Raw genomic sequence first — 61,060 nt, forward strand, 5'->3', positions numbered from 1 at the left:
GCCTTCGGTGAAATTGCCCCAATGACATCGATGCCCCACATTGAAACGGCCAAGGTGCGTTCTTACATGGAGCGGTGAAGGAGGAACATGTATTTGGTTATCATGAATCTGGCATTTATGACATCTTCGAGCAAATCTGATACAATCTCCTTCCATGTGGACCAATATACCCAAACCTCATGATTTTTTAACCATTGTGAATCCATTAGCATGCGTTCCACAAACTCCTTCATGGACTTCCTCAAGTATTTTCTTGGCCTCAATTCTATCCACACATCTCAAAAGCACCTGATCCTTGCTTTTTTTATACAATATATCTCCATCAAGGACGTACCCCATTGCTAATCTTCTTAAGGTCCGTTTATCATTCTCAGTTGTCTCCGCTGGGTAAGCCCGATACTTCACATATTGGAGAATATCATAATACCATGGGAGATTATCATCCTCTTCTTCCTCTATGTTGCAACAATGAGCTGGCATTTCTCTTATACTCATCGAATAGGCATCATTCGAGATTGATCATCGGCCTTAAACATAGCTGCCACGTAGCCAAGGCATCTGCCATTTGATTTTTTCACAGGAAGATAAGCAAAAGAAATTCTTCAAACTCTTTGATCAACTCCATCACTAAGTTCTTGTATTCTATCAACTTGGAGTCTCGAGTCATCCATTCCCCGCGAAGCTGATAAATAACCAGAGCAGAATCACCGAATACTTCCAGGCTTTTAACTTTGCGCTCAATTGCAGCTTGAATACCTAAGATACATGCTTCATATTCCGCCATATTGTTAGTGCATTCAAAGGCGAGCCTACTAGTACAAGGATAATGATCTCCCTCAGGTGAAACTAGTATTGCCCCAATTCCATGTCCCACAGCATTAGAAGCGCCATCGAAGTTCATTTTCCATGCTTTATTTTTCGGAGTATCCTCTTCAGTAACAAATATACTCATCAAGTCCTCGTTCGGAAAATCAAATTTTACTGGCTCATAGTCTTCTAATGCTCTGCTTGCCAGGAAATCTGCAATAGCACTCCCTTTAACTGATTTCTGGTTCATGTAGACTATATCAAATTCGGACAACAACATTTGCCATCTCGCCATCCTTCCAGTTAGAGCCGTTGATTCCATCAGGTACTTTAACGGATCCAGTCTTGATATCAACCAGGTAGTATGATACAACAAATATTGTCTCAGCCTCTTAGTAGTCCATACCAAAGCACAACACAACTTTTCGATGGAGGAGTATTGAGTCTCACAGTCAGTGAATTTCTTACTGAGATAGTAAATAGCTCGCTCTCTTCTTCCAGTTTCGTCATGTTGGGCCAACACACATCCCATTGACTTCTCAAAGACAGTCAAATATAAATCAATGGTTTGTTTGGGATTGGTGGCATCAAGACAAGCATTAATTAAGTAACCCTTAATTCTATCGAAGCATTCTTGGCAACTATCATCCCATTCTCTGGGTTCGCTTCTCAGTAATCGGAATATTGGATCACATTTCTCAGTCAACTGAGAGATGAACCTGGCAATATAATTTAACCTCCCCAGAAAACCTCGTACTTCTTTTTGCGTTCTAGGGGGAGGTAATTCCAAAATTGCTTTGACTTTATCAGGATCTATTTCTATCCCATTCTCACTGACTACAAATCCCAATAACTTCCCTGAAGTAGCTCCAAATGTGCACTTGGTCGGTTAAGCTTGAGCTGGTATTTCTTTAATCTTAGAAATAGTTTCCTTAAGACTTTTACATGTTCTTCTCCAGTTTGTGATTTGGCAATCATATCATCCACGTACACTTCTATCCCTGTGCATCATATCGTGGAACAACGTAACCATGGCTCTTTGATATGTTGCCCCAGTGTTCTTAAGTCCAAAGGGCATCACCTTGTAACAAAACGTACCCCACATTGTCACAAAAGTTGTCTTCTCCATGTCTTCTGGGTCCATCTTAATTTGATTGTAACTAGAGAAACCATCCATGAAAGAGAAAAGAGCATGACCAGCCGTATTGTCGACCAAAGTATCGATATGGGAGTGGAAAATTATCTTTGGGCTCGCTCGATTGAGATCCCGGTAGTCAACACACATCCTAACTTTGCCATCTTTCTTTGGAACTGGCACTATGTTTGCTACCCATTCAGGGTACTTGGCCACTTGTAAAAATCCAGCATCGAATTGTTTCTTCACTTCTTCCTTGATTTTTAATAGCATATCTGGTCTCATTCTTCGAAGTTTTGCTGAACAGGCTTGCATTCCGGCTTTATTGGTAGCTTGTGCATTACAATGTCAGTTTCCAACCCCCCATATCTTGATAAGACCAAGCAAACACATCCCTATATTCCCGAAGAAGGCTTATAAGACCATCTCTTATTTTTGGTGAGAGTGAAGTGCCAATTTAACTTCCTTTATATCCTCTTCTGTTCCCAAGTTTATTGTTTCAGTTGTCTCTTTGTGGGGCAATATTTGTCTATTCTTGCTCCATCATTCTAACAAGCTTAGAGTTTAACTCACATTCCTCTTCATCTTTATAACCCTCAGATTCTTCGAGACACATGTCATTTTCAAAATCAATTTGTGGTTCAAAAGTATCATTACTCGAACAGTTGATATCTGAAGACCTGCGAATCAAAAGGAGTATATTTGGCTGTGGACAAAATTTATCTAATATTTATTAAGAGAATAATTATCAATAAAGAATAAAGAATACTCAAGAGATGAATAAAAATACTTGCTAAGATTAGAATGAAAGAAGAACTGTTTCATTAAAGCAATGACAAATAACAATTTGTCCTTACAAAAGCCCTATTATATTTGGGTCAAAAGGAGACAGATTTGTTATTATGCATTACTTTGAAAAGTGCTTATAGAACACAGGGAGTTCTTCAACAGTGTAATTGTTCAAAACATAGCCAGGAGGACACGGACGGATTGATGCCAATGAGCACTCTCCAGTACTCTGTGATAACGTTGATGCTCAGGCTTCCCCATAAATCTTCAACAAATTATGTATCTTCAATATCCCATGACTGTTTCAGCGCGTCAATCATAAATCCTCCAGACACAAAAGATTTGGAGAGTGGAGGAATGACCATGGGTCCCCAAACAAGATCTTCTCCCTTTACTCTTGCCTTCCTCTTTTCCTTAAGCTTTTGTGCACCCTTGACTTTATCATGGTACATTGGTTTGTATCCGAGACCAAAAATAATTCTTTTAGGAACTGCTGCCGGCCCTTCAGTGATGCCTTGCAGTTTCTTTCCCAAGCCTTTCCCTACCTTTGCTCCTCTAGCTAATGTCTCTTTTAATTGCATCTTTGTATTTTTTGAAAGATGAGGAATGGGAATTCTTTTGCCTTCAGAGATAAAAGTAGCATTAACAAATTCCAAGGACTGGAAAGAGGACTCTAGTGCATTTTCATCTACCCCTACATATGGTGCATCTGTAGTGATAGAGGCAATGATGTCTTCTTCCGCTTTGATGGTCACCAGAGTCCCATCAACAATGAATCGGAGCTTTTGGTGAAGGGAGGAAGGAACTGCCCCAGCCATGTGAATCTAGGGTCTCCCTAGCAAGCAACTATAACTCGGATGAATATCCATGACAACAAAAATCTACTTCAAATGTTGTAGGGCCAATTTGAGAGGGATAATCATCTTCCATTATCTTGCGTTCTGTCCCATCAAATGCCCTTACAGCATTGCCACAAACCCTCATTTGTGATACAGGAAGTCTATTTAGAGTGGCGAATGGCATAACATTCAAGGCCGATCCGTCAATTAATACACCTGAGACGATAAACTTTGCAATGAGCCGTAATATGTAAAGCCTTGCCCCTGCCTTTTCCTTTTCAGGTATTTCGCATAAAAATAAATAAAATTATCTGCATTTATGATTTACCATCCTATCCACACGTTCCTGGTATATCCTTCCCTACAAAAGTTTCATTCAGCACTTTGATCAGAGTATTTCGTACTTCCGAATGCAACAGTAGAGATAACATTGAAATCCGCGCTGGGGTCTTATGAAGCTGTTCCACAATATTATACTCGCTGTGTTTCAGAAACTTTAAAAATTCCTGAGCTCCTCAATCTTAACAGGCTCATTCAATTATCATCAGGATCTTTAATAACCACATCTCTTGCTTTATCAGCCTTTCCAGGAGCATAGCATTCCACTCCTGGTGAAAAATCCAACTTCAGCAACCTCTTCCTCCTTACTCTCAGGAGTATTAATTTGGCATGTATAGTCCCAGGGAACACTCTTGTTACTCTTGTAGGCAAAAGGCGCAGGGGTTTTGATCACCCCTAGATGTTATACTTCCACTGCTGGCCCGTAATTTGGCTTCGATATGACCAGGACATGCTTTTTTAAATCTTTCAGCTTCCCTTGAATTTTCTTCAGAAGCGCAGATATATCTTTCATTCTCACTCATCTTTCTTCATAGAACTGCAACTCCTGCTTGTTCATTAATTCTTGGACTATCAGCCTGAATTCTTGACAGTCCTGAATCTGATGACCATTTTCCCATGGTATTCACAAAAGTTCTGTCTTTCCGTTGAGCATTCATTTCTAGGGCTTAACAACCCTCTCTCCTTATTTGAGCATATACCCATTTCAGTGGTGTTCTTATTTCTTCAATTCTCCTCTTAATTCTCTGATTTTCCTCAATAGCGTTCACTCCCTGATTCTGATGATTTGGGAGCGGGTTTGCAGCAAACACAGGGTGCTTCAGAATCATTAAAGGACCACCTTCTCTTGATCAGATCTTCAACCACTCTTTTAAAAGCGAGACACTTTTCAATGTTATGTCCTCTGAGATTTGCATGATATTGCATGTCTCATTTTCGTTGAACCATTTTGGGATAAGGTGGTTTAATTGGATCAATGAATTTGGTGACACTACGTGAGCTTGGACTAATCCATGGAAGAGCTCACTGTAAGTCATTGGTATGGGAGTGAACGTATCCTTTCATTGTTATGCTCGCGCTTAGCTCTCTTGAGATGAAGAAGAGTTTCCCATCTTCGGCTTACTCACAGAGAAATTTACATATTCACCTTCTTCTTTCCTTTTCACATAGGGTTTCTTTGCAGGAATTGGCTACCGACAATCTGCCCCTTCTTTAATGCTCTCTCAATCATCTCTCCACACATCACGATATCAGAGAAGCTCTTAGTTGCCACTCCTAACATATGATCAATATAAGGAGATTTAACGTATCTATAACATGGTTATAAACTCCCTCTCAATAAGTGGTGGGTGCACTTGAGAAGCAATATCCCTCCAGCGCTGAGCGTACTGTCGGAAGGTCTCATTATGCTTCATCTCTATTTTGGAGAGTAACGCGATCAGGCATCATATCGGTAACGTGTTGATATTGTTCTTTAAACGCATTGGCCAAATCCTTCCAAGACCCTATTTTATCTCGGGTTAATTGGTTATACCATCTGACAGCTGACCCCGTCAAGCTGGCCTGGAAACAGTGAATTAATAGCCCATCATCCCTCAAATCCTGTCATTCTTCGACAAAACATGGTCAAGTGAGCAACAGGACAAGTTTTTCATCATACTTTTCAAATTCCGGCATTTTGAACTTTGGTGGTAATACTAGGTCTGGCACAAGACTCAATTCCTTGCATTCATTCCGTCTTGAGAACCCTGCTTTCCCATTTCTTTAAAAAACCCTTTGCACCAGTCCTTTAAATGCTCTGGTACTTCCGTTTTAGGTTTCTCCATTCCTCAGGATCTACATCAATATACTCATGAGGACTGTTTTGAGGGTTAGTCGTGGCCATTTGAACCTTTACAGCTGAAGACCCTGCAGGATGTTCAACTAGCTTTTCAGGTGAGATAACTAGTCTCGGGGTAGACTCCTGCCTAGAAACTTCAACAGGGGCAGCGCTTGGTTCTTTAAACTGTTTCAGTACGTAACCCAGACATCTTGGTCATCATCTCATTCATCATTAGCCTGGCTTTGCAGGATTTGATCTATAATTGACTTTTGTGACTGATCCATCTTTGCCTGCCATTTGTTGTATTCTTAGTAAATCTTCTTGCATTTCTTTCTTTAATTGATCAAGCTTGGCCTCCAGGCTCTACTTCGCGTGTGATAAGGATTGGAGTTTACTTGCCAGAATCGTCTGTCACATAACCTTCGGAAATTAATTTTATTGTTCTTTTAAATTCGAATGCATATTATTGGTAATGTGCTATAAATGATATATTTTATTGGTGATGCATTATAAATGATGAATTTACTTATGTATGATGCAAGTATGAAATGCAAATAAAAGGCGTTGACCCAAGCAGTAACCATTCGGAATACTTTCATTGGATAAAAAGTTTCACTCATTACAAAGGAGTTCTATTACATAGGCCTAGCCCTCAGACTCAGCTCTACAATTCATTCATAATGGCGATGATATCCCTTGTATATTCAGAAACCGGATTGTGCGCAGTTGGATGATCTCCGCTCTATTGGCTAATTCGTTCATGTACCGAGCCACTTCACCATTTGAGCATAGCTTCCCCCATCATGCGCTCGCGCTCTTCTATAAGGATCGATAATGCTCATATGTATTTTCCCATCCCTTATTGATGCGTTTGATTTCTTTTTCTAGACTGGTAATATGAATTCGGCACTTCTGGAGTTCACCTTTCAATTCTCTGATTTCCTTCTGGAAGGATTTGTTTTCTTCGAGAGCAACTCTTAGGTCTACTGAAGCGGGAGGAACTTGCACTTGCAGAAGGGATTGCTCAAGGTTCGATACATGACTTTTGAGCTCATCATTCATAGCTCGAGATTGGTTCATCTCATGTTCGAATCTCATCTGTAATTCTCCCATTTCTCCCGTGAGCTCATCTACTTGCTGACTTGTCGAGAATCTCTGCACGATCCAATCTCTGCCTGCTTTCTATCGAGGAATCGATTCCATCCCTGTCTCTCAGACCACATCTCTTCTTTCTTTTTTCTTTCTTCTTCGAGCTCTAAAATTCTTCGATCTTTGTCCTCAAAGTCCTCAATTATACTTTCATCTCAGTTTTTAACCCTTGGACTTGATTCTTTTCTTCTTCTAATTCTTTCAGGCTGACTTTTTTTCTTCATGGAGTTTTTGAGCTCTACGAGCCTCAGCTTTATACTGCTTGATCAATTTTTTATCGGCCTCTAGCTCGCATACTTTTGCTTTTCCAGCTTCTTCTTGATCTGACACTTGTTCTCAATTTCCAGACTTTTGATTCGCCGTCTTGCAGCCGCTAATTCTCTGGATCCAAGTTTCTTTTCACTTGCACCCTTTGATAATTTTTTAAGTTTCTAAATCAGCTTCACCTCCTCTTTCCGTTCTCATATAAACTGTCTGGCATGAAATTCAGCCTCGATAGTCGACATGAAGTTTTCTCTCTCCATCTCTTCTATTTTCTTGGAATTTAGCCTTTTCCATTTCAAACTCAATTTGGATTTCCAAATTCGAAGGGATATTCTGATTGTTCTTCTATCGACCTTGATCCCTCTCCAGATGTTAAAGGTATCTTATCATTTACCCTCCTGATTCTTCAGGCTTCATAATCAGGCGTCAAGATAACATCCGCTCCAACCACTTTAGTCCTAAAGTCATCCTCCAAGAATCAGCCACATCTTTGATTTCTTTCTATAATTGCCTTCTTTATAATCAAATTCAGCACCAGTCAACCCATGAGTCAGGAACAAACTGTCGGGCACCGTACTGTCTCAATATCAACAAAGGAGCGTATCCCACTCCTCCCCACATCCCAGTAATATAATCCAATCCAAATCTCACATTTGAACAAGATTTGTGTATGCATCAACCACGGTGTTCGCCATGCTATGTTTTGACTTTGTAGATTCCGGAAGAAATCAATCCATTGATCTTTCTGAGATACTTCAGGCCACTCCTTCGTAAGGTCGGCAGGAGAATAATCTTTCAAAAAACGGTTATAGTTGACCTTTTCTTCCTTCCAGAAATGGCTTCTGATCCACACAGTAAGCAATTGAGCACAACCCATAAAACGACCTCCCCCCAACCTTCTACATATTCAAAGATCGGAAAGTTTCAGCAAGAATTGCATGGACTGGATTCCTCTCTTCCTAACTTCTCAACCAAATCGACTACTGCCAGCTCGATCAATCCCAAACATTTTGGAAAGATTACCAAACCATATATACCCAAAGCAAATACATCTCTACGCACGTTTTCATCTACATGTGCTTCAGCTATCTTTTGTAAGTGAGACCACGGCACCCCTCTTTCTCCCTTGCGTTGCAAACGATCATTCACCCATTTGTCGCTTGTGCCGAGATCTTTGCAAGCTTTGACTTAAAAGAAGGTCCTTTTATCGACCGGGAGTAAACTTTGTCCACTTTAACGCTTGTCAAATTCAACAGAGATTGGTATTCCTCGAGGGTTGGAGTCATGTCCTATCGGTTGAATGTGAAACAACTATAGGCCGGATTCCAAAACTGTATTATGCTTCGTATGAGAACCGGGTCTACCTTTACGTATATCAGATGAAATATATCCCCATAAGTCTGTTGAAAAGCTTGCCTCTCAATAAGATTCCAGCTTTCCCAAATTGTTTTCAATCCCTGAAGTTCATTCTGTTTTAAAGAAGCTGGTGTATAATCAGACAGATCTGACACGTAGTTCCCTGATAGACTATCTCCCTGCTCTTTCTGCTTGGCTTCGGACCAGTTCCTTACATCTGCTGGATTCACTTCTTTGTTTAGAAAACTCCTTTCCATCGTGAAAGCCTTTCCACTTTATCGATACTCACAGATCAATCGCCTTTTCTAATGATATGTCTATGCAGTATGAAAAAAATAAACAAAACAAACAAAAAGTTAGTCAAAACAATTGTATAAATTTAACATAAAAGATAAGTAAAACGGGAAATAAATCTATTTCTTATGTCTATCTACCGAATAATATTCCTCAAAAAGGGTCCTACCCAAACATGCTCTCTACCCCTCCAAAATAATTAAATTCTAACTGCACCTAAATTCTATTTCACATGCTTTAAAAGAATAAATCTATTCTACACACTCAAAAATAAATAAATAAAATAAAAAGGTTAGAGGGTTTCTCCATTGTGTGCGCCTATTTTGGGTACCTATTGACGGACAGAGGTTCAGTATGACTCTACTAGTGTGACCGTTCTATGGTTCACTATATGCATGGTTTCAGCTCTAACAGGAAAAGGAACTCGAATTGTCCTTGATGTCGGTGCCCCCTTGGGCTACCAAACCCTCAATCCTCACCCATTACAGGTTTCAAACGGACCGAGTTCAATTCGAGGGGATTCACTGCCTTATACCCATACGAGGAATAAATTCCTACGAAGGTATAAGGTATGTATCCCATGGGTTATTTGCTAAAACTCATACGAAGAATAAATTCTTACGAGAGTAAAGCAATCACCCTAACTAATTTAGATCGAAACTCATGTCTAGAGCTCATGTTATGCTCATGAAAGTGATGTGTGAGGAAACAAACAAACCTTTGACTCAAAAACAGGGAAAATAAAAAAATAAAAAATAAAAAATAACACCCAACGAGAACTAAGAAATATCTGAAAAAATGAAAACAATTAAAATGTTAGTATATAAAAATAATAAATAAAAATTCAAAAAATAGATCATAGTTTTACTAAAGATTCGAACTTATAATTTCCACCATAACGACCATATATAAACGACCGACAGCCTGACTCTCTAGTTTCGTCCCCAGCAGAGTCGCCAAGCTGTCATAACCATTTTTCAAAAAAACAATTAAATATTATTTTTAAAAACAATTATGACTTTAATTTGGAAAATTTGGTGATTTTGGAATTGATTTGAATAAAATAGAAAAGAGTCGCCATCGACCTTTGGGTTAGGTAGGTCAAATACCTAAAACGTCTTTTAAAAACAATTTTTAAGAAAAATAATTTTATAAGACAAAAATTTGGTCTACGTTACCAAAGATTCATTTAAAATAGGTTCGGGAGTCGGTACGTGTGGGGAAGGGTAAACACCCCCACAACGCCCAAAATTGGTACTGTGTAGCTTACACATTGTCGTAAATGGTGGAAATTACAATTTGAGTATGAAGTAAAAATATGATCTATTTATTGAATATTTGTTAAAATAATAGAAGTACTTCACTTGGTAAGAAATCTCAAGATTTGCAATCCTCCAACGGAAAGCTATATCATCTATTATTCTATAAAGTACATCCTATCTTTGAATTACCACTAAATAATATCGTCATGAGTAGAAAATAAAATATGCTTAATTTATGTATTGTTAATATTAACATACAACCATTAATACAATAAAAATTATGAAAAATAGAATAATAAATAAATTATGATCTATTTATTGAATATTAGTTATAATAAATAAAAAAAAATCCTTTTCTTGATAAGAAATCCCGAGATTTGCAATCCTCCGCCGGGAAAGCTACCTCGTCTATTTCTTACTTGTAAAGAATATTTTCTCTTTAATAAAAATGATGAAAATTGACATAAAATGCATCATACTATACTTTTCCAAAACATACATCACTCATATTAAGATTCAATGAAGAAATAATAATAAAGATTAAAATTTAAATATAAACAATATGAACATCTAATAAATTAACAACAAAAAAAATAAAAAAAATAAATAAAATAATTTATAAGCTTGTAAAAGGAAGAATTTGCGTTTTTTATTCCGTTTGAACGTCGTATCGGATTGTACCCCCTTCGATCAAGTGATACTTTCCACGCCCGTTCTATAAATATGTGTTCTTGAAAGTATAATCGAATATTTCATACATAAAAAATATAATGAAATAAATGTAATTGTAAAATATAAAATAAAAATTTTATATTAAATGAAACTAAAACATTTTTTAATACAAATAACCATGTAATAAATAAATACTTCATAATAAATAACTAGCATAAGAAACATTATAAACCCAAATGAAATCATTAAAATGCAAATACTTACAAGAATAAAATAACACAAATTTGAAGGACAAAAAAAATAGCACAAAGTTAAACATACAGGATTAAAATAATAAAAATAGCAATAAAAGGGATCAAAATGGATGAAATAAAAACTAAAGGGATTAAAATAGTAAAAATAGAAACTTATGAGTCTAAATAATAGTTACAAATAAAATAGAACCCATATCACAAATGTTTAATAATATAGGCATTGGAAATAAAACAAAACTATAACTACCATTAAGGACTAAAATAAAATAACCATATACACAGAAGACTAAACAATAACTAAACCAACTATCCAGCAGTGACTAAAATAAAGAAATCACAAATGTCATGGCCAAATCAGGATATCAATGAGAATGAACAATACACTAAAATAGTGACTACAATGGAATAACTAAAAAAATCTTTACCATATTCAAGTAATCACCGAAATATATAAGATAAGTGACTAAAATAAAAGTACTACAAATATGATGACCCAATTCGAATATCGCAAAGATCATAATATACATGGAAACAAATGATCAAATTGAAATATTTGAAAATATTGAAACCGGAATCAAATATAGACGAAATGATATAAAACTGAATAGTGACCAATATATAACAGTGAAAAGATAAAAAGCTCAAAACTCAAATAAAATGAAACTTCATTTAATGACTAAATAATAGGTTACAAACATCAAGGACCAAAAGTGGATTAGACCTAAAATTTAAAACACGGGGAGAACTATCAGAAGATGAGGGACTGAAACCAACAATATCCCTTTTTCCTCAAAACGCGCAGTCTCAACCCGGTTCAAAACGACGTCGCTCGGCGTCTGTATCATAACCCACTTAAAGGGTTATTTGAAAACCCTAACCCATCTCAAACCCTCAGCCGCTCTCCCTTTCTCCTTCACAAAACAGAGAGCCGAAAAGGCTCTCAACCTTTCTCCTTTTCACCCCCTTCTCTCCAGCAAACAGAAAACCCAGAACTCCCCGGCCACCGTAGATCGGTGGCCATGGGGAGTAACCTCATCTCTCTCTCTCACCTAAAAACCTAAGCGAATCAACACCCCAAAACCCACTGCACTCCAACCCTAACCAACCTAGAAGAGGAGAAGGTTTTACCTTCAGATACGGGGCTAGCTGGGATCGGAGAAGGTCACAACGAGGTTCACGGTGGTGGTTCGAGGAGGAGGTAAAACTTTTCTTTTTTCTCTTTTTTTCTTCTGTTTTTTTCTTCTGTTTTCGAAAAAATTTTCCTTTTCTTCTTTTTTCTGTTCTTTTATCTTTGCTTGCCTCTGGATTCCTGGTGAGATGATGATGATATCTAGGTAGATAGGATTTGATTTCTCTGATTGGGTGAATAAAATCCAGATTTTCCGGGATTTTAGGGTGCTATTCTAATGGGTTTTTTTAGATTTGGGGTAAGTTTAGGCCAATGTTATTTGATTGGGTACGTTGTTTTACAGGAACCGGTCACTGTTCATGCAGGAGAGCAGTCGGCGGCGACGGGACACCTCGGCTTGGTGGCTCGGTGATTGGCTCACGGTTTGCTCACGCGGCTCAGGCTGATGGTGAAGATCAACGTGCGGCTGAGGGATTGGACTCTGGCTTGAGCGGCGGCTGTGTAGTTAGGGGATTAGGGTTTGAAACCCTAGTCTGATTTAGGGTTTGAAACCCTAAACTGATTTAGGGTTTGAAACCCTAATCTGATTTAGGGTTTGAAACCCTAATCTGATGGGTTGTTGGGCCCCGGGATTGGGCCAATTGGGCTTCGGGTTGTTGGGCTCCGGGATTGGGCCTTTGGTCTCTGGGCCAATTGTAATCAGGCCTTAATTTGGCCTGCAAAAATACATGTAATTAATTTATAATAAAAATAACGATAATAATAATAATAATAATAAAATAACGGAAAAAAAACCCGGACAAAAACGGGTGTCTACAATTGATACAGGCAAACTGGCGAATGCAATGCAAGTAAGGGATAGAACATAGACCCAACGAGATGCGTTTTCATATGGGCTTGGGGTGACTCTAAAATTCAAAATAAACAAACAAGATGCTCACATTTGTATTAAATGACGGTTTATGTATACCAACTCAACCAAATCTTTGAACTACTGGCTTGTTTATATGATTTTTCTTGTGATTGGAAGTTTCTTTTTAAGCAAGTTTGACCCATTAGTTTGTAGTTGTCTTTCGTAATTGGTACTCAATCCCTTGAATGAGTCAATTTGTAGATAATTGTTAGTTTGTTACTGTGTTAATTGAAATGAACAAAAGTCTAAACCATTCACAAAAAAATCAAAAAAATGGAGCCCTTGGACACTGTCAGCATCAACTTCATCACAGTGAACCTCTCGAGGATTACAAGCTAATATTCGAGCAATTGACCAGAAGAGGTCTGAATCAAGTAATGCAAGGGCACCACCACCAAGGACTCGGACATTCGGTTGTGAGACTGCGATAAACAACGCTAGTCAAAGTGATGTTCTTTACGCTTGTTGGGCAATGACCATAAGTGCAGGGTGGCCGCTCCTGCCACAATGCCTTGCAAAAATAATTTAGCGGTAGATGATAACTGGGGTACAGTAATATTTACTCGCTTGCCTTCATTAAACTAGTATTTTTAGCAGCAAAATTATCAATCATTCAAGAATCAACATGGTATGAATTTATACATAATCTTGTTTGTAGTTGGAATCATCATATCATGATCCAAAAGAAGAAAGTACCCACAGATGCAAACTGATATGGCATCTCTGTATCCATAGAGTAGCACATCAAAGTACAAACTAAGCTTTATCTGGTTAAATTCATTTGAAAGTCGGATCATTCAATATTCTGGACCATTTTTATTTTACTATCAAAGTGATAAACATCAACCACAACACGAGAACAGTTGGGAAAGGAAACACAAACCAACATTGCCGACTGTCACCGCAGCCCCCCAAAACTCTTGCATGCCGTTAGCGGTCAAGGACAGGCAACTATCTACATATTAAGTCAATAGTGTGATGGTTTCTCCATTCTTTGATGCATGAAACTGCTATGAAAATATATCAAAAGCTGATAGTAATGCAGAGCGTCACTCATGCTCAATGGTACTGCCCCCAGTACTAATCCTAGATGCTTTCCCCATTAGCCAAATACTTTAGAACGAACCAAAAAGCCGGCACAACCTTAATTTGCAGGTTCTCATAATTGAGGAATATGAAGGAAACAAGAAAAAGAAAACCAGGTTTATAGAATAAACTACCATTTAGCAATTGCATCACTTGGACATTTCAATTTGAGCTTTCGAAGATGCTCTCTGGATCTTATATCAGCCTAAATAGAAAATGGAAGTATAGGCTTGAGTATTTCATACCAAATTTAGAATCAAATAAAAGATGCTCAAGTAACAACAACAACAACAACAACAACAACAATAATAAAGACTCAAGTTTCTTATTTCTAAATAATTGATCCCAGTGGCTAAACTATATCAAAAAATGAGAGGAGTTTACTATTGCATAGTTATTTTGAAACCCTGAATCTGCAAGGGTGCATTCAGATACATCCTGATTCAGTTCAAAGCATTTCCCCCAATTATGCCTTGGATTCCACTGAACTAGAGGAATCTCAGATGTACATAAAAAACTAACAATACGTAGCTCCACAAACACATTGCCAAAGCAACAAAGCCTTCATATAAGAATTGCAAATACAAGTGTACTTCCACATATTCATTTAAGACTACGACAAACAATATACAAGAAATCAAACAAGCTAAAAGATTAAGCATTTCACAGAATTGGTTTCATGCTAATTTGCCCGAACAAATTCATAATTTTATCAGAAACCAACAAACTTGGATTACCTGCCTTATAGGTTCTGGCACACGAAATTTGCATGTCATATTTACAATATTGATTGCCGTTTCAAGTGATACTCTATGACCAATTGAAACAAACACAGGCTTTAGTGAACCTTGATTTGATCGCATTGCCTGTTAATAAAAAGACAAAGTACAGTAAAAATTTGGGACCATAAAGATGAGATAACTTTTGTACATCTATATTTCAATTCTACACTCCCTGAATTTATGAAAAGGGACAAAGAAACAAATGACTTAGCATTGCAACATATTGATATCTGATATATTTCAACATTCCACAGGTTAAAGAAAAAATTTACTGGTATCTTTTTTTTTTGATAAGAAGTTAGGCCTCGTTAAAAACCCCCTTCATGATTAATGGAACAAAAAATGTTCCTTAGTCAGCGGAAGGAGGAAAAGAGTGCCTTAATAACCATAAATAATCAAAAGTTACATAATGTTTAACAACAAAACTCTCCCTTACAATAATTTACTGGTATCTTTAACATGCTGCAAAAAGGTGGGAGCATCTCAAAGTTGCATAAGAATTGGACTGCAGCATTAAATAAATCAGAAGCTACACCTATATGCTAGTAGACGTGCTAGATAGTACATGGAATCAAATAAAAACTATCAAGGTTTAGTAAATGAATGATTACAGCTTACGCCTTATTTACTTTGAAGCATAAGCAACCCAGTGACGAAAAAATTTCAAAGAAAATGCAAGCCCAGGTTTGCATTCTGCTTTGATTAAATGATTATGGTTTTTTTTTTCAATAATGTATAACATATCTGCTCATACTACGGCTAGGAAGACAAAGAAAAAACAAGACAACCCTGCTCAACTTCTTACCGCCCCCGAGATGAATCCTGAGTTGCCTCTTAAAGTAATCATGCCCTTGGCTCTGTTTTCTTTAGCTTCAAGAAGTTTTCTTACCCCAGATTGAGTAAGACCATCAACATGATGCAGCTGAACAAGATAAAATATATTGACAGTGGAGATATGTATATTATTTATTTGTACATATGAATGTTTGTTCATTAAAAGTCATGAATAAGAATATAATGTTTAAAGTAATAGTTGATGTAAACGCACGTTCTTTCCAATACCAATGGTCGGAATATCAGCAATAACACCTACATGAGAAGCCAAACCAAAACCTGGACAAGGAAAAACTCTCAACATACAAGAGAAGGTGATAACTGATAAAGGCACCGAATAGAATAAAAGACTAACTTGCCTCGAGGGTGAAGTAATCCATTACCATCCACCATAAGTACCTGCTGAATGCATGCACGGATTAGACAACATAAAGGATATGATGAATAATGACAAAAATAAAAAATTTAAACTGAAATACAGAGGAGAGGACCTGAGGGTAGAAAGGACTAGCATCTTTTTTCATCTTCTCCAAGAGATGTACAAGAATGGGAGCCTTGAAAAAGAAAAAGTTAAATGGGCTGAATTAAATAGTTGAAAGAATGAAAGAAGACTTGGTCAATAAGGAGTCACATGACAAGAGAACCAGGGAGGCCCATAGATATTGTGCGTGATATTATGGGTGTAGATACAATGGGGTATCATTTAGACAAACAGCCTCTCAGAACATATTTATTTCCAATTTTCAAATAGCCAAATACTCATCTTTTCAATAAATTATCCAATTTGTAACATGCTACAAAAACAGTTAAGCCAAGATGATCAATGATAATATGAAAATGAAATTAGATAATTTAATATTCAATAAAAACATGTATTCCAAGCTTAGATTTTCAGAAAACAAATCTAAGCAAAATTTAACAAATTGTTGGTCTCCTATACATGCTAAAGCCACACTTAACCCTAGCAGCATATGTCAAAACAAAAATCCAAATTAACCCAGTTGCAGAGAGTCTTAAGTGTATCAGAAACATCCAGTTGGTTGCAACGTCAAGAACAGAAATCATTATTCTAAACTGGTGGAATAGTTTGAACCAATGTCCTTAGTTTCTCTGACATGTTTATTGCAGGATAAGTAGATGCCTCGCTACACCCAAGTTCTCTGTGGCAGTTAATGGAGGGTTTGTAGGATGATTAGACAATGGGACCAATCTCCCATATTTGTTTGTCATAGTTCTGAATGTGTTATCCTGCCTTTCGAATCAAGTACCTGCACAATTCCTTAAAATCCTAAGTATGAGAAAATGAGGCTCAAACATTTGTGCTTCATTGATGAGTTGTTAAGCTTCAACAAACATCAGAGTCAATTTGTTGAACCCATAACCAACATATTGGAAGTTTTCCACGTGAGTTCAGATTTCTAGTTCAATTGTTCCAAAAGTGAAGCTATATTATATAGTGCAAGGACAAATGATGAGATGTTTTGGGACATAGCTTCAAAGATTAGGTTCAAGCTTGGAACTCTACCTATCACAAACCTAGGTGTAGGACTGATCACTAAGAAACTTAGAGACAAAGATTGTGCTCCTCCGGTGGACAAAATACGAAAGAGGATAAAGAGTTGAGCAATCAAACACCTATTCTTTGCAGGTTCTCAGCAGTTTATTCAGTCTGTTCTTTTCAATATCTGAATTTTGGAGTAAAAACCTGTTGCTACCAACCAAAGCCACAACTAAGCAGCGCTTTCTCATGAATTTTATTTTTGAAGGACTTGCATAAAGGGCAGAGATAGTTGATATGCCATTGATCATACTAAGGACAAGGTGGATTGAGACTTAAAGACTTGTACAGTTGGAAAGCATATGAGGAATCTCTGGATGGTGCTCACCCAAGCTAGGTCACTTTGTGTTGCTTGGATGGAAGCATATGTCCAGAAGGCAGGAATGTCGTGTAACTGCCTTATTTACAGAGGATAGCTGGGATGCGATAAGCTATTGAATTAAGGAGCCTGGCAACTAGGTTCATATAGCAACAAGGAGATGGCATTGACATTGTATGGATGACATTTGGGCCCAACCTAAAGAAGCAACTGTTTGGCATGCGTTGAGGCATAAAAAATACAAGGTGGACTGACATAGGCTTGTGTGAAGTCATTTTCAAATTCCCAGACAGGCAGACACTCATTTATCCCTTGCTTAGCTATAATGGGCATGTTGCCCACTAAGAGTAGGATGGGGCAAGCAATTACCCTGGAATGCTAGGGAATTTGAACTCAAAGCAGATATGGGGGGATAATCCTCTCTACTTCTGGAATCTGCAGAGTTACTTGTTCATGGCAGGAAGAGCTATTTTGGGTGGTGAGGAGCATCACAAGGAAAGCTATTAGTTAGTACTGCTGCATTTAGATTGGCTCCGAATGCTCAAATCTACTTCCTATGCCAAGGAATAGAAGACTTCATGACAGCATCGGGAAGAACAACCAATAGCTAGTATAATCGTAAAAGTTGTAAATGGTAGATTATCAGGCACAGTGAACAACACTAATTTGATTTGTTGACTGCATAAGTAAATAGCAATCTAGCCTTGTACAGGATGTAAACGGCAGTAGCAGATTTCTCTGCTTGTTGGATAAATAAAAATAAAAATAATAACAAGCATAAATTCTTGAATAAATATTGTGAAGTTCATGAGTTAAAATGATTTATACGAAGACCAAAAAAGCCAAAACTATGAATGAAAATCAAATATGTTACCTCACGGAAGGCAAGAAAGCCAGAGACATAAGGAATGTCAAGTCTGACGCAGGTATATTCCTGATAAACTAGGCGTAGATCATTAAGGAGGTCCAAAACCACCAAGCTCCCACATGCCATAGATGGATCATCCTTGGAGAAGCTGACGTCCACTCCTCCCACGAACTTGAGTTGATGCTGCTGCTGCTGCTGCTGCTGCTGTGACTGTGGAGAGGGCAGTTTCCATGGGAAATCATCCACCGTAATGACTCTCTTCTTCAACGTATCTTGAATCCTGTCATTTTCAACAACTCCTCTATTTTACACGGATACCCAAATCCAATCAATACAGTTACAATTTACAATTACATACTCCGTCCATTTTCCCAATTTAGCCAAACCAGGACCTGGACCTTCTTGTGCTTCCTCTTTCTCGTTTATCCCTTCCATTTTCTGCTTCCACTTCCGTTATTCAAAACTTTATATCAGAATTGCTTACTGATCTTAGAAATTTCTTCCCTTTCTTTATGGAAATTGGAAATTTCTTATTCTTTAATTTTCACGCCTCAAAAATTGCTTTGAGATTAAAAAGGAAAATCGCGAGAAAGCTTCGAGAGGAAATATTAGAAAAAAAGGGGGGAGGGAGGGGGGAAGAGAAGAAAAGCGAAGGAACGACGCGCGTTATTAGAGGATTGAGTCCTAGAAAAAGCAAAAGAAAGAACGGTTTTTACCGACACGTGTATTTTAAGCGAGTGGAAAAATGGGGAAGAATTGTGACGACTGGTGTTGGGCTGGTCACAATAAAAAAGCCTACGAGGCTTTGAAAGTAATCGCGAAGCAAATACTGCTCCTCTCGTCTTCAACTTCTCCTCTTCTTTGTTGGGATTTTCGGTCTTTTCTTTGGCTTCAGCTCTTTCTTCCGCTTTTCTTCTTTGTTTGCTAGATATTTTGCTCGTCTTCTTCGTCTTGCTCTTCTTCTTGCAGGAGGCATTTGAAGAATTTATTAAATTAAGCATCTGAATCAGTCGTTATCTAAATTCCGTCTACCTTTTTTCATAATAATAAATTTCAGGTATGCATTTTATTTATATATCCCCTCTGAATCCGATCTCTTAGTCACTTGTCCTGCTAAAGTTTCTGCTGCTTTTCTGCAATTTTCCGAGCTTTATTTTATTTTTAGTCGTCTTTTCATAATCTGATCTGTACCTTATTGCTGGAAGATGGTTTTCTTCTTGATAATTTAGGTTTTTTTAGTTAAAATAAAAATTTTGGACTGGGAAGGATGTAGAATTTGAATGTAAAATCTATGGTAAGAATTTTGATTTTCTAATTGTGTCTGGTTGATCTAAAATTCATTCTGTACAGTTTTTCACTTTCTCTAAAGACATAAGGCTTCTGAGGCTTTTTTTTCTTTGTTAATTTTTTAGGTTATGCCCGTATCTTTTTTTATCCTAAAAGCCAGTTCTTTTGCATTTCAATCTCGGTCACTCTGGTACTTTGAGGATTTGACTGTTTCTCCAACTGTTATTCTGGCTTATGAGCTTCGATGGGGCTTAAGCAATCCGGGATCCCCAGTAATTACATTTCTAGGGTTTGCTAGCGGTTGGGAGGGTTTTATTTACCATAACCAAATACCTTATTTCTTTATTCGATTCTTTTAAAGCTAAACTTATGAACAATCATTTCTAAATTATATCCTTTCTCAAATAGTAAAAATTAGTAGCAAACCCCAAGAGAAAAATGGAAGGACCCTGGATGTCTGATGATATCTGAAAACTCATTCTCGATGTATCTTTTCCCTGTAATATTATTTATGCTCTTAAATCTCCAAATATTCATTTACCTCCCATTACTTGCTAATGGGCACTTTTGGTTTCTCTCTCTCTTGATTGTAGTCATGTTGTAGAAACTGATGATTGCTTGTGCATAATCGTTAGCACTTAATGTCAGACGGTAACTCACAAGGTTTCATTTTTGTTGGTTTTAGGGCAGTTTGGATAGAGATTGTGCCATCAAATGAGTATCAAGAGTTTGGGCTAAGGAAACTTTATTCTGGTTTTGATTGTTTGGGGTTTCATTCATGATTGGGAAAATGGTCGAGGGTCCTAAACTTACAGGACTTATCGGAGGAACCAACAACAATGATAACAATTACTATGATTTTACTCAAGAGTTTTACCAAAAGCTAGGAGAGGGCACTAACATGTCTATTGACAGTTTACAGACAAGTAATGCTGGTGGGTCTGTGTCCATGTCAGTTGAAAACAGTAGTGTCGGTTCTAATGATTCTCTAACCCACATTTTAAGTCACCCTGGTCTGAAGCCTGTGAACCGCCACAATTACTCTGTCTCTGTGGGACAGAGTGTGATTCGTCCTGGTAAAGTTGGCCATGCACTTAATGATGATGCATTAGCACAAGCATTGATGGATAATAGGTATCCAACTGAGGGGTTGTTGAATTATGATGAGTGGACTATTGATTTAAGGAAACTTAACATGGGTTCAGCATTTGCTCAAGGAGCCTTTGGGAAGTTATACAGAGGTACATATAATGGTGAGGATGTTGCGATTAAGATATTAGAAAGGCCTGAGAATAGCCCAGAGAAGGCACAAGTTATGGAACAACAATTTCAGCAGGAAGTTATGATGCTTGCAACACTGAAGCATCCAAAATATTGTGCGGTTTATTGGGGCTTGTCGCAAACCTATGGTTTGGTGCATTGTGACGGAGTATGCAAAGGGTGGCTCAGTTCGACTGTTTTTGACAAGGAGGCAGAATCGTGCTGTGCCATTAAAATTGGCAGTTAAGCAGGCATTGGATGTTGCTAGAGGGATGGCCTATGTGCATAGGCTTGGGTTTATTCATAGGGATTTGAAGTCAGATAATCTTCTAATAGCTGCTGATAAATCAATAAAGATTGCAGATTTTGGAGTCGCACGTATTGAGGTGCAGACTGAGGGCATGACACCAGAGACAGGGACGTACCGTTGGATGGCTCCGTAAGTCTTTCAACCTGTATATGTTAAAGTTTCTACCCCTTTTACAATATGCCATTTATCTGTTTTTGTTAAAAAAAATATTGATGGCAGTTTTCATCTTTGTTAGATGATTCTTGATAACTTGCATGAACTCAGATTTTTTTCCCTTTAAAAGAAGACCCTCAAGGTTGTGCATTATTTCTGTTTCGATTTCCTACCCCTTTGTGTAGTTAACTCTAATGATTTGCAGATTTATCTTTTATATTCTTCTGTTGTGAATTACGTTAGTAAGTCTTGCTGTTAAGGTTCTGGTATTTTCTATTTTCGTTTTTTGAGCTTGTAATTATATGTTCTGAGCTTTCTGTTTGAGATCATCAACAAAAACAGTTTATTTTGCATCTTTATTTGAATTCCGGATTTGATTATGAAGTTCTTCGACTTCGTTATGCATACTAGCAGCTTCCTTCTAAAATGGCTGATGCTTTTGTTTGATTATTTGAATGAAGATAATTTCTTCATGACTGTGATTATATTTAGATATTTTGAGTTCTCTTTTTTTGTTTGGTTAGAACATTGTAATGTTCTATCGCTAGATCTGGGTGCAATTTGAATGTATTGAAAGATTTTCCTTAGAATCCAACTCTAGTATTCATCCATCCATTATAGTTGTACTTTCTCTTTGATGTATTTAAAGTTATTTGGTTTGATTGCTCTTGGTTTCCTTTTGATCTTGATTTTCTTGGGATTAGCACATATGAAGTGATCCATTGTTTTTATTATTGGTTTATACCTCTCTCTGATTGATGTGTGCTGCCCTGCATGCCAATTAATTTCTTTCTGATTTAATAAAACCATATAAACATTATTTGAGAGTTATGAGGAAGTCTTCCAGATGGCCCAATAACTAGTTTTAGGCAACATCAGAGCAAGAGAAGATTTGCAATGGTTCCCTGGAGATTATTTGGAATTTATGTCTTATGTTTGCAACATCTTATTGCACGGCACTGAGGTTGAACTGGCTAATAGTGCTTATGACCTGTCTCTCTAAATTCAAACGGTACTGCTCTAAAGAGGCTAATTGCCATGCATTGGAATCTACCTTCCCATGGTTACTAGTTTTGTTGTATCATGTTGAACCAAGGGAGGAAGAGAAATAAAGTGAATTAATGAACTTGATAACAGCCTAATATGAGTCGAAACACAGGGTGGTATTACTTTTAAAGAGTGATTTTGAAAAGTGCTGTAAAAAAGTATTTTTGAAAAATGCAGTTTAAAATTTAGTTGTTTGAGCTTGCTGTTAAAAAGTGATTTTAAAAAGATAAAATGTCCCTTTTAGACATTGTGTTGTAAATTGAAAATATAGTATTTGAGGATAAAAATATAATTTCATCCCAAAAGTGATTTTCTACAACAAAAGCTAGAAATTTGAGATGTTGAGGTTAGGTTGAAAATCACTTTTCCAACCATGATTTTAAATCAATTTTTGGGTGTTTAGCATTGCTTATGAGGTGGAAAATCACTTTTCCGTTGTCAGAAGCATTCCACAAATAGAGAGGTTAAATGATTCATCCTTGTTACTATTTGATAGTAAGATTCCACCTAAAGTTTATTGGATTTGGAGATCAGTAGTGAATAATCACTTCAAAGAAGACTTTATTGGCTCTAAGTTTAGAAGCATGTGTAGTTTTCAAGTTGGTGATGGCAAATTTATTCGGTTCTGGCAAGATATTTGGGCTATGGACCATCTTCTTTTGGTCATTTTCCCTCGATTGTTTTATATTTCCACAAACAAGAATGGCAAATTATTTGAATTTGGTGAATATAGCTCTATGGGCTGGATTTGGGATGTTTAGTTTAGAAGGAATTTGAATGATTGGGAATTTGAACAATGGTCTAATTTGATGGTTGTCATTTCGAATTTTTCCCTATCTATTGAAATTTCTGATGGGTTGATTTGGAAAGGCTCCGGGTATGGGGTGTATACTGTAAGATCTTGTGTTAATCTCTCTTCATCAGGTTCTTTGGGATCGGAGGAGGTTTATTTTTGGAAGAAGATAATTTGGAGGGGACTGCTGCCTCCAAGAGTGGAGTCATTTCTGTGGCAGGTTGTACTTGGGAAGCTGGCTGTTAAGAGGGAACTAGTTAAAAGAGGAGTTCAGGGAATTGAAGATGTGTTATGTCCTCTTTGCAAGATGGTGGATGACTCTTCCTCTCATTTGTTTTTCTCTTGTTCGATTGTGTGGTCTCTATGGAACAAATTTATGAATTTTTGGAGGATCAATTCTGTTTTTCATGCTAATGCTAAAAGCTTTCTCCTAGCTTGGGATACTTTGAAGACTAACTCAGCTATATGGCCATTTATTCCTGGGGTTGTTCTTTGGACCACTTGGAAAATTAGGAATTTTATTGTGTTTGAAGGGGGGAAGTTAGATCAGGCTGAATATTTCTTCTTAGCAAGGTTTAGACTTGCTTCTTGGCTCTTAGCAAAGCATAAAGAGGCTTATATCCCTAAGGATTCACTTATATCAGACCCTTCCTTAGGAGACTCTTGTTCTCTCTATTCTAATCCGATTGTATCTATTTTTCCTTGGTCTCCTCCTCCCAAGGGCTTTGTAAAATTAAATGTTGATGTTGCTACTACAAGTGATTGGAAGAAAAGCGGGTTAGGAGGAGTTTTAAAAGATTCCTTAGGATTGAACTTAGGCTCTTTCAAGGAGTCTGCTGGTCCGGGACTCCGACCTTGATGGAATTAAAAGCTATTCAAAAGGGGTTGTCGTTCTTTGTCTATTTTCGAGAGCGGATCAAGGACCGGTTGATTATTGAGAGTGACAGCAAGGTGGCAGTGGATTGGATTAAGGAAGTTGAATTATGTCCAGATGTTTATGCTTTTATGGTTAAAGATATTGTTCATAGGCTTAAAGTCTTTGAAGGTGTTGTTAGATGGGTAAATAGGACAACTAATCTAGAGGCAGATGCATTAGCTAAGGCTGGAATAGATTGATGCATGTGTTGTGTGTTTAGGGATGTTTTTTTTAGGTTTCTATTCCCCATTAAGGGAGTTTTAGGATGTTGTTCTTCCTATGTACTATTTATGATTTTAATGAAATTCCAAGGCACTCTTTTCCTCCTTCCGCTGATTAAGGAGCTTTTTACGAGCTCCATTAATCATGAAGGTGGTTTTTAACGAGCCTCTTATTCTTAAAAAAAAAAACAAATAGAGAGGTTGGATGCAAGTATGCTTTACCTAAAAATGTCCTAGCTTTAAACTGAACAAGGTCTCTTAAGGTTATATTTGAAGGGTACATTGACAATATCTACAGCATTGTTAAATGAGACAATTTCTATCAAAAAAAAAAATTGTTAAATGAGACAATTCAAAAACAGCAACTGTTGACATGTGCTGTCTGGTCAACTATTCCACAAATTCGAATATTATCCATGGGTTATATAGCTTAAACAGAAAAGTGTAATTTCTCCTTCAGATTTTATAATCGTCCTTGGAATAGCTTCAAGTATACTGATTGCTTCAAAAAATTTAGTACCTGAAGAATAAAAAGGTGGCTACCACCCTAATTGTTTACTGACAACAGAAAGGCATCTTGAAAACTCGTAAGAAGGAGAGAAGTGAGAAAGAGGAAAGACAATTGAAAATATAAGATCAGGTCTTGTTGTTTTGCTAGAAGTTGGAGAGGACATCAATGCCCGTGAAAGGAAGAGACTGCTAACCAAAAAATAACTTTTACTAACAAAGCTTTAGCATATGAGAGTTCCTCTCTCCTTTTTCTCTGTTTTAGTATCTTGTTTTTTCTTTTAGTTGAAAATATGTAATCTGAAGTAACACCTTCTAGGCTTTGTTTTGAAGCAGGTACTTGGATCTCTAAAATTCTCTAATGTAAAGTGAAGAGCCTATGCATTAGTTGATATAACAATATCTGGTGGGGAAGAATCCCACGGCAGTTATTTGCATCATATATAAGCATTTTATGTTGTGTTGTCATCGGTGAATAGTTAACTAACTTTGCTGCTCGAGGAGCAGACATAATGTTCTTGTGTATATTTAATACCCAAGGAATAAGTTCTGTTTTTAAACCCTTTTTCCTGTCTTTTTGACTTAATGGCCCCTGCTGTGATGATTCCCCACTGGGAAAGAAATTAGTTGAGAACATTGCATCACTTGATCTTGTCACTCTACTTGCTATTTTAATTAGATTTGTCTAAGGCAATAAATAACTATGTAACAGTTTTCGTTGATGTATTTGTTTTGACATTTAGTTTTACTGAATTATCTTTTACATGAAATTGCATTTTGCTGACCAACTGAATTGGTATAACTGTATTTGTTACTTATTTTACATGTTTTTGTTCATTATTCATATTAGTAATTATCCTTTGTTCTTGCAGAGAGATGATACAGCATAGACCCTACACGCAAAAGGTAGATGTGTATAGTTTTGGAATAGTCCTGTGGGAGCTCATCACTGGCTTGCTTCCTTTCCAGAACATGACTGCAGTGCAGGCAGCATTTGCTGTGGTGAATAAGGGTGTAAGGCCAGTTATTCCAAATGATTGCCTCCCTGTACTGCGTGAGATCATGATGCGTTGCTGGGACATTAACCCAGAAGTCCGTCCTCCCTTCAATGATATCGTGAAGATGCTTGAGATTGCTGAAACAGATGTACTGACAACTGTTCGTAAGGCCCGCTTCAGGTGTTGCATGACTCAACCCATGACAATTGACTGATCCAGAACAGAAAGAGTGAAGAACAGAGAATAAAGGACAAGCGGATACAAATGGAAATGCAAGGGAAGCAGTAAGAATTTATATAAATTCATGTATGTATCAGTATTTTACATTATTATTTTTTTTTTACTTTACACTTTAATTTCCAGGTAGAAGGTAAGTTATTGGGTTCAGAATGCTGGTTTCTGGGGTTTTGATTTGAATACGTACTTGGACAAGCGGTGTTGTAGTTTTAGTAGTAAGGGGATCATTGATGTGGTTTTCCTTATGTCCATATACGTGGATTGACATATTTCGATGTTGTGCAGGTTCTCAATTGGATGAGCCTCTTATTCCGGTTTTCTTTACTCTTCTTTTTTGTTTTGTTTTTTGTCGTGATTTGTATGGCTAAAATAAGTGTGTTTTGCCTTTCAATTTTTATATACATAAAAGGAAATAGGTATGTGGATTCAAGGGGTTATTCAATAGTGGAAGGGAACAAACCTTTGCTATCACATGCTTATCATTAATGTTGTTAGAGCGTACAGTGTGCATGAGTTGAGGCCCTGATTCATCACTGAACTTTAACTGTGTGAGTAGACTGCATTAGGTGGGGAGGTCAGCTGATAAGATTTGGTTTAAAAAGGCCCAGCGAACATAAATTATGATCCTGTTCGGTATTGTTCTGGGTATGAGTGAGTATTTGATTGAAACGAGATAGTTAAATTTATGAGTATTATTTTATTATTTTAATTTTATTTTAATTTTTTAATCAAGTTAAGTTGAGTATGTATTTTTTTTTCTTTAAGACAATTTAATTATTTATATAAAAAATCCTTCAAATTTTATACATTGACAAAACTGTCATTTCAAGAGTTTCATTAAGAAGATTAAAGATATTTAGAATTGAATTTATCATTCTAAAGCATTAGAAACTTATCTTGCAAAGTCTTTGTAGAAGAGAAAAAGAAAACACCGATATTCTTATGATTTTTTAAAAAAGAAATAGTTTATCATTATTATTTTAAATAAAGAAAAACTCTCTGTGCGAAGCGGAAGGAACCCATACTAGTAGATTTATTGAAGTAAAATAATACGATTAAAAGAACTTTTTTTCATTTTCCTTTCCCTCCTCCCAGCTACCAGCCAAGAAATCAAACGAATCAAAAAAAGAAGAGGAAATGTCACATTCGCAAGACCAACTTCTACCCGCATCTTCCACTTGTGATGCATTCTATAAATATTAAAACATCATTTTTCAGAGAAAATAATTTTATTTTTTCTGAAGGAAATCTATTTTTTAATATGATTAAAACTTAAAAGAAAGCTCAAACCATAATTATCGACACTTTTTAAACATGTTTCTCTTTTTCTTTTCAAATCTGAACTTAGCCAAACAAATCTTTCTCGAATGACTGCTAAGGTCGTCTGATATAGGGTTAGCCTGTAGGATTGGCCAAAGGTGCTGGGAATCAATGCAAGAAACCTTTTACCTCTTTCGCATCTGATCTATAAAATTGGAATCCAATGCCAATTTTAAAAGATACAAGCTTTATTTCATGTCTTCAAACATACCGTGCCAACAAATTGAGTGAAAAGAAAAGAAAATATAGCTCAATCATAAACATTGTGTCCCAATTTCAGGCCATAGTAATCACTCTCAAATGCTCGTACTCCTGGGAATTCATAAAGCAACAAACAATTGAAATGACCAGATAATCTGACAACCTAACATGATCATTGATGGATACAATCCATAAAAACATTGTTTCTCTTAGTTTCAAGACTGTCATGCAAGTCTAAAACAAGAGTACTTCAATAATATTTGTAAGGAAACTAAACCTCCACAGGTTTCAGTTCAATGGTAAAGAGGATTCAGCAGCTGATGCAACAAATGAAGCTACTAGATTTTTACCCTTTCAGATCCTCCTGTAAATTCTACACCCAAGATATATATAAACAAACAATTAATTAATTGCTCCTCCTGTTTAAAGGAAACTCTGGGTCATCTAATTGCCCCCGAGAAAAAATAGTCATTTCAATTTCGATCTCACCATTTCCTTCTTAAGAGGAAGATTGAGCATGATCAATAAGCTCATGCGTTCATAAAAGTTAACAAGAGAGTGGTTACCTCTATAAGAATAATTACCTATTAGCAGAGAAGTAAACCATCTCACAGCCATAAACCTCACTTAAATTATTAAGCGGAAGTATCAAATTATCAAAATAGAACAACCACACCTTTTAACATATGTAAATAAACAATCATAGGCAACTGATTAAAACTTGCACATGTGATGAAGAGTTCACCTCTGCATGCTAATAAGGGGAATGATTGTTAAAGAAGTTTCAGTTCAGGACATCACAAATACATCAAGCACAAATTTACCTTACATACTAGATGGTTCTTTTTCAAACAGTGAAGAAGTTGAAATCAACACAAACATATGCCTGTAACAGAAGAACTTTTATGGATAAAACTCTTCCAGCTTAAGAAATACAGCTCTCCTTTCCCACCCCCACGCCTTTTATCCCTTCCCAAACCAAAAGGAAGATAAAAGGAGGGGGAACAGAAAAAAAAGCCAGAAAGGATGCCTGCTTCCTATAGCATATGAGGGCAATGAAAGGAGAGCAAAATCCATGCACCCTCTCTTTACCCTATAAAACTAAGAAAATGTAAAAACAGCGCTAAGAACTACCATACACTAAATCTACTAAGGGCGCATATATCCAGAAGTTGCCCGTTTCAATAACCATAATCCAAAGGTTCCCAAGTCATACATTACCCCAGGCAAGTTAAACCAACCAGTCAGTCACCATCGCCAATGTTCTTCACAAGTGCACTTCCTCTTTCTTTGTTTCAGTGTTGTCAGCAGCCTCATTGCTAGTTTCTTCACACCTTGACTCAGCCTTGTCCTCTTCAACAGTCTTCTCCTCCACAAACTCGCCCTTGTCCTCTTCAACAGTCTTCTCCTCCACAAACTCATCCTTGTCTTCTCCAACACTCTTCTCTTCCACAAACTCACTGCATCTGGCTTCATCAACCTTAACATCATTTTCCTTGTCTCGAATTATTCCCTCCATGGCATCTTGAGGCTTTAACTCATCTTTCCCTTCACTATTTAGCTCATTTTGTCTTGCAATGTCATCCATAAAAGCATCCATTAGAACTTCATCTCGTGATATTCCACCATTATTGTTCTCCTCCATAGCAACATCAACGTTTCTAATGTTTTCAGCAGCAAATCCCAGCATTTCCACATTATTATGGGCAGCAGCACTGGTAACCACCCTAAGATCAGAACCACCGTCCTCACTCTCGTTATCAGACCCATTCTCGACTACCTCCTCATTAACATCTTCCACCATCTGACTCTGCCTTTCTAAAAACTGTAACCTCCTCCTCAAATCTCCCAATTCCCTCTCCATCAAAAACAACCTTTCTTTTAATGTCAAATTCTCTTCTTCCAATTGAGCTATATGCGTATCTTGATCATCCACTCTATTTTCCAAAACATTGTTATAATCTGCTCCATAACTAGGATATATCATCTCAAACCTGCTTAAATCATGGTCCAATCTCCTTTCCACTTCCACGTGTTCTTCCACATCACTCTCACTTGAATCCCCACCATTTCCCCCATCCTCATCTTCGTCATCATCATGACCAGTTTCTGGTGATCGAAGCCGAATCAACCCTTTCATTGACCCATAACCATCCACACCCCATTCTTCCTTGGCCATATCACCCAAAACCTCCCTTGATGGTGAAAATATTGGCGTAGGAAGAACAGCGGGAGTCACAGGACATGGCGACACCAAAGAAGCTATTCCACCGGACTTTTTTGCTCGGATTATAAACGAAGTTGTATTCCGTGGAGCGTAAGGAGCAAACCGGTTGTTGCCATGATTGAATTTCTTCTTGTTGCCGTGGAATTTTCGGGCTTTTAACCGGTTCTGATTTTGTAGCTCGTTAAGAGTTGGAGGCTTGTAACCTTGAGTATTACCCCCAGAAGCAGGGGTCACAAAAGAAATAGCAGAACCAGAACCCATGGATAAAGGCTTATTCTCGAACTTCCAAGAATCTTTACCGAAAGACACTTTTTTGCCCTTCCAATTATTATTACGATTGAAAGAAGAGAATGTCTTGTTAGGGTTAGGGTTTTGGTTTGGGTCCTGAGATTGCCAAGGCTTATAGCTTCGATTCAACATCATCGTCGGAGGAGGCTGAATCATCATCTGAGGACCAGAACTTATGGGCTGCGACTGCGCCGCCGCTAATTGGTTCATCGCCTGAGAGTGAGCCGCCGACGCCATCAACTGGTGAGACTGATTCATCATCTGCGGCTGTACTGGAACTTGGACCTGGACCGTGTTCATCATCATTTGGGGAGGCTGATTCATCATCTGAGACTGATCGTTCATTTTTAATAAAATAATTTGAAAAGAAAAAGTAAATCAAATAAATTTAAAGAGCGAGAGAAGAAGAAGAAGAAGAAAAGAAACCCTAATTCTTCAATTTTAGAATTCAAATTTGACGCCAGATCAAACGAATTACTACTGCTCCGTTAATTTCCTTTTTTCTTTTAGTTTTCTCAAAACAAAAACTGGAAATTTTAGATTCAATTGCTTTGAATTGAAGTCTTTTCCCCTATGCTCCTCTCCGAAATCCCTAAATCTGGAAAACAGATTGTCCAACGCACTGAGGCCAACGGTTGCTTTTATTGGGGACCAGAAGAGTCTCTGGACGGTTAGATCTTCATGATTAGGGATTGACGGCCAGATCTAATTCCGTGTCGAAGCCAAGATCGACAAGTAATGAGTTTGTTAGACGGGGTTTTCCCTTACATCCTTGATTTTCTGAAATTTTGCAGATAAGACTCTTTTCTTTGAAAACAATATATTTTTGCAACATATCTTGTTCTAATTTATCATTTGACCCCTTTGATTTGATTGCTTAGTTGTCAATTCCTTATGTTCGCTTGTGGTTGTGGTGGACAGCAAATTTCCAAATAAAAAGCATCGTAATTGGTTTAATCGATAAGTTCTCTTTTTCTCTTTATTGAACAAAAAGAATAAGTATATTTTTTCTTTCACGTGTATTATTGTTTCGGGGCATGACTCAGAAAAGGTAAGGTAATATACGGTTAATATACGGTATTATAAATTATCTAAAAAAATAATAATATACGGTGTTATTGAATATATTAAAAGATATTTAATAAATTTGATTTAGTGCTATCGAAAATATTGAGTAATAATAATGTAGTAGATCTAAATCATTAAGAAATGTTAAAAAAATTGGCAATCGACAAACTTAACTTGTCGGTTTATGTCGATACTTTATAAAAATGTATCGATCCACATCAATATAATAGAAAAAAATATGACAAAACCGGTCACGAAAAGATAAAATCGGTAAAGTGCTACCAGATATATTTAAAGTGTCGATACTTTAATATAAGTATCGACACATTGTGAATTTAAAGGAGAAACAATTTTAGCGTTTATAAAGTGTCGATTATTTATAAATATGTATCGATCCACAACGATATAACATGTAAAAATATGACAAAACCGATCTCGAAAAGATAAAACCGGTAAAGCGCTACCGAATATATTGAAAGTGTCGATACTTTAATATAAGTATCGACACTTTGTGAATTTAAAATAGAGCAGTTTTAGCTTCTATAAAGTGTAGATATTTTATAACAATGTATCGATCCACAACGATATAACAGGTAAAAATATGACAAAACCGGTACTAAAGGACAAAACCGTTATAGAGCGACCGGATATATTGAAAGTGTCGATACGTTAATATAAGTATCGACACTTTGTAAATTTAAAAGAGAAGTATTTTTCGCGTCTATGAAGTGTCGATACTTTATAAAAATGTATCGATACATAACGATATAACAGGTAAAAATATGAAAAAATCGGTATCTAAAGGATAAAATCGGTATAGAGCGACCGAATATATTTAAAGTGTGAATACTTTAATATAAGTATCGACATTTTGTGAATTTAAAAGAGAAGAGGTTTTAGCGCCTATAAAGTGTCGAGTCCAAAACGATATAACAGGTAAAAATATGACAACCGGTCTCAAAATGACAAAACCGGTAAAGCGCTACCGGATATATTGAAAGTGTCGATACTTTAATAAGTACGCGTAATAACTTATCGATACTTTCAAAGAAATAGGTAATTATACTATCGAAAGTATCAACACATGACATAAAAGTATAGACACTTTTGTAGTTGTATCGATTAAATATAAATAACATATCCAGTGAAAATATAAAGGGCATAGTTAAATATCCTCTGAAAAATAGAAAGAACGGACGAGTTTTTGAAATCGAAGCGTAATTGTTACTGCATTTCAGAAGGCGTTTCTAAAGCGAAATTTGTTTGTTTGTTATTGCAGTTGAATCGAAAAGTACGTTGTCGAAACCCTAGTTTTTTATTATGAGAAAATAACTTCAGTGACCAAAAATCCCAGATAATATACGATTTTGACCAACTTTTTTTGGATTTGCGAAAATGACCAACAAAATCGCAATGCGATCTCTAATTCGCATTGCGATCTCCACTATCGCAAATTCGCGTTACATTTTGCGTTGCAATAGTTGGAAATCGCGTTGCGATTTTTCATTTCGCGTTGTGATTTTCCATTTCGCGTTGCGATAGTTGAAAATCGCGTTGCGATTTTCCATTTCGCGTTGCTATAGTTGAAAATCGCGTTGCGATTTTCCATTTCGCATTGCGATAGTCTACAGTTGTTGTTGCGAAAGTCTACAATTGTCGTTGCGATTTTCCAAATTCGTTGCGATAGTTAAAAAAAAAGATTTTGTTTCTTAAGAATTTTCTCTAAAAAGATAATATCCGCGCGGACGTGTCGAAGACACGTATGACCACGACCACGACCCGACCCGAGACGAGACGAGACGGACGACGGCGGCGGCACGCGAGAGTCCCCCTTATTCTCTATCACTCAACAAGGAAGTGGGAAAGCCAAGCCTTAAATACCATTCCCAATAGTGTTTCCAATACTATGTGGGATTTGAGCATTACCAACACTTGTTCCCAATACTATGTGGGATTGAGCCTTAAATAGTGATATTATTTTTGAATGTTTTGCTTAAAATTGCAATAATCACGATTGATTGTAGATTGACTTTTAATTATGACATATTTAATCGTATAATACTAATGCAATTGGTTGCTGATTCAGTTGTTTTAAGGTGCATGATTGTTAATTGTTTCCTGAATAATCACATTGTATTGGAAACAAGTGTTGGTAATGCTCAATCCCACATAGTATTGGAAACACTATTGAGAATGTTATTTAAGGCTTGGCTTTCCCACTTTCTTGTTGAGTGATAGAGAACAAGGGGGACTCTCGCGCGCCGCCGCCGCCGTCCGTCTCGTCTCGGGTCGTGGTCGTGGTCGTGGTAATATGTGTCTTCGACACGTCCGCGCGGATACTATCTTTTTAGAGAAAATTCTTAAGAAACAAAATCTTTTTTTTTAACTATCACAACGAATATGGAAAATCGCAACGACAACTGTAGACTATCGCAACGCGATTTCAAAAATCGTAACGCGAACTGGAAAATCGCAACGCGATTTTCGCAACGAATTTGGAAAATCGCAACGACAACTGTAGACTATCGCAACGCGAACTGGAAAATCGCAACGCGAACTGGAAAATCGCAACGCGATTTTCAACTATCGCAACGCGAACTGGAAAATCGCAACGCGAAATGCAACTCGAAATGCAACGCGAATTTGCGATAGTGAAGATCGCATTGCGATTTTGTTGGTCATTTTCGCAAATCCAAAAAAAGTTTATCAAAATCGTATATTATCTGGGATTTTTGGTCACTGAGGTTATTTTCTCTTTTATTATTACAGTAATCGGAAATATGGTTTTTATATGTTGTTTGGGGTTTTGGAGTAAAGAATCATTTGAGACTGATTACAGGTAGAAAGTGACATTCTAGGTAAAATATAAATATTGATACTTTTATTAAATATTATAGGTAGAAAATGATATTATAGGTTGTATAAATGTGTCGATACTTGGAGTATTGAGTGTTCTCATTCGTTTAAAGGAAATAGGGATTAGGGTTTTTGGGTTTGGTTTGGGGATTTCGAATCGAAGTCAAGTAGGATTTGAGACCGATTATATAATATTATAGGTAGAAAATAAATATGGATACATGTATATAATATTATAGGTAGAAAATGATATTTTAGGTTATATAAATGTGTCGACACATTTTGTAGTGGCCATTCAAATTCTTTTGAAGAAAACAAGTTTTACCACAAGAGTAATTATCTATATTTGTATATTGAATAAAGTGTATGTAACAAGTATTTGATTTGATTTGCGTAAACTGATATATGAAGGAAAAATGGAGTCAATGGGTGGAAATATTGTTGGTGGCGCAGATGGCTTTGAAATTAAGACCGAGACTCGAAAGCAAGCAAAGGGTGGATATATGTACTTCTAGTAAGTATCAATGTCTTTTTGTTATTATTGTTGAAATGGTAATCAGATTAAAGTATTTAAGAATTTTAAATTGATGACAAATTTTAAATGTTGACAGTATGATTGAATGCAAAAGGATGAAGGAAGGTGACGAACACATCAGTTCGGTATATAAATTGAAATTGACATTGAGTATTCTTTAGTGTTAATGTATTGATTAAAAAATGTTTATGCTTAATATTAGGTAAGAAATAATGTCTTGGAGAAATGGAATTCGATGACTGATGCTGAGAATGAACCTTACATCGCATAGTAAAATATGGGTAGTGAAGAATACAAAGAATGTAAGAAAACACATGAAAAGAAGGTATTCATTAAATTTGTAAATACGTTGATACAAAATATATAAGAACTATAACATTGAATATTGTTAAAAAATGTAGGAAGTGTCGACAAGGTGCAGCATTAAAAGGGTGAATTCATTAATTATACACCTTAAGGAGAAAAGTCAGTTGAATGTGCTGAGAGAAATGGAGTTTGGATCGTTGGTAAGAGTAAGGGATCGACCTATTCGGAGGGAATTGTGTCGATCCTTGATGGCGCAATTTGATGTCAAACAATGTATTGTTAAATATGGTGATTTTTCATTTCCTCTCGAGATCCCATGTGTTGCAGTCGTCTTGGGGGTAGGAAATGAAGGAAAAAGTGTTGTAGAAGTCTCTAAGAGTAAGAACTGAAAAACACTTGCCTCCAAATATGGTTTGAAGCAGAAGGTGATATGTGCTGAACTTGAAGAGGAAATCAAAAGTGGATCTTACGGGGGGGATGAGCTGAAGGCCCGAGTTCTATTGTACCTTATCGGGATCTTTCTTTGTCCAACGGGTGATACGTCAACGAACAAGGACTATATGAAGCTCATTTGCGATGAAGGATTGAAGGGTGAATTCAATTGGGTTGAATATGTCCATTCGAGATTGATTGAATCAATAATCACCTTTAAAAAGGGCAGCCAGAGATACCTCAAAGGGTGCATAACAATCTTAGAGGTAAATGAGTTGAAGAACGTTTTTGTTTTTTATATAAAATGATAATATAGTTATTATATAAAATTATAAATTTTATTATAAATGCATGTTGCATTGTTCGATTTTTGGTCGGGCTGTGAGGCAGTGTCGGCTTATGAAAGAACCGGAGTGGCACACATCCGTGCATGGGGGAAGGAAGAGGTGGTTAGAGTGATGGTGAAGTTAAAGTTGGATAGACCGAGTAAGCAAGGAAGAGTAATAAATGTAATTAAATAATATTAAGAATATAATCAATGTCTTAATATTGTAATTTTATTTTGAAGGTTATTGGTAAGGATGTAGTGGAGGCAGAGGAGAAGGAAGAAGAGATGGTTGTATTGGGGGATGACGATGAGGGATGACAGAGTAAATTCGACATTTTGATGTCTGAATTGGCTGATATAAAAAAATCCAATTTGATATCATGCAAAGACAATCAAGAGTCGAATAGAAACTTGAGAGAGTTAAAGAGACACTTGAGAGGCATAAGGGGGAAGTGGAAGGAAAAATAGATGGAGTGGTGAAAGAAGTTGAGGTGTTGAATGTTGAAGTGGTGAAAGAAGTTGAGGTGTTGAGGGGCGAAGTGGTGAAAGAAGTTGAGGTGTTGAAGGGTGAACTTAAGATGGTGAGGGGTGAAAAAATTGATGGAGTGATGAAAGAGGTTGTGAAATTGAGGAGTGAACTTACGGGGTAAAGGGGGTGGTTGATGAATACTTGGATGACGGGGAAAATTGAAGGGTGAAATAAAAGAGATGAAGAGCTATGTAGAGAAAAAATACGATGAACTGAAAAAATATGAAGAAGAAAAGAGTGAGGAGGAAGAAAAGATGGAGGAAGAAAAGATGGAGGAAATGAGGAGGAAGGATGTCGATGTGATCTATACACCGGAGAGTGTTATAGATGCAGATTTGGATTCGGAATGTCCTACACCCCAGAAGAAGAAGCAGAAGGTAAGTTGAATAAAAGAAAACTTAATTTGATCTTTATCATGTTGTTGTGACAAAAATTTGTATGCAAAATTGTAGGTTGAAAAAATGGATATTCCAAGCGGAATTGATGACATCGAAGCTGCAATTTGTGATTATTTATGGAATAGCGGGTTAGAATCGAGGTAAGTGAAATATATTGCTTTGTAAGTGATATTTAAATATTTCATGACAAGATATTAATCCTAATGATTCATACAGATATTCTGTAATCTCAATGGGAAATCAATTCACTAATATATCCGACGTTGCAACGTTGAAGCCTACAGAATGGGTTGGCGGTGTGGTAAGTAGAAAGTACAAAATGTTAAAACCTATTGAATATATTCTGATTGTGTAATTAATTTTGTTAGGTTATTGATTTTCTCGCCTGAACAGTATGTTACGATTCGAAAAAGTCACTCCGGAGGATTGTCTACCTTCCATACCACTTAGCGGTGAGTTAAATTAATAAATGTTGAAAAGTAGTGTTATAGACGGTAAATTAATAATGATTGTCGCGTAATTGCAGCAACAAGCGTTGGATGCCAACAACAAAGTAAGTGTTGAGAGTATTGCAATCTTTTGGGGTCCCATATTGGGTAACTATATGAAATTCACCGACTGTGTGAAGATAAGACACCATACGAATTGCAAATGATGTTTTCGGATATAGAATGTTGAATTTTTTCAAATTGGGTGTGAAATTTATTACAGATCATGATCACAATAAACTACCTTAATTCACATTGGTATCTGTTGGTGTTGGATATGGTAGATCATGTTGCAACAATATATGATAGTCTGTTTACATCTGAAGCAGCTAAACAGAGAGTGAATGATGCTAAGAGATTGGTATGTATGAAAGGATATTATGTAAATTATAATGCAGATTTTGTTTGGATCATAACTTCATATTTTTTAATGCAGATGAAAATATTAGATAGTTATAATAAGAAACACAATTGGGTAGAAGAATGTGGATCTCTAGGAAAGTTCCCATTGAAAAATTTTAAATTTGTGGAGCATAAGAAGAATGACCAATTGAATGGGTATAAGATGTTATCATAAATAGAAAGCTTAATTTATGCAGGTTTCATAATTGATATGTGTGGTTTTCAAATTTTGTTACAGATATGATTGCTGCATGTATGTGATGATGTGGATGGAATCGATCGGTTCTATAGGGGCAACTGGTGATTTTGTAAGTGGAATTAAAAATTCGTTTGCGGTTAAATTGTTAAAAGTCGTAGATTGAATGTTGTGGTTTACAATACTTAATGTACTGACAATTTGAATATAGGTTGTTGGAGGGTGGGATCGATCGCAAATATTAAACGATCTCGTAAGCTACAATCAAAATCAACGAAGACAGAAGATAACAAAAGCTGCCATGAGACACAAGAATAACTAAAGGAAGCGATGGTGTAAATGTAGAGTTAATTTTGTATAAGATTTGTAATTTTGAATATGATTTATAATTTTGTATGTGGATGTAATTATGTATAAGATGAGAAAAGTTAACAGTAGGTTGTTGTACATGTTTCTTATACACAGTAAGAGTCATGTTGATACTTACGATATATGGAGATCGTTGTCTGCATTATTCCAAATGTCATCATAATTGTCATCATGTGCGGGACTGAATGGTCATTCCATATAGAGGGTGTACACAATAACTACAAAATTCAATAACTTTAAAGTAAAAGGTAAATTTATAATGTAGTCCGTAAAAATAGACTTTTTAATAAAAAATTAATAAACACAAAGATTTGTTTCCAACATTTTGTCCAGTATGGTTCCCAAACATTAAGTTCCCAAAAAATAGGTAAGCATATGTGTCGATACAGTTATAAAAAGTTTCGATCCCAAAAAATCAAAACTCATAATTATAATGTAATAGGTAATTTTGTAATATAATCAGTATAAATATATCAGTTTTATGTGAGAATAGGTCTATATAATGTATCGACACTTTATCATTATGTGTCGATACTTTTTGTCCAGAATGAATGCTCAAAATGATGAACGCATTAAGTGTCGATACATTTATTGAAAGTGTCGATCTCAGAAACATCGAAACCCATAAATATAATGTAATATGTAAATTTACAATGTAACCGGTATAACTAAACCGATTTTATGAAAGAATAGGTCTACATAATGTATCGACACTTATGGAATTTGTGTCGATATTGTTTGTCCAGAAGGAATGCCCAAAAAGGGTGCAAGCAACAAGTGTCGATACATTTATAAACAAGTATCGATCTCAGAAACATCGAAACCCATAATTATAATGTAATAGATAATTTTTCAATGTAACCGATATACATATACCAGTTTTATGAGAGAATAGGTCTACAATATGTATCGACACTTGTGTAATTTGTGTCGATACTTTTGGTCCAGAAGGAATGCCCAAAAAGGGTGCACCATTAAGTGTCGATACATTTATAAAAAAAGTGTCGATCCCAAAAACTTCTAAACCCATAATTATAATATAATAGGTAATTTTGTAATATAACCGGTATAAATATACCGATTTTATGTGAGAATAGGTCTACATAATGTATCAACACTTTTTTATTTTGTGTCGATACTTTTTGTCCAGAATGAATGCCCAAAAGGATGAACGCATAAAGTGTCGATATATTTATAAAAAGTGTCGATACCAGAAACATCGAAACCCATAAATATAATGTAATAGGTAAATTTAAAATGTAACCGGTATAACTATACCGGTTTTATGAGAGAATAGGTCTACAACATGTATCGACACTTGTGTAATTTGTGTCGATACTTTTTATCCAGAAGGAATGCCAAAAGGGTTGCATGCATAAAGTGTCGATACATTTTTAAAAAGTGTCGATCCCAAAAACATCAAAACCGATAATTATAATGTAATAGGTAAATTTCCAATGTAACCGGTATAAATATACCGATTTTATGAGAAAATAGATCATCATAACGTTTTGAAAATTGTTAAATTTGTGTCGATACCATTTTAAATATCGTGTTTTCCCCTTTCATTATTTATAGATTATAATCGATACAAACTCTATATTAAGAAACCCTAAACCTAAAGGCAGAAGATAACTCTTCCTCTTCGACGAATACTAGCGTTATCATAACAGTGACGATCATATATTCAGGTAAATTTATTATTATTTTATGGGTTTGATTGATTTCCACATTGGAATTTTTTTTCCTGAATGTGTTTGTGTTCCAATGTAATAACATCGACACCCAAAATGGCTCTAAAACGTCAGCGTCAGAAGCGCGGTCTTTCTCAAAGCTCTTCTCAACCTAGGTCTTCTCAACCATAACCTCCTTCTCAAACAATCGCTTCTTCTGAGGAAATCAGGTCGTTCTAAACTCTGAACGAAAGAAAGATGGCAGACGAGTTTTAAAGTAAGGAAGATTCGTCCCGAACGTGTCATTGACCTGGGTTTCTTATTTGATGATAAATATGCATTTAGTTTTAAATCCATATTTATATCTTGGGGTTGACTTGAATTCCTTGGTGTATAACCAAAATATTACCCCAACCTAGTTAGAGTCTTCTACAACAATGCTTCCTTACAGCACAAGCCTAATAAGACTAATATAATATGAATTAATACACATGTCATGGGGAATGATATATATATATCTCTGGAAACTATTGCAGAGGGTTTAGGTGTCGAGAATAAAGGGGATTCAGATGAAAATAATTTAGATACTACAATACAACAGGTTGCTAGAAATAGCCCAATTCACGTAGATATAGAGTCGAGGGTGTTTCACAAAATGCTCTCTTGGTATATACAGCCTATTGGGGGAAAACATTCAACGCTTCGAGACAACGATTATTGGTGGATAGCAAAGTATAAATCCAAAAGGGCTCCAAACATTGCTAAACTGATATTTAATACAATTGTATATATGGTCAGAAAGGGAACAACAATTTCAACTTCACTACCATATGGATCTGTCATTACACATCTTGTGAATAAGAAAGAAGTTGATTTTTCGCATGACGCCTTTGTTCGATTAACCCGCAATATTGACATGTTATTTATTAAAAAAACGGGATATGATTTTGTTGAAAAAGTCGGTTGGAAGCGTGTCAAGGAGGTCGGATTAGATCAAGAGAGGGAGGTAATGGACCCCATTGGCCATAAAGACGACCAACCAATTGGAGATACAATGATGGAAGAAGCTCCAGTTGGAGAGGATGTCACAATTAAGACGGTGATAGAATACATGGATCAATTTTCGGGAGCATATCGATTCCCACCGATATTTCATCATTGTGCGATAAAGTCTCCATGTTGCGTGATGAATTATGTCAACGAAACCAAACGAGTTAGGTAATTAATTATTTATGTTTCTAAACATTTACACGTTCTGAAATGTATTTTATTTTCTTTTAACAGATGTGGACAACCAAGAGGTCAATGAAGATGACGACGATGATGATGATGATGATTATGATAATCCAAACAAGTATATCGTGTCTGCAACGCCGCCTGCAAGAAAACTTATAATTTTTGATGTCAATGGTGTCCTTGCCTACATCCTAAGATAGCCAAAATGTTTTCCAAGATGAGGTTAGAACTGTTGAGCAATTGAATTTCTGTAGCCAAAATCGTTAATATACAATTAAATGTTAACATTCAAACTTGATTTCAATCTCAGGCATAACATCGACCCTGTACTTGAAAAACTACCTTTGTTGTCTGACCATTTTCTATTCACTTGGGTAAGATGAATCTCATTACAGTTTGCTGACTTTTATTTATCTATGATTCCTACATATTTATGTTCGAATGTTTGTGAACAGGATCAAGCAAATTGTAAAACATACGATAATGTTACCTACTGTAAAGATCTCAATGATGTTTGGAACGCGTTTTCTTATTTTAACGACCTAAATACACTGTTGGTCGATGATTCACCGGAAAAAATGATTTATAATCCGTTAAGTTACATTTATGCAATATGTTTTTCCAATTAAACATGTGTTCATACATTGATAGATTAACAATTTATGTGTTTATATAGAAATACAATTACATATGTCCACATTCCTTTGATGATGCTTCCCATTCGGGCGACAATGCTCTAAGTATGACACAAATTTATTCCTGCTTATGCGAATTTAGTAGTAAATTTGCACCTCATTAGTTTGATAATTGAAATTATTTATATATGTCCTTAGAAAAAGGCGGTAACATACGAGAGTATTTGGAAAATTTGTTGAAGGCGCCTAATGTTCCGGACTTCGTTAGAAATAACCCTTTTTCATTGATTTAATTTCATTGTGGGTACATTATTTGAACATTATTATGTATAAATTTCTTGTGTATGTATGTTTTGTTTTGATTATATTGTGTGTATATCTTCATTCGGATGAGATGCGCTGTGCATAACAAAACAATCTATCTATCTCTTCCATGTGAGTACTTTATTCCCACCATGTGACAAGTGTGACAACCCCATCAACTCACAACTTAGCTTTGAACTCAATAGATATTATTTTTACCCGCTTGATGGTTCATAACGTATGTTACTTGAACAATATGAATCAATTATGCAATTTCATTTATAAGGTAACAACTTACCTTTTTCAAAACTTATGAACTTAGCTAATATGCATGTTATCATTGATTATTCCATATTTGCTTCTCTGTATATAGATACATTTGAGGATTGTTGAAATATCAATACTAGTTATTAATGTATTTTACATATGTTTGCAAATGTATCGAAACACTTTATTAAAGAATCGTTTTCTATAATCTCCACAACAAAGTTTTCATACATAAAGTTTCCAAACTTAAAGTTTCTCATAAAGTGTCGATACAATTTTAAAAAGTATCGATCCCAGAAACATCGAAATCCATAAATATAATATAATAGGTAAATTTACAATGTAATCAGTATAACTAAACCGATTTTATGACATAATAGGCCTACATAATGTATCGACACTTCTAGAATTTGTGTCGATATTGTTTGTCCAGAAGGAATGCCCAAAAAGGGTGCACCCATAAAGTATCGATACTTTTTAAAAAAGTATCGATCCCAAAAACATCGAAACCCATAATTATAATGTAATAGGTAATTTTGTAATATAACCGGTATAAATATACCAGTTTTATGTGAGAATAGGTCTACATAATGTGTCGATACTTTTTATCCAGAATGAATGCCCAAAAGGGTGAACGCATAAAGTGTCGGTATATTTATAAAACGTATCGATACCAAAAACATCAAAACCGATAATTATAATGTAATAGGTAAATTTACAATGTAATCGGTATAAATAAACCGATTTTTTGAGAAAATATATATACATAATGTATCGACTCCACAAGGAAAATCCAAAAAGGGTGCACCTATAAAGTGTCGATACATGTTTAAACAGTATCGATCCCTAAAACATCAAAACCCATAAATATAATGTAATAGGTAATTTTGTAATATAACCGGTATAAATATACATATTTTATGTCAGAATAGGTCTACATAATATGTCGACACTTTTGAATGATGTGTCGATACGTTTTCTCCATAATGAATGCCCAAAAGGGTGAACGAATAAAGTATCGATACATTTATAAAAAGTAACGATCCCAAAAACATCGAAACCGATAATTATAATGTAATAGGTAAATTTACAATGTAACCGGTATAAATATACCGATTTTATGTTAAAATAGGTGAACATAATGTATTGACACGTTTTAGATTTGTGTCGATATTTTTTTTCCAAAATGAATGCCAAAAGGGTTGCAAGCATAAAGTGTCGATACATTTTTTAAAAAGTATCGATCCCAAAAACATCGAACCGATAATTATAATGTAATAGGTAAATTTACAATGTAACCGGTATAAATGTACCGATTTTATGAGAAAATATGTGAACATAATGTATCGACACGTTTTAGATTTTTGTCGATACTTGTAAATAACGCGTTTTTTCTTCCTTCATTATTTATATGTAACGCTACAAACCCCAAATCGATAAACCCTAAAGGCATATCTCTTCTCTTCCTCTGTGACGAATACCAGCGTTCATAATAGTTACGATCAATTATTCATGTAAATTTCTCGATATTATGGTATTGATTTCCAGATTGGACACTTTTTTTCCCTTCTTGTGTTCGATAGACATGTTGTCGAAACCCTAATTTTTTTTAAAAATCTTTGGAAAGAGTGGTTAGATTTTAAAGTTTGATGTTTGTGAATGGTTATAGGTTGCAAGTTCAATCTTTGTTCGCAAAGATGATAACCTTCAAATCTCTACAGTCTTACTGAATGCGAAAGGATAAAGGAAGCTCTTAATCATGTTGAAAGCATAGCCAATAAAACCCCTTGTAGGGTCCAAATGGTAAGCTAGGAATTGGTAAGATACTCTTCTTTTAAGGGTTTAGGGTTTAGAGCCCTCCAACGTAAGGAGTGCATGATTGAACATGACGTATGATAGTTGTATTCAGTTGTTGAAGAATTGTTCTTAATTTTATATAAGGATAATTGTTATGATATACATTCACGTTTCGGGACCAATTAGTTAGATGCGTGCAGTAGCCTATATCCTCGAGGCAGAGCACAAGAAATCTGACACTTAAAGATTTACCAAGAGTGGTAGCATTTGCTCTGCATGAAGACCGAACCTAGAATCAACTTTGCAATTATGCCTATCATGCTGAAGAGAACCTACTTAATAATAGGATTTGCATACAAATACAAGTATTTTAAACCCTAAACTCAACTACTCACATTGAAAATTATGCAACAGAGATGTGAATCATTTTATGGAAAAATTTCCATGTAAGGAGTTGGGTTTAGCGTTTAAAATGCTTGCAATTGTATGCAAATCTTATTTTTCAGAAGGTTCTCTTCAGCATGATAGGTATAATTGCAAAGTTGAATCTAGGTTCGGTTTTCATTCAGAGCAAAAGCTACCGCTCTTGGTAAATCTTTAAGTGTCAGATTTCTTGTGCTCTACCTCGAGGATATAGGCTACTGCACGCATCTAACTAATTGGTCCCGAAACGTGAACGTATATCATAACAACTATCCTTATATAAAATTAAGAACAATTCTTCAACAACTGAATACAACTATTATACGTTATGTTCAATCATGCACTCCTTACGTTGGAGGGCTCTAAACCCTAAACCCTCAAAGAAATCTTGCCTTACCAATTTCTAGCTTACCATTTGGACCCCCAGGTTTTATTGGCTATGCAATCAACATGATTAACCTGGATAATCCCAGTTACAGAACTGATTCCGACCATGATTGCGGGAGACTATAATTTACAGATTGTTTGGCATTTATGCGATGATGCGGATGAAATATTAAACAGCCTCGTAAGCCACAATCAAAATAGACTAAGAGAGGAAATTTTGTTAATGTAGGGTTATTTTTGTATAAGTTACATGCGATTTATAATTTTGTATTTGAATGTAATTATGTATGAGATGAGAAAAGTTAGCAATAGGTTGTTGTACATGTTTCTTATATACAATAGGAGTCATGTTGATACTTACGATATATGAAGATCGTTGTCATCACGTGCAGGACTGAATGGCCATTTCATTCTGTCTTCAAAAAAATCAGTTGATGTAGGATGTGTGCTTGTATTCAAACTGAGCTTGACTTGAGGACATGTTAGTTTGTTATGTCCCTCACAGTTGCAGTACCCACATCGCCTAATTTTCTTCTCGACCTTGTTCTTCGGTACTTCTTTTCGCTTGCGTTGTTTTCGTTGAGGGTCACGAACGTTGTTTACTACACTGCTCTTGTTGACTGAATCATTCAAACCAAATGAGTTTTCAAATTCTTCTCTTAGTCTTCTCATCTCATCTCTTGCGGTTTTGAAAGACGCGTCTTTCTTTGATGCAATGTAGCAGAATCTACTTGACGTTGAACGTAGAGCAGCGAACCTTGCCATTTGCATCACTTCTGGAGGAACATTCAAGTCAACATAACTGGGTGCAGAAGCCTTCGCATCCTTAGTCCACCTACTTTGAATCAAAGTCCCGGGAAAATATGTGTAATCCAAGTGCTTTAAAATGTGAAGTTGATGGCGACACGGAAGTCCAACGGTCTCGAAGTTTTTGTAGAAGCAAATTAGGGTTTCTGTACGAGAATCAAAACTAATTTCAAATGTCCTATTTTTTTCTTTGTACTTTGTCAAAATATAATGTTGACATTCATCTGATAAGGACTGAATCTCTTCCTCAATCTGGTATAATGTCTCCCGATGAAGTTCATCTTGGAACGCACGAAAAGATTCGCGGGTAAAAATCTCAGCAGCATGGCTTTCAAGTTCGACCAATTTTGTGATCTGGAAGGGCTTCGTCTAGGAACTTAAGTAATCCACTTTCAACTTGTTCATACACATTCTACTAATTACATCTTCAATTGCAAGAACAACATCTAAATATGTCTTATTGTGTTTCAGTGCAATCGGTAGTGAAGCATTCATAGACTTGTACCTCTGTGTTGAGCGAATATTGGAAAAGAAATGACCGGTTAAATATGCTTGTGCCCATATGTGTCGAGTATTTCCCTTCTCAATCTCCCATGGATGCTTTTCGACGTTGAATTCTGAAACAACCGAACGCCATTGAATATCGAATTCCTCGGTTGTCCACCAGGAAGCCATGCATTTTGAGAATGTTGCTATAAATTTTACTATATAATTGCTATCTATTACATTATATAAGCGCTACCTAATATGTTATTGTACTTGATAATATTTTCGGTTAAATGATATAACATAACCAGTCTAAATTTTAACCGGTCACTTGTTTAACCGGTCACGTCATTTTTTAGCCCTTTTTAGACGCCGCACAGCAGAAGTACCCATTGTTTCAAGGTGGCTTAAGATAATCATTCGAATTTTTTTAATAGTACAATATATTTATTAGAACTTTTTTAATTTATTGATAATATATACACTTTATTAACATTATTATTTGAATTTAATATCTCTATAAAGATAATATTTTCTTTTATTAATGTACTCAATTAATGAGTTTAATAATCATTTGGTTTAGCATCCTAGGATGATTGTAAGAGATTTAAGATCATCATTCGTCCTGACATCTTTGGTTTATTTTCTATTGTGAAATTTTTGGAGTGGTGTTGTTTTTTAATTGTATCTTAATATATTTTCATAATATTATTCTTTGAGTTTTGATGGTAAGATAATTCCTTTAAAATTGTGTGAGGTAATTTAATTATCTCGAAGGATCTTTTCGAAAGGATATGATAGTATAAAATAAATATTATAATTATATAATTTATAATATATTAGACTTTTTTATAATTGTTATTTGAGTAAATGAAATTATTTTAGGTAAGAATATATATATATCAACGAGTGGGGTAATCGTTCTCTAAAATATTCAAAAAAATATTTTTATCCTCTAAATTTATAAGTTCATTTCTTATAAATTTTATAAATTTGTCCCCTTAACATAACATCTTCCACGAATGGTTTTCTATTATTTTATTTGAAGATTATATAGAAATAAGAAAAGATAAGAAGAAAAAAACAATTGAGTCCTTATGAAATAAAGTGCATCCAATTAAACCTTTTCGTTGATAAAAATATTAATTGACCCTTGGTTAACAAAAATTGTCATCTATTATTAATGGAGAATAATGAAAGGTGTTGAAACGATTTTTTCGATTTTGAAAACCACATTAATTTTTAATTTACCTCTTTTAACTGATTTTTAATTTAAAAATAAATGCGATTTAAAAACCTCTCGTTTCGAAAAATTTTGGATTTCCTTTACGATCGAAAAAATACGATTCAAAGAGTCACCACCAATCTTTGATTAGGGTGTGATTGGGCACCCAAAAATGTTTGTTATTTTAAATAAAAATTAATTTTAATTAAAACAACAAATTAAGGTCTGTGTTACCAAAATCTGAGTTTGGGAGTCGGTTACGTGCAGGAAAGGATTAGCACACCCACAACGCCCTAAAACGGTACCTAGTCAATTAATTAATGTCTTTGCAATGAACTTTACAAATTCGAATTTAATTTAATTTTTGATCCCATAAAACAAAGATGTAAATTTAAAAAACATTCAAAAGCACTAAAATAAATTAAATCAAAATTACCGAGTCATTTTAGAAAGATAAAGAATGTTCGATTATTTACAAATATCGAGACCAGATCTTAAAAGCTATAACAACATTTTCTCGATAAATTTAAATAGTCGAACATTTCTTTTTCTTCCATTCCCAAATTTTAAAGTGATTGATCAATTTTTAGGCGTCACTAATGGGATACACTTTTATTTTAAAATCATTAAAAGCAGACCTCAAATGCGTTATGACAGCCTACTTAAAACAATTTTAAATTAAAAGCGTATTACCCTTAATCCAATTATGTACTAAAGTCAAGTTATGCAAATGAGGATATCATACAAATTCATGCAACAAATGACGTCATGCACTTCGTAAATAGATCACTCACATACTTCCACACATAAACTTATCACATACAAAACAAATATATATAATTAAAGGTAACCCTAACAATGGACCTAAATTAAAGAAACTTAGATTTAAGAAATTAATCTAAAAATAAAATAAAATAAAGTGATCTAAATCTAAAGGTTGAGCTTACGGTTAAAGCTCTAAGATAGAATTTAAGTTAAAAAAAGGACTAAACATAAACTAAAATTCTAATTAACCATAATTATTTTAAAAGAAAATTATCTAATCTAGGGATCAATTGTAAAATATAGTAACCTAAAAAACATATTCAAATATCCACAACTATATTTATTTAAAAAAAAAACTAAAGAACTACAAACTAATCTAATTGATTAACATACCATAAAAATTTAGTTCTAAATAATATTCAATCAAATGAAACGATTAAGGGACTAAATAAGGAAACATAAAAGCAAACAGGGATTAGATTCAAATTATTCGCAAACTTAACTAAGGGCTAATTTAGAATAACACAAAAGTCGGATACATAATCAAAAATTAAGACAATGATTAAAACAAAAAAACACATATACATTAAGGACTTAAACATGAATAACCCAAAAATTACAACTAAAACCTAAATCTGGAAAATAAGAAAATTGAGACAAATGAAATAAATAATTAAAAAACAAATTCACAAATTCACACTTCAGATGACTGTTTTTTTAAAAGGATTAACCTTGAGGGACCAAAAGCTAATTTAACCAAAGACCTTAATATAAAACCTAAACTAAAAAATAAGCCTACTTAACTACATACAGAACATCCCCAACCTCACGTCACTCTTCATTTTCCCTTACCCACACTCATCGCTGCTGTGAACCTTGATGGTTGCCTCCCAACACCCCTGCTCCAATCCTCTAATGATGACCAATACCCCAATGGCCCAACCCCTTTGCTAGTCGAGATCCTCTCGCGCCCCTTCGTTCTTAAACAGAGAGTTACGAAACTCTCTCTACGCCGGCCACCGTACTCAACAATTCCGGTAAAGACCCAAAACCTTCTCATTTCTCTAATTTATTTTACTATTTTTTGTTTTAATCTCAAATTGGTTTTGTGACTCTAACCCCTAACTTATGTACAAGGTTTCCCGATCGACTATTAATATTTGAACACCGACTCTGGCGATATTGACTCCAGCGAAGAGACCACCAACAAACAGTAACCTCAAACGACCCATTCTTTCTTTGTTTTACTAATTATTTTGAAACAAATCACACACACCACAATCACTAAAAATCGAAAATGGATTAAAAAATACCTCAAGAAAATGGTTACTGCTTTCTGTTAATCCCGTTGAATTGCTCTCTATTCTCGCTTATGATGAATGATTGATGATGGTTTTTTTTGTTTATTCCACTGCCTGAGACCTTGCTAGTTCAGATGGCCTTTTTTGCATTTGTTTTTGAATGGGTTTCCCTTCGCTTGTTGTTTTTTTTAGAAAGTAGGAAAAAAACTTGCTTCAATTTCCGATCACTATGTATTTCCTTTTTTTTATTTCCAATGGAAAAATAATATCCCCTCTAAAACTCCTCATGTCTTTTGCTTTTTGTGTGTAAATCCCCCTCTTGATAGTTTCCAGTAGTTAATTTTTTCTTACAAAACAGTTTCCTCATTCTCATGTATGCATCCCCATTTCCCGTTTCTTAACTTCCCATAACCATTTTTATTTTAAAGGGAATCTTCACGTGGCCTGCTCTGCTGGATCATTGGATCGGGCCTCCAGCTGGTTTGGGTTCTTCTTTAAGCCCACCGTTGCTTCGGGTCTACTCCGACTCAGCCTCGGACAAATCGAGTATATACAGCTACCCCTCTTTGCTCATGGTCGTGTAACGAGAATAGAGAAAAGACCAAAAGATGATCGAATTTGTCCGGTCATGAGAACTTCAAAAGATTAAACCACTCACTGTTACTTCGGGATAAATGAGATTTGAAAAATCTTCAAATGACGGGTCTGCTCCCTATTTCTTCAGGAAGTATAAGACTCGAACAATCTTCAACAAACATGTCTGCTCCTTATTCGTTCAGGGAGTATAAGACTCGAACAATCTTTAACAAACGAGTCTGCTCCCTATTCTTTCAGGGAGTATAAGACTCGAACAATCTTCAACAAACAGATCCGTTGCCTATTCTTTCAGGCAGTATAAGACTCGAACAATCTTCAACAAATGGGTCCGCTCCCTATTCTTTCAGGGAGTATAAGACTCGAACAATCTTCAGCAAACGGGTCCGCTCCCTATTTTTTCAGGGAGTATCAGACTCGAACAATCTTCAGAAAACAGGTTCGTTCCCTATTTTTTCAGGGAGTATAAGACTCAAAATATCTTCAGCAAGCGGGTTCGCTCTCTATTCTTTTAGGGAGTATAGAACTCGAACAATCTTCAGTGAACGTGTATGCTCCCTATTCATTCAGGGAGTATAAGACTCGAACAATCTTCAATTTACGTGTCTGCTCCCTATTCCTTCAGAGAGTATATGACTCGATCTTCATAAAATGAGTTTGCTTCACTACTCTTCCATGAAGGCTTATAGATGATTTGCTTCACTACTCTTCCGTGAAGGGTTAAGATTGAATTGCTTCACTTCTCTTTCGTGAAGGCTTAAGATTAACTTGTTTCGAAGGTTAAACCTGAAAATCAAACATTACCAATCATTAATGTATGTTTGAGAATATTATACTAAAAAATTTAGAATTTGAGAAAATTTTTGAAAATCCATCTCCATCGCGAAAACTTGTCTGAAAGCCATTGGATACGTGAATCTACTTTGGCTTAGTTTTCGTCTAAACATCATTCTTTTCAAGATCTCAAAACTAGTTATCTTCATCTCAATGCTTCAATATCTTCAGTCTTCAACTATCTTTGGGAAACCTATAAATGCTTAAGTTATCATGCAATTATGAATGTCATGATCCTATTCATGCCTAAAATGTATGCAATTATGCAATTTAATGCATTTTCTTCTTCGAAAGAACACCATCTCATTTTGATCTCAATGGAACTCGGTTTCGTCTTGGGCACAGAACATTCGACTAGTTCACCCCAGTTGACAATATCAATACCATATCCTTCGGTTTAACAGGACCTTGACTTCTTTCTTTCTTGAAACCCACTAGTAACCATGACCAACTTCTTGATAAATGACAATCTCCTTGGGGCATCTTTTAATGGCTGAGATTTTCTATGAACTCCAAGGTTTTAGTTTCCCATAGCCACACAAACTTACATGTTTAAACCATTGTCAGCTTCAGAATACCTGTATTTTCCAAAACCTTTTGCACAATAATACAAAATGATCTTATGTACTTCAAGTTAAGCTATATGTTTTAACTTTTCAAAATAAGATGTTTGCAAAAGGGAGATTAACAAGAAAATACATCTCTTTATTTATATAATATAGAGAATTTTTAGGTAACTACATGGCAAACTTTTAACTGGAAGCGGTAAAAGAACAAAAGAGTAGGCATCTTAAAATATCAAAAATGCAAATGCTTTTGAACTGGCACGCCGTTAGAATGACACGAGTGTAGCTTCTGTCGAAAGGATCTCCAAAATTGTGATGATGCTTAAGAGTGTGAAGTTACTTCTAAACTCCCAAATCTCCATTATTGGATGCCCTAAACCAGTATTGAATCTCATGTGCATTCAATTTCTCTCTTGGTTGTTTCAATCGAGACTCATTAATCTCTAGTATCAGCCCTGATCACAAACTGTCATTGTTACTATCCATATCAGGATCTCTTTCCACTTCCAAAATCAATTCAGAACCTCCACCATGCACGAATTCTGAATTTAAACAAAACTCAAGTCGCCCTTTTGCGGGTTTTCAACTTGAGACCTCCTTTGGTTTCAATACGCCCTTTGCGGATTTTCATCTTGAACCCCCCTTTTATTTCTTTTTCTTTTTTCATAAAATATCACCATCTCTGATATCCTTGAAGATGACCATCTATTTTTCTTCGGTGAAACCCCCAGGCCATTCTTTAGAAAGAAAATCCTTCAAAGGCGAAAACCCATCTATAAACACTCGTCCTGGTGCCCTTTCAACATGTTTGAAATGACTTAGAATCCACACTAGCAACAAAGGTGCACACCCTATAAAGCGTCATTCTCATTAGCACCTACAATAACTCAAATACCGGAACGTCTCAGCTAGAATGGCTAGAACAGGATCCACGTGCTTGTCTAATCTTTCAAATAGGTCAACGACTGATACGTCTACATATCCTAGCACCTTTGGAAAAATAACGAGCCCATAAATCCCTAAAGCAAACAAGTCAAGCTTCTTTCTCTTATCAGGGTGATGATCAATTACTTCTTTCAAAGCAACCCAAGAGATGCACTCACTGTCTCCCTTTTTCTTAATGTTTTTAACTACCCAATCTTCACTCATTCCAGTCATCAATAGTAATTTCTTCTTAAATGAAGGAGTGACTGGCAGCTTAGTATATACTCTATCCATCTAGGACCTTGAACAACAGACCAAAGCTTGATACTCCTCTATTGTTGGTGTCAGATCCACCCTACCAAATGTGAAGCAGCTATAAGCCGAATTCCAGAACTGTGCCAATGCTCTAAACAAATTTCGGTCAATAGGAACATCCAGAAGATAAGGAATATCGCCGTACAACTGATAAAACATATCTTTATCGGCCGCTTCCCATCTTCCTCACACCTCTCTTAGCTCACTCATATCATTCTGACGTACATTGATATGAGTATAACCAAATAACTCCGACACGTATCCAGGCATCACACTGTCCCCGTTGGTCAATTGGGACTGTTTCGACCACCTCAGAACATATGCATTATCCTCAACCTCTCTCTGAACCATTCATTCCATATTACTAGCCTTCTATATGGACATCGATCCCAAATCAACACCATGTAATGGACATTGCAATGCAAAACAGAAAAAAATAAAGCAAAGACAACAAAAGATCAGTTAGTAAACATAAAGCAATTAAGTCGGGATAATAATTTATTAAAGAATCCTACCCACATGCTGGCTACCCAATCATGCTTTATCAGATCCTACCCAACATGATATCTACCCCCATGCTTTGTTATTCACAAAAAGAAATCCTAACCGCATGATATCTAATTCGCATGCTTGTTCGAGAAAAATAAACCTAACCGCATGATATCTAGTTCGCAAGCATTTATTCGAAAAACGAAAATAAATGACTCAAAAAAAGCTTTTCCTTGTGTACTATCCTCACGGGATTCTTATAGTTCGGGTTTGGTTCAACCTAAGTTCAGGCTCTATGTTCACTATATGTCGGGTTCAGTTCTAAAGTAATAGGTTCTCGAATTGTCCTTGCCGGTGCTGCCTTGGGTTATTGAACCCTTAATCCTGGCCCATTACAGACTTTAGGGGATCGAGTTCAATTTCGAGGAAACACACCTCCTTATGTTCATGCGGAGGTGATTACCATCACGAGGACCATAAGGCGTGAGCTCCAGGAGCGATCCACTATCCCATGCAGAGGTGAAAACCACACAAGGGCATAGTCTCTCACTCCTACTTAATTACGACGGAACGGGGTTTTAGCTCATGTCATGAAAATGCAACTGTGCAGTGTGTGAGGAAAAGTGAAAAAACACAATAAAAACACTCAAAATTTCCTAAATTCACACAATTAATCTGAAACCATTAGCAAACAAATCAGTACAACTATTTAATTGTTAATCGAATTAAATTAAAAAAAATCAAAATACAAACAAAACTTATTAAAAACCAAAAAGGGATCAAAAACCAAATTAAAACGAATTTATAATTTTCAATTGCAAAGACAATTAATTAATTGACTATCGACCTGACTCTCTAAAAAAAAGTCTCCAACGGAGTCGCCAAGCTGTCGAAACGATTTTTTCTTAAAGGTGAGATTTTGAAAACCACATTAATTTTTAATTTACCTCTTTCAACTGATTTTTAATTTAAAAACAAATGCGATTTAAAAACCTCTCGTTTCGAAAAATTTTGGATTTCCTTTACGATCGAAAAAATACAATTCAAAGAGTCGCCACCAATATTTGATTAGGGTGTGATTGGGCACCCGAAAACGTTTGTTATTTTAAATAAAATTAACTTTAATTAAAACAAAAAATTAAGGTCTGCGTTACCAAAATCTGAGTTCGGGAGTCGGTTACGTGCAGGGAATGATTAGCACCCCCCCCACAACGCCCTAAAACGGTACCTAGTCGATTAATTAATGTCTTTGCAATGAACTTTAAAAATTCGAATTTAATTTAATTTTTGATCCCATAAAACAAAGATGTAAATTTAAAAAACATTCAAAAGCACTAAAATAAATTAAATCAAAATTACCGAGTCATTTTAGAAAGATAAAGAATGTTCGATTATTTACAAATATCGAGACCAGATCTTAAAAGCTATAACAACATTTTCTCGATAAATTTAAATAGTCGAACATTTCTTTTTCTTCCATTCTCAAATTTTAAAGTGATTGATCAATTTTTAGGCGTCACTAATGGGATACACTTTTATTTTAAAATCATTAAAAGCGGACCTCAAATGCGTTATGACAGCCCACTTAAAACAATTTTAAATTAAAAGCGTATTACCCTTAATCCAATTATGTACTAACGTCAAGTTATGCAAATGAGGATATCATACAAATTCATGCAACAAATGACGTCATGCACTTCGTAAATAGATCACTCACATACTTCCACACATAAACTTATCACATACAAAACAAATATATATAATTAAAGGTAACCCTAACAATGGACCTAAATTAAAGAAACTTAGATTTAAGGAATTAATCTAAAAATAAAATAAAATAAAGTGATCTAAATCTAAAGGTTGAGCTTACGGTTAAAGCTCTAAGATAGAATTTAAGTTTAAAAAAAAGGACTAAACATAAACTAAAATTCTAATTAACCATAATTATTTTAAAAGAAAAGTTATCTAATCTAGGGATCAATTGTAAAATATAGTAACCTAAAAAACATATTCAAATATCCACAACTATATTTATTTAAAAAAACTAAAGAACTACAAACTAATCTAATTGATTAACATACCATAAAAATTTAGTTCTAAATAATATTCAATCAAATGAAACGATTAAGGGACTAAATAAGGAAACATAAAAGCAAACAGGGATTAGATTCAAATTATTCATAAACTTAACTAAGGGCTAATTTAGGATAACACAAAATTCATATACATAATCAAAAATTAAGACAATGATTAAAACAAAAAAACACATATACATTAAGGACTTAAACATGAATAACCCGAAAATTACAACTGAAACCTAAATCTGGAAAATAACAAAATTGAGACAAATGAAATAAATAATTAAAAAACAAATTCACAAATTAACACTTCTGATGACTTTTTTTTAAAAGGATTAACCTTGAGGGACCAAAAGCTAATTTAACCAAAGACCTTAATATAAAACCTAAACTAAAAAAGTAAGCCTACTTAACTACATACAGAACATCCCCAACCTCACGTCACTCTTCACTTTCGCTTACCCACACTCATCGCTGCTGTGAACCTTGATGGTTGCCTCCCAACACCACTGCTCCAATCCTCTAATGATGGCCAATACCCCAACGACCCAACCCCTTTGCTAGTCGAGATCCTCTCGCGCCCATTCGTTCTTAAACAGAGAGTTACGAAACTCTCTCTACGCCGGCCACCGTACTCAACAGTTCCGGTAAAGACCCAAAACCTTCTCATTCCTCTAATTTATTTTACTATTTTCTGTTTTAATCTCATATTGGTTTTGTGACTCTAACCCTTAACTCATGTACAAGGTTTCCCGACTCTGACTCCGGCGACATTGGCTCCAGCGAAGAGACCACCAACAAACGGTAACCTCAAACGACCAATTCTTTCTTTGTTTTACTAATTATTTCGAAACAAATCACACACACCACAATCACTAAAAATTGAAAATGGATTAAAAAATACCTCAAGAAAATGGTTATTGCTTTCTGTTAATCCCGTTAAATTGCTCTCTATTCTCGCTTATGATGAATGATTGATGATGGTTTTTTTTTTGTTTATTCCATTGCCTGAGACCTTGCTAGTTCAGATGGCCTTTTTTGCATTTGTTTTTGAATGGGGTTCCCTTCGCTTGTTGTTCTTTTTTTTTTTTTTTTGAGAAAGTATGAAAAAAAAACTTGCTTCAATTTCCGATCACTATGTATTTCCTTTTTTTATTTCCAATAGAAAAATAATATCCCCTCTAAAACTCCCCCTGCCTTTTGCTTTTTGTGTGTAAATCCCCCTCTTGATAGTTTCCAGTAATTAATTTTTTCTTTCAAAATAGTTTCCTCATTCTCATGTATGCATCCCCATTTCCCGTTTCTTAACTTCTCATAACCATTTTTATTTTACAGGGAATCTTCACGTGGTCTGCTCCGCTAGATCATTGGATCGGGCCTCCAGCTGGTTTGGGTTCTTCTTTAAGCCCACCTTTGCTTCGGGTCTACTCCGACTCAGCCTCGGACAAATCGAGTATCTACAAAAGGAATAATTGATATTTTTATTATTAATTTGAGATAAATACAATGTATTATCTATTTAAAAATAACTCTTAATTATTTGACATTAGTCGTTCATATCCGAAGCATTTATAATGCCCAAACATGAGACATTAAGAAACAACAATAATTCTTTTATCACCGAGGTCGCTTGATTCGTATAAAAACAATTGATTTTCTATTTTCTTCATAAGAATTTAATAATCCTTGCGCATATTAATTAAGCACGTATATAATTTTTCTATTAAGGTTAATATAAAAATAATAAAATCATGTGAATATAATATTTATATTTTTAAAATAATCATAAATATTATATTGACACATATTTTAATTGTATGGTGCATATTATTTTATATATTATATTAATAATAAAAAAACTATATATGTTTTATTAATAAACTAGGTGCAAGCAAGTAACTTGCTGCTTGGGGATCTCCTACTCCTATGCAAGACTTTTAGTAGACAATGTATTTTTAGTTTAATAAAAATATATATTTTGACCTTTAAAATAATAATATTTTGATTTAATCAATATAAAAATATAAAATTATATTTCTATCTTCTATAAAAATTTAAAATTTAATATTGTTTACATGATTTTTATCGCATGTGATCTTAGGTCTTTAATAACATATTGAATGATCAAAGACGACAAGTGATATTGTTATTAGTAGTGATTAGCGTTGTCATTGTTTCAATAATTAAATATTTTTTACATCACATATTTTTATATCTCATCTTTATCTCATTCTTCTTATTCTTTTTATTTTCAATAATTTTGTCTATGACACGGATTTCTCTGTCTTTATGACACACTTTTCATCTATCTTTTGACAAGTTTTATTTTCTTTATCGATAATTTGATCGTTTTTTCTTTTTATTTAATTTTTCAGGGTAGAATTTGATATCGTCGCGACTGATCAAGATGATACTTATTTATTATTCTACTGATCTTCTATGTTTTGGACCTTCGAATTGGATTTAGATACATTGTTGCATTCGTAGATAGTTTTCTTATGGACCTCAATTTTCGATTACAGTTGTTTGTGGTCTTTCAGTAGTTTAATTCTCTATTGTGGTTAGTTTATCGATACATTCATATTTATTTGTATATTTTTTTATCGAGTTTTTGGATGAGTTTTAACATTTCTTTATATGTCATTTTATGATATCAAGTGACTAATTATCTTATGTCATCGATCATAAAAAAAATATTTTAATTATACATTTAGTTTCTAAACTTCATTGTAATTTTAAATATTTTCTACTTTTAATAAAATCAACCGCTCTATTTGTGTAAAGAAAATTACTTACACTCAAATTACCTTAAAAAAAACATGTAATCCGACATAAGGACCACTCCTCGAGTTGAATATGATGATTATTAGAGGGAAAAAGAATTGGCAGGGTTATATATATATATATATAAGTGATTTGTCAAAATAAATGTTAAATCCAAAAATAGGTAAATTTGATATATTCGTAAATTTAATATGACACATAAGTCTATCCACTGCTAACGAATTATAAGATACCATTTTTATCAAAATTGTTAATTTATTTATTTCAACGGTCATATAAATATATTTGTATTTGATATATATATATATATATATAAACTAGCACAAGCTAAAAATCATATATGAAAAAACTAGCATCAGAGTGATAAATATATTTGAGAGAAAGGAGCCAAGCTCTGACATAAAAGTATAAGAGACTTACAATTAGAGCGCTGGAAGCGTGAAATGACTAAGATATTTTGTTATCTGAAATATTCGTGAATAGAATGAGATTGAGACGAAGAATAGTCTCTTAATATGGAAGGTATATATGAATTATTTTTAAATATTTTTTATTTTAATTATCTACCACCAACCAATAAACTTGTTGATGATTTGTTACACTAGAAGCCGTCCGTTTTTTATTTAATTTAAAAGAATGAACCTAAAGAGTAATCTTTGTGATAGAAGATGTCATATTCTCTTTAGATGATCTAAATTCAAGCAATTTAGTCTGTTTTAAAATCGAACACATATACTATCTTGTAGTCACATTGAAATATTTAAAAAAAATTAATTCAAAGGACCAACATTTTCCATTCAAAATAATTGGCATTAATATACATACTAGTGCAACACACACAAAATTGTCTATATAATATAAACTAATTAAGTTTAGAAAATCATCAAGCAATTATATTTGGGGTGTAGTTGTTGTATTTTATATAATCGTAACATGTTTAAACAATAATTATAATTAGTAAATCTTAATTATATTTTTCAATATATTTTACCAACCAATCATACACAGTGAATTATATTTCATTTTAATTATAAGAGAATGTAATTACTTACCTATTAGGTACACTTTCTTACAAATATCATATAATATTCTAATTATTATATATTAATTATTATCATCTAATTGATTAATTATATTATCTATCGGAATATCAATTTTCTTCTTTTTCTTTTTCTTTCTAAATAGAGTTTTTCATGATTGTGATGCTTATTTTGAGGGTCTCTTTATTAATAAAGACTATTTATTTGTTTAAGTTTTTGTGATAATGATATTATTGATTTTCTCTTGCATCTATTTTATAGATGATATCATTTTCATTGTTTTTTTAATATTATATTTTTAAAAAAAAAAACAATAAAATCTTATATATTTTCTTTGGAATGAGTCATTGATCTCGATCATGATCATAAGAATGATTTTGAATTATAAAGCATCATATGAAGTTTCTTTTAATTGAGGTTATTGATCTAGACCATGATCATAAAATCAATTTTAGACCATAAAAAAAACTCATGTGAGTATATTTTTACTTTCAAAAGTCACTATTTTATCTTTATTAATTTAGTTTTATATTAAAATTTTCACTTCTTATAATCACATAAAAAGTATACTCAATCGTTGCATGTGTTAGTCTTCGAGATCATTCTATTGATCTATTAATTCATTGTTTCCGTTTTAAATTTTCATTTTTGTTTTTTCCCCTCTTTCATTATCTAACATTATTAAATTTTAATTTTTAATGTAGTGTTATCTCTTTCTTCGTCGAAGAAAAAATCAATAAATTCATGGATAATTCAAATTGGTTTAATCAAGCAGTTGTTAGCCAAATGAATAATCAAATCAATAACAACAATGCAAACAATGATAGAGTTGATATCTCTCTCACGTTGAAGCTGTCTTTGCTCAATTTCAATAAAAAAATCGCATTCTGTAATAACATAAATATTTGTTGTAATCGTGTTTTGTGTGTTAATATCATTTATGTTGATATAAAGCTACACAATTTTTCTAATACAAAATAGATTATTTTGAATATATATAATTTATCAAAACAGTTTTTTTATGATCAACAAAAAATATATTAAAATTATTTTTTAAAACTCTTTTAAAATTATGTGTGATTTTCTTTTAATTTTAGTTAAAATATTTAAAATCTACAAAAAAAAATATAATAGCTTTTCAAAAATATTATTATTTTATGTCAGTTTCATATTTAAGGGTTTCATTATTAATCAGATTTCTTAAATAGTTAAGGTAATAATGATATCTATGTTGGATATGATTTTTTTTATCGTTTTGTTCATGATGATAGGCTAACAACTATAACAATAATAATAATAATAATAATAATAATAATAATAATATTGTCAGTTATAATTTTAAACTTAATAAAATACATTTTTGTGAAAAAAATATAATACAATAAACATATTTCAATATAAGTATTAATTTTATTTTATTTTTGGCTCTGATACCATAATGATTGGGTGAATAAAAAATAAAAAAAATATTTGATAATCAATAATAGATAGCAAAATGATAAAGGAACGAGAACATATTTTAAAAATCTTAAGTAGTTCAAGATTAATCATTCATAAATTCGAGCTTGAATATAATTAAAAAAAATTAAATATTAAAAATTTCCAATTTATTTTGAATCTGATTTTAAAAGTACAAAAAAAATATTTCAATTGATTAGATATGAATAAGATATTTTTACTATTTACACTTAAACTTTGGTTAATTAACAATTTTTCTCTTAGTTTTCTATTTGTTCTTTTACCATATTAATTTGGATGTGATTCAACAAGGATTGATTAATCAAAGAGCAACAATTAAAGATCAACAAAGTTTCAATGACAAGCAAAGTCAATATGCATGGTAATCATCAATTCAAATGGGTAGCAATGTCCATAATATAAATTCTATAAATACATTTAACTGAGAAACAAGAGTTGAAGGTCGGCAAAACTTCAGTGGCAGCCATGGCCATCTTCAAATCAAATGGATAACATTATCCATAACATAA

General features: G+C 34.7%; 2 protein-coding genes, 1 long non-coding RNA gene and 1 pseudogene across 13 annotated transcripts; 1 reads left to right on the top strand and 3 right to left on the bottom strand.

The window, feature by feature from the left end:
• Nucleotides 1-13,636: 13,636 nt before the first annotated feature.
• LOC120211003 (endonuclease V-like) lies at nt 13,637-19,093 on the bottom strand. 9 transcript variants are annotated; one of them, XR_005524557.1, is made up of 9 exons: nt 18,830-19,085; nt 18,478-18,751; nt 16,218-16,280; nt 16,086-16,125; nt 15,941-16,005; nt 15,698-15,814; nt 14,852-14,976; nt 14,245-14,315; nt 13,637-13,979 (listed from the first exon to the last, which is right to left on the bottom strand). XR_005524557.1 is itself a non-coding variant. In XM_039209646.1 (9 exons), coding segments are annotated over exons 1-9 (837 nt in total). In that variant the 5' UTR covers nt 18,907-19,082; the 3' UTR covers nt 13,637-13,978. The 9 variants fall into 9 exon arrangements, 4 of the variants coding, with proteins under 4 accessions (XP_039065577.1, XP_039065568.1, XP_039065572.1 ...); XM_039209646.1 differs by having other exon boundaries at nt 14,848-14,976; nt 18,830-19,082; XR_005524556.1 differs by lacking the exon at nt 13,637-13,979 and adding an exon at nt 13,986-14,151 and having other exon boundaries at nt 14,237-14,315.
• A 175-nt stretch (nt 19,094-19,268) lies between these two features.
• Nucleotides 19,269-26,214, top strand: LOC120210995 (annotated as a pseudogene).
• On the bottom strand, nt 21,526-40,638 carry LOC120211040. The gene is made up of 3 exons (XR_005524561.1): nt 40,624-40,638; nt 30,715-30,716; nt 21,526-22,019 (listed from the first exon to the last, which is right to left on the bottom strand). It is a non-coding gene; the product is annotated as an uncharacterized LOC120211040 (long non-coding RNA).
• On the bottom strand, nt 28,510-30,648 carry LOC120210971. 3 transcript variants are annotated; one of them, XM_039209617.1, is made up of 2 exons: nt 29,178-30,648; nt 28,510-29,138 (listed from the first exon to the last, which is right to left on the bottom strand). In XM_039209617.1, exons 1-2 carry the CDS (start codon nt 30,579-30,581, stop codon nt 28,989-28,991), a joined length of 1,554 nt encoding a protein of 517 aa, XP_039065548.1. In that variant the 5' UTR covers nt 30,582-30,648; the 3' UTR covers nt 28,510-28,988. The 3 variants fall into 3 exon arrangements, with proteins under 3 accessions (XP_039065548.1, XP_039065555.1, XP_039065542.1); XM_039209624.1 differs by having other exon boundaries at nt 28,510-29,090; nt 29,133-30,642; XM_039209611.1 differs by having other exon boundaries at nt 28,510-30,641.
• Nucleotides 40,639-61,060: the final 20,422 nt, after the last annotated feature.

Source organism: Hibiscus syriacus, unplaced genomic scaffold (assembly GCF_006381635.1).
Source record: "Hibiscus syriacus cultivar Baekdansim isolate YM2019G1 unplaced genomic scaffold, ASM638163v2 tig00000715_pilon, whole genome shotgun sequence".
Lineage (NCBI taxonomy): Eukaryota > Viridiplantae > Streptophyta > Magnoliopsida > Malvales > Malvaceae > Hibiscus > Hibiscus syriacus.

Coding starts and splice junctions, on each gene's coding strand:
- LOC120211003 (XM_039209637.1), bottom strand. CDS start 18,906: ATGGAAGGGATAAACGAGAAAGAGGAAGCACAAGAAGGTCCAGGTCCT. Junction 16,006..16,085: donor TGGATTACTTCACCCTCGAG/GCAAGTTAGTCT, acceptor TTCCTTGTCCAG/GTTTTGGTTTGGCTTCTCAT. Junction 14,316..14,847: donor TGCCAGAACCTATAAGGCAG/GTAATCCAAGTT, acceptor TTTTCTATTTAG/GCTGATATAAGATCCAGAGA.
- LOC120210971 (XM_039209611.1), bottom strand. CDS start 30,581: ATGAACGATCAGTCTCAGATGATGAATCAGCCTCCCCAAATGATGATG.